The sequence below is a fragment of the Mauremys mutica genome, chromosome 4, assembly GCF_020497125.1.
Source record: "Mauremys mutica isolate MM-2020 ecotype Southern chromosome 4, ASM2049712v1, whole genome shotgun sequence".
NCBI lineage: Eukaryota > Metazoa > Chordata > Testudines > Geoemydidae > Mauremys > Mauremys mutica.
In genome coordinates, this window is record NC_059075.1 from 49,825,363 (window position 1) to 49,897,451 (window position 72,089).

Genomic DNA, 72,089 nt, shown 5'->3' on the forward strand with positions numbered 1-72,089 from the left:
AAGGAAGCACTTCAAGCCCCAGCAGTCGCAACAGCGCTCCTACCCTCCTTGGCCAAAGCAGGACTTTTACAGGCGGAGGGGAAGGAACGGCAGAAGGAAGCCTTTCAACCCCCCATCAGGACAAGGCCGGGACCCAACCAAACCTTCGTCGGGTTCCAAGTGGGCCTTTTGAAGGGACGCCTGAGAACGGCGTACCACACTTAATCCCGGATCCTCCCCCATATTTTTGAATCATTTGTCCCACTTCTACTGTACATGGTCCCAAATAACCTCGGACCGCTGGGTCCTCTGCACAGTGGAAGCAGGATAGTCTCTCCAGTTCTGCTCCTACCTACCCTGCTTCCCCGTCCCTCTTCAGGGACCCCTCTCACGAGAAACTTCTCATACAGGAGGTGCAGACGCTCCTTGCCATGGGAGTGGTGGAGGAGGTTCTGCAGGAGCTAAGGGGCAAGACTCCAGTTACCTCAAACAAACATATATCACACTTACAAATACAGCAATGACATTTGACTATGACCGACATAAAACCACTGTTCAGACTGACAGACAATTGATCTGCTTGAGAATTACCAACAACAGCTCAAGAAAAGAGAGTTAATACCTTTACAGCAGATGCAGTCAAATATTGTAGAAACAGTTAAAGGTACCAGATAAATCTGAGATTTATTTGAAATACCTTTTGAATTCCGGAGACACTGGTTTATACAGGAGAAATTCAGGGGGTGAAAGCTTAATTACACAAGGATCAGATGGGGATAAGGGAGTCTTTGTACTGATACAAGCAGGCTCAGACCCAAAGTTGCCAAGTCCAACCAGCCCTTGCTGAAGCTAAAACCATCAAAACCTAGAGTGAGTTATGCTAGCAGTTGTGTCCTGAGAAACAAAAACGATACAGACAGGACTGAATAAATTATACTAATTAAGTGACGTTTGAAAAGCATTGTAAATGCTTTAATCAATTACATATGTTACTTCAATTCTTCTGACACTTAACTTAGAAGTAGCCAAAACAAAGAGAGAAAAAGAAAGCAAGCCAGCCAGCTAGTTATAAAGATCAGTACCATGTATGGAAGTGTCTGCATTGTTAGCTAGTATTATAATTTCATTGTTTTAAAGATCCAAACTTGATGTGTTTGTGTTCAAAGGCTGTATCTGTGAAAAGCTCTGTGGTTGTCCCTTCAACAACAATAAACAGAAAAAAATTGTGCACTTGTGAATTCACTAACTGGTGAGTGTGTTTGTATTCAGCTGTTTGCGTTTACCATCATATTTAGCATGGAACATTGTTGTTTTGGTATTAGTAGACTCAACAGTCATGAACAGATGTATAACTAGTATCCTTTCATTTGGGGGGGGGGTTAATTCAATAATTAAAAACAATACTGATACTTGCATTCTTTGATTGCTTTATTGATGTATTCAGAATGTATTACAGGGGTTCAACATAGAATGGTTTTTGCATTACTGAATATTAAAATAGCTAGCTGCAATCTCAGTCTAAAAGTTTATTTGCAGTATGTGTATTTTCATATCAAAAGAGAAAACTAAAATGTTTATAGGCTGCACAGAGTTGATATTTTATTTTGAATATCTGGATGATTCATACAGGAATACCTGAATACTGTATATCTATAAACATATACAAAATTAAGAATAACAATTAATAGAAAAATACAAGGCATCCTTGCCATTCATGTTTACTGTAATATATAGCCAGTCATAAGTTATTAAAAATATACACTACAAAAAGCCTGATAAACAACCAACAGCACAAAATGAGAAAAATGAAAAACCCCAGACCGATAGCTGAACAGGAAAGTGCTGTGGTTTGGTAACAAAAGCTTACTACCTATAAAACAGGTTATCAAAAAGTATTTGGGTCAAAATGTCCACTTCAGATGCCTGATAAATGCCTTACAATGAATTATTATGTAATTTTAACCACATACATATATGGGTGCAAATATGGACAAAAATCAAATGGAAGAGAGATTTTTCAAAAGCTATTTTTCATATTTTAAAAACAATATGAGGGTTTAAATCTGTTTTAAGTGGCTTCATAAAGAAATGTTCCAAAAGTAATCACCTGCTGGCTATGGTATCATCTATCTCTTTCTTTCTTTTCTTTTCTTTTTACCTCCCCTCCACCTGGTTGAGTAACTCACTATAGACAAGTTCAGATTGGTGATCTGAGCTCATTTTGGATGTCAGTCTGTATGCTCTCAATTCCAACTGAAGGCTCTAATCTAGTCTCTATGGCCCTGCCTGGAACTTTGTCTAGTCATTTACACTTGTAAAAAGTCAATGTAAAACACTACTGAATAAGTATGGTAGCATTTTACTCCCACATGTAAATGACTACCCAGTGTGCAAGGCAGTGGAGAAAATCAGACCCATTGAATTTACTGGGAATTTTGCCATTGACTTTAATAGGAGTAGGAAGACAGTTAAGCCCAAGGCCCAGATGGTCAAAGCTATTTAGGCATCTATCTCCCACCGAAACTGATGGGAATTAGGAGTCTAAATACCTTTTGAGGATTTAGAACTTAAACTGTATATTTTGAATACAAGGTGTTTAGATATCTAAAAGTCTATTAATTTTCATTTGTAAGGTGACATTCAGCAAAAGACATCCCACAAATGGCAGAGCTAAGTTACCTTGTAGTTTCTCTGTATACATACAGCTGATATCTGGTACCTTAAGTGTAACGTATGCTTAACTTTAAATATAACTTGAGGGATGTTAATACACATTTAAAATAGCTTTTGGCAAAATCCTGCAGTCCCTAATCAAGCAAAACTTGCAATGATGTCACTGGAAGCTTTTATTTGAGTTTAGAAAGCAGAGTGCGATTCTTTGTATTTTATCCCAAGACTGACTGTGTATTAAAAGACTGGGATATTTGCACTGTAGAGAGACCTTCTCAGCTTTCTTGATTTAGTTTCAACAAAGTGACCACAGCCTTTCCTTTACTGTTTAGAGTTCAAGAAATCTCTACAAATGCCTCTAATAACATCAGGAACAATCTGCTCCAATCCTGTGAACTCTCTTGTGAAGAAATTATGTGACTCTCTCGGTTCAGAGGCCATGTCTTTCAGATCATCCAGTGGTGCCCAGGCAACACCAATAGAGAAGACTGTAATACCTATAGTGTTATAATAAAAAAAGACCACATGTAAGCCCAAGAAGTTTGTAGATACAAGGAAAATAGCTCTCCAGATTTACATTTGCTGGATTAATTTGGACCAAAAAAAAAAAAGTGTTTAATATATGCAGCTGGCCAAAGACAATGGGACTCTTACCACTAGACTTCTGCAGGAGCAACATTGGGTCCTAAATATTTGGAACCAGAGGAGATTTGCTGCTTTCACTTAAACAAGTTTACAGCAAGAAGCATGGGGCAACGTATAAGGCTAGCATTTTAGATATTTTATAATACTGCCTATGACAGTAGTAGTGATGTCATTAAACTTTGATAGGACACATGGAATGGAAGTCTGATCTATTGCATACTAGACACTAATTTAATAATTGAAAGATTTTCTGAACAATAGGACTGATTCATAATTGTGCTCGGTCAGTTCTCTCAAATGACAGTAGTTCAGGGAGGCTCTTTAGACAAACCACCTTCCCCCCCGAGTAGAGCCAGAGCTAATGCAGATAGCTTAACAGGAGTTTATCTGGTTACAAGCACAGTGGTAGGATATTGGTCGTAGGCTGTGGGTGCTGGAAGCAGAAAGCCCGGAAAGGAGGTGGGTGTATGACCCGGAGAGGAAGTGGAGGGACAGAGCTTCTTGGGCACAGAACTTGCTGGAGTGGCAGAGTTGCGGATTTCTGAGTAAGGAAGTTGTCTGCTGCTGTTTGTTGCTACTATGAGCAGGGAAACAAGCCTTTGTGTGCCTATTTTATAAACAAACAAGATTGCACAAGAATGTACCCAACTCAAATCACTGATTTCTCACCCTAGCAACCAACCTTGTAAGGTCCTGAATAGTGGCTAACTGTTTGGGCCAAAGGGGCAAACTTCTTTGTCTACAAACTTCGAGTCCTCCTCCCCCTCCCACCAGTGAAAGACACTATAGGAGTGTGAAATATTGGCCTCCAGTTTCTTTTGTTGTCTCTCAATCATTTACCTGCTTTGTGTGCCGCAGCAGCAGGACCTCTAACATCATCGTAAGACTGACCATCAGTCAAAACAACAAGGAAACTTTTGTTGGGTCCATCTCTCACAGGTCCAAACACGTTTCTGGTTGTGAAAGAAATGGCATCACCAGTAGCAGTACCACCACTCATGTAACGAATGCCCCGCACAGCAGAGAGAACCTTCTCCTTTGTGGTATAGTCGGTGAAGCTGAACTCTATGCGCTGATCATAGGTGAACTGCACAGCTGCAATTTTGGAACCAATATCGGAGATCTCAAAGGCTTTGGCAACATTACTGATGAATTCAAGCACGAGGCGGAAGTTGCTGTCTCCAACACTGCTAGAGCCATCTATCAGAAAAGCTATATTGACAGAGTTGTAGCAAGTTTTGCTACACAGCATCTGCTCATGAGAACACAGTTTTTGGACAAGAGGTTTTACATATTTGGTAGTACCAAACCAGGTGGGTATATGGTAAGAGAAGAAGCCATTGTTTTGACAGACAGCCTGTTTAAAAACAAAACATGCATACAAATATTTCTGTTGAATGTACTATTAAAGATGTATATAAATCATTTAATTCAATAGTTTGATAGGAATCTAGGATCTGATTTCCCCCAAACTGCCCCCCCCCCCGGAATGCTGACCACTCCAATTGAAGTTAATGGGAGCTGTAGATGCTGATCCTCTCTAAGAATTAGCAGTACTCCTAAAAAGATGAAGGATAAAAGCTGGAAGTTCTAATTATACATTTTAAATGTTGAACAAAAGAGACAATGGGAATACAAATATATAAAGAATGGAGGGTTCTAGATTTTGCTTCAAAGTATAATTACCTAATTTTCTGTGATGGCTCCTAATTTTGCAAGTACAATTTTGTATGTACGGTTAATTGTAGATACAAACATATGTAGTCAGATATCTCCATGAAATCACATATCAGGTAAGTATCTAGTTACTATTATTTATGCTAGCGAGCAAGGATGGGCACAAAATTGTGGGAGGCAAAATGGTGCCCACTAAAATGAGTAGAAAATCTGGCTCTAAATAACTTCATTTTTAAATGGCCTTTTCAACATATAATTTAATGGTTTAAAACCAAGAGGGCTATACAAAAATTACAGCAAAAACCTTTAGAATTTAATAGTGATATTATTCCTACAGAGTGCTTAAACCACCTTTTAGAATTTTATATCTGGGATATAATTCACTTATTGTACAAGATGGTTAACAAACTCTTTTTAAAACTCTGTTACATACGTATGACTTTTTCATTTGCAGTTCAGGCTGGAGAAAACTTAGTCATTTGAAATGTATAATACCCATGAGTGAAGAGTAAATTACATTGAGGACATTCTCTCATACCTTGTCAACAAAACCAACATCTTGAACCATTCCCTGTTCCTCAGTTGTAGGTCTTGCTACAGACACAATGAATACATTAATGCCAAATTCTCTGGCTACTATTCCAGCTTCTTCTATATCATCTGAGGGCCAGCCATCTATGAAAACTACGATGATCTTAGGAATCCCTCTGCGTACTCCATTTTCCAGAGAGAAGAATCTCTGAGCTGTGTGTTTCAAGGCTTTTCCTAGTTTTGAACAGGAAAAGGAGAATCTGAGGAAGCTGTTTCACAACTGGGAAATTGGGTTTCTGTACCAGTCGAGTAGTACTGGATGTAACCCTTTCTATAGGCGGTAAAGACTGTTCATACTGAGGGGAACACCAGAGATGAGGAATGCCACCTTTCTACAGAGAAATTTTAAAAGATCTGGTGGAAAGATTTAATCTGTAGGATACATAATTTTAGTTAATCAGACAGAACTTTCCTGGTTATACTGCCAGGATTATAAATGAAAGGATTTTAAAAACATTTTGAAGTATGAGTAACACACAAACATGACCTTCAAAACAATAAACCAACCTAGAAACATCCCTGTTCTAGCTCCAGCATAATTTCCATTACACGGGTTGGAGCTAGGGTTGCCAACTTTGTAATATTTAAAAAATGGACACTCGAGAGGGATTGCTGAAACCTCCCCTTCCCCCTGAGGACCTACCCCTGCCTTTACCCCCTAGTCCTCACTGCTGCCCCAAACTCTTCCCCCACAGCCCCGCTCCTGCCCTGCCCCTTCCCCCCGTTAGTTCCTCTTTCCCCCTCTGTCTGTCACTCACTGCTTTTCCCCTTTCCCCAGCTCCCTGTGTGGGTCAGGAGGGACTCGCCTGCAGAACTAGGGCTGGGAGCTGCAGTTGCCTGATGCTGGTAGGAGGTGGCCCTGGTTGAGTAGGGGCTGACATGGGTGATGACTTGGTGCCTCTTCCACCTGCAATAACTGGACTTTGGGTGTCCAGTCAGTAGATCTGATTGGACACCATCAGGTCTCCTTTTTTACTTGACTTTCTGGTTGTAAACTGGACAGCTGGCCACCCTAGTTGGAGGACTTAGATCTTCCTAAAATATAGAATTTTCAACAGGGTCGCCAAGAGGATTCAGGGGGCCTGGGGTCTTCGGCGGCGGGAAGCCCCCGCTTTGGCGGTAATTTGGCGGCGGGCGGTCCTTCCACTCTGGGACCCACCACTGAAGTGCCCGAAGACCCGGCACTATGGTGGTAATTCGGCGGCGGGGGGGTCCTTCCGCCTGGGGGCGGAAGGACCCCCCGCTGCCACCGAAGACCCGGAGCGGAAGAAGCTCCGGGGGCCTGGGCCTTGTGAGAGTTTTCCGGGGCCCCCGGAGCGAGTGAAGGACCCCGCTCCAGGGGCCCCAAAAAATTCTTGTGGGGGCCCCTGCGAGGCTCAGGGCCTATTGCCCACTTGCCCCCGCCTCCCCTCTGGGCGGCCCTGATTTTCAAAAGGACCTTGGAAGACTGAGAGACACATTCCTCTCATTTGGTACAGTGTAAGTCTGGAGTTACTCCACTGACATATATGACATTACTGTGGATTTATCCCAGTTTAATAGCAAAATTTTCTCCTGGGAACTCCAGATAACACAGAAGTTTGAGTGGCCTGTAAGTCACAAATCAATAGAAAGTACAGTAATTTCCAACTGATCAAAAGTAAGTGGAGCTTTACGTGTAGGTCTAGTCAGCCCTATGGAAATAAATACTCCAAGGAAGCTCACTTGAAGTGGACTGGTGAAACTGAGGCAGTGGTGGAAGTAGAGTTTAACTCTTACTGGTACGGTTCTGACCCCCCTCATCTCCTCCCCCCCAAAAAAGTTCCATGTCTAGAGCCCTGCGCAAACATACATTTATACCCGCAGATGTGGATATCTGCAGATAGAAATCGATATCTGCTGAACCACAGGGCTCTCTCCGGAACTGCAGTGGTGAAAGGAGCAGAACGTGTGGCTGCCACTCCCGAGAGCCCACACTGGCAGCTCCTCCGGCATGGCCGTACTGCCCCCAGCCCTGTACTCTGGCAGGGCTGTTCAGACCCCAGACAGGAGATGCAGCTGCACAGAAGGGCTGGGGGCAGTACAACCAGGCCAGAGGAGCTGCCAGTGAGGGGCACTGGCTCCTGGGAGCAGCGGCTCCATGTTCTGCTCCTTTTGCCACTGCGGTTCCCAGGATACAAAACAAAGTGACAACAGTAACATTCTTTGGTACAATTAGTTCTTATCCTATCTCTGATCAGATTTGTACTCACCCGTATTGGAGTTGCCGCCTCTGAAGCCAATTTCCTTTATGGCAAACAAAACATCTTTTGCTGCAGTAAAGTTTTTCAGATAAAATTCAGTTTTTGGATGCTCACTATGTGAAAAAATAAAGCAACCGGTTAAAAAGCAGACATACATGACCAATCTTAAAATAGAAATGAAATGCCTTTTACCCTGCTTAAGGGCAGAATCCAGGGTGCTGAGTTTTGTCAGGAATAGTTGATGATGATATTAATTCTTAAAACAGAGTAGGGACCCTTACCCTTTGCAGTGTCTGTGATTTTCTCAAACAGAGCGGAAGGAATCAAATTCAGAACAGAGGTCTTGGCAGGTAAGGAGAGAATGATTTTCATTAATTGTAAAATGTATTCATTTGCTGTTTTTGTATACTGTTATGGGGACAAATTTTGCTCTCAATTATACCTCTGTAAATAGACCTACTTTTGAGTCACATTGGAGTAAGTCAGAAATGAATTTGGCCAATTTTTCTATTGTTGAATTTGGATCTTAAACATTTGCTAAATATATTTATTTTTTTAAAATTTCTTTTAAATGAAAATAGTTTCAGAGTAATGTAATTTGTATGGATTTTAGATGTGCTAGCTAATTACTCTGTTTAAAAAAAGGAAAATTTTAGCTGCAATGAATTTCACCCTCTGACTCCTAATTTAGGGCAAACAAAACACTAAATTAAAAACTAGTTGTCATGTGAACTGTAAGAAGTACATTTGGTCTCACTTGCAGTTGAAAAGGACAATTGTTATGAAGTCAAGGTCCTGAGGCAGCATCAGATGGACTCCTCTGCCTATGCAGAGTCGGATCTGCACAAGTGGATCTCAGTGCAGGACCAGGACTGAACACTGCTTTTATTGTTTCTTTTTTTGTTTTAAGATAGGGTCATTGGAGGGCAATTGCCTTGATCCATTCCAATTAATAGCTTGATTCTTCAGGGTACTCAACTCCAGCTGACTAGCCCCCAAGACAGCCATATTTGCCCATTAGATAAGTACTCCACTTTTGGGGACTGATTCTCCTCTCATCTTATTTTGCAGTGATGTAACTCCGTTGAGTCCAGGAGGGTTCCTGTTTTAAGTGAGAAGGCCTCAGGCCCTCTGTCTTAATCTCTCTTCAGCATTCCATCCACTCATTTCATAAGACTTTATCCAAGCCTTTCAGTTCAAACAGTTGTTTTGGCCATTTATACATTTCTTGACAAATCCCATGGCTTGGAAGGTTAATTTTTACAAATAAATGAAGCCAAACAATAATAATTCTCCAGGAAGCAAAGTCTTCTTTGCTAATGTGGCCAGCAAGTAATGTTGCAACAATTTTCTTTTCAACTGAACTGGAAAAGCTGACTTGGTAGTTGATGATCATCTTGATAAAATTAAATTCAATTTTTCCCCCCAGAAATTTTTGGATCCTTTTGTTCAGTATCTATTTTAATAACGTTTAGTATTTTTTTGCACAACATTCACACAATATCTGTGATTGTTTCTTGTTGACGGTATTGGTACCTATAATTTAATACAGGCTTCTTGATGAAAGATGTGGGAGAGACCTCACTTGTTAATCCACCAGATATTTCCGTTTTTTGAAGAAACTTCTTTTAGACCAGAAGCAATTGCCAGAGTGGTTGGGCTTTGGAAAATAGTCACCTCACAAAACCATCTGCCCAGGACTTAAATCAAGATAATCCGCAAACAAAAGTGTGTGTGTGTGTGGGGGGCGGGGGGGGGTTAAAGGAAAAAATAAAAGCATTAGGCTATTGGGCTGGCCATTCCAGTGCCTGACAGTTTTATGCTATAAGCCATAATACAACCCAATGTTGTCTTTCCTCCCCCCCCCCTTTTTTTCATTAACATGTTTGGAAGTATCAGTTGCTATAAGCTGATCAAGGATACTTCATTTTTGTGTGGTATTAAAAATTACACATAATATCAAAAATAGCCAAGTTTTAGAACCCCCACTCTGCTGAGATTGTCCTCATCTATATAGATTTTTTTTATTTATGTATTTTACTTTTTTTGGAAGATGAGATACATGCCTGTGAATGGTGCTGGCAGCCCTGAAGGCCCTAAGTCCTCTCCCCAGAGATCAAGGACAGGGCAGGCAGCAAGACAACCTTCTCTCATCCTTCCACATCAACTCGCCTCAAAACTAACATAAAGGAATGCTTGCTGGAGATGAGAGGATAGTTTGTTTTCTAAGCCCAGTCACTCATGGTGGTTGTCAATTAGTCCCAGTTGTGTTTTTGTGCACTGGACACCAGTCCAATCAGAACTGGACTGAAACCACAAACACACTTCTTATAGATGAAACAACTACCATGAAGTAGTTCATACTGTCATTCACTGTGTACCATTATTGGAGTTGGGTATGAACTAGAGACTTAGAAAAGAGAGGCTCTGTGTCCCACTACCATTGTCCTAGCCCAAGTAGTACCCAACCTGAGGTCTGTGGACCAAGAACTGTCCAGAGAGAACTTGCTGGTAGTATGCATAGACCTGTCTGGTAGCATGGTGCTGGCTCTACTCGTTTTCTGCTGCTAAATAATATTAAAAAAAGGCTTAATACTTTCTTAATATTGCTCCTGTTTTCATGGGGATACTACTGGATCATCAGTGGAGGTGTCTGTAAGACTTGTTATTTCTTAACAATGTAGTTCACATTAGAAAAATCTTTAGAAACCCCTGTCCTAAACAATCCAGTCCCCCATAATACATTGATTTTAGTTGGATGTCTCAACTACAACAGTTCCTAAGCAGAATGTTATAACCTATACTACTCAAGCAGTGGTCTGTTGAATAGGATATTTTTATGTTTCAGCCTTCTCATTTTAATAACTCAGTTTCTAGAGTTTTCTTATAATGTTGTAGATACCTGGCTTGTACAACTCCCACATGTGGTCCTTCAGTTCCAATTCTCAGCATCACAGCTATTTTCCCAACAAAGTTCTTCTGCAAATTAAATCTACGCTGCCCAATATTGTAGCTTCCATCAATCAGAAAAGCAATATCCGCTTTACAGTCTGTGAACACGCAAGATAATTAGATTAATTGAAAGTCAAATAAACAGGAATTTGCTTTGCAAGAGTTAGCTATATGGATTCCTACCTTTGTTCCCAACCTTTTTCTCAAGAAGTTTTTTAAGTCGTTTACCTAAAATGTAGGAAACAGCAGAATTATGTAGGGAACAACAGGCTGAATAGCAACAGCATAAACTGAAGCTAGAAGAGGTCAAGACATTAAAGGCTAGGTTCTAACCTTACCATCTGTCCTGTGTAAGAAGTGGCACCTATGTGGGCCTTCCTTGGGCATTCAGAAAACTGTGATTCCAGCCCTGCTTTCCCCCTCATCCTTTTATCATGGTGTATCTCAACTCCTCTTTATGCACCTGGCCAGCTATTTGGCTAGGGGTTGAGGTGGGCAGGGGGAAGGAAAGTCAGGGCTACTCCCAGTGGAGAGTAGCAAGTGAATAACCCACTCTCCTCCCCACAACCAGACTCATAGTCTCTCTTGCACAACTAGATACTGTGACAATCTAGCTCTGAAGGAATTTAGGAGAAAGGTCTTAACACAGAGTAATATGTAGGACAGATTCTGCCAGAGGAAACAACTGCAACTGTGAAGATATTTTTAAAAAGTGCTAAGCTCTCAGAAGAAACTTTGTAGGGCATGAATGTTGGACAGGTTGGTGGATCACAGTGGCATTCCATCCATCAAATGTTAATATGGGGCCAATTGTAGCTTTGCAATTGCCCCATATATGGGACAGTACGCACCTGTACTGCCCCAGGAGCAAAACAGGACTCAAACTCAGTCATGTGCTTCCTAGTTTTCCCTGCCTTCAGGAAAGATATACCTTGCATCAGATCTATATCCTGATGGGAGGGATAGCTCAGTGGTTTGAGCATTGGCCTGCTAAACCCAGGGTTGTGAGTTTAATCCTTGAGGTGGCCACTTAGGGATCTGGGGCAAAAATTGGTCCTGCTAGTGAAGGCAGGGGGCTGGACTCGATGACCTTTCAAGGTCCCTTCCAGTTCTAGGAGATTGGTATATCTCCAATTATTTCCTTTCCTATACCAGGTGCAACACACTTTCTCCAGCATGCTGGTGCAATTACACTAGTTAGTATGTCTGGGGGCAGGGAAGAGGAGCCAAGACTCTGTCCCATTCACCCATCCCTTCTTGATGACTAGTGCCCCTGTGGCAGCTGCTGCTCCTTTTGTACTTCCACCCACAGCACAGGTAGCTGGAGCATCGGAGTAAGGTGTACCTTATACTGTCTTACCCTCCTGTATGGTCCTGAAGGACCAGCTACAATCTGGCCCTATGTTATTAACATGTCACTCACAGTGACAAAATATTGTTACTGCTTCATCTCTGCAAAAAACAATTTAAAGCAAGCTCCTTTGTTTTTGCCACTCTGTGAATATAAGACTCAAGTTATGATAACATGAAGTAAGAATGTTTAGTTGCAGCACAACAGAAAATTGATACTGCTACTTCCATGAAGTTAGAAGTGAAGAGAAAGGAGTTGCTGTAGGAGCCAAGAGGGATTCATGGTTGCTAGAAACTCAGTTTGGTAAAGAGTTTACTTTGTTTTGATCCGAGAATGATTTTCATCAAACCCTTTATGTATGTGTGCTTCTAACAATTATCGTGACGGGCATGATGGACTGGGGATTAGATGTCTTCAAAGCAAGGATTGATTCTTTAACCAGTGAAAATCCTGACAAGGAATTACACCCTTTAGCTACACCCAAGAGTGCATTCACACAAGACTGCCCATCTTTTTTCTGGCTTTGTCCATTACCAATGTATCAACTCCAACTCCAATATTGTGCCAGAATTTTTCCTTACTTTCCTGACTTTGACCAAAATCATGGCTGCTGCTGTTAATTCTTTAAAGTGCAGTAGCTGAACTACAAACACATGGCTGAGTGTAAAATTTGGTGGTGAAAAAGCAGGCACTTAATTTTTGTTATTCATCTTTGTTTTTTCAGAAATACACAGGCTCAAATACTGATAAAGTTATGGCAGCCTTAAACCTGTGGTAATGAGCATCAGTGGTTCCTCCTGACAGGCAAACCTGGGAGAATGAAAACCATTTCCATAGCTTTGTCTACTGTCATATGAGCAGTTATGGGATCATATTGACTTTGAATACAATGTGTAATAAGAATGACTTGGTATTGACTTATTTCCTTTTCAATGTTTCTACATCTGATCTGATCAAGACTGACTACAACTGCATGAATGACAAAATTCTCCAGTCTATCCTTGACAGTGCACCCATCACCATGGTCTGAGGATCTAAACTTCACCAATACGCTGAGTCAGACAGACAACTCTCTCAAATTCCCTCTCTAAAAAGGAATGCATTCGCCTCATTTTCATCTCCATCACTTGATGTAAATGAAAAAGTCCCTGAGCACACAATAGGTTTCCTTCTTCAATTATCTTTGTGACTCCACTGTGTTCACTCAAGTTTCTGCCAGTTTACATCAGCATAACGGAGATTGGAATCAGCCCCATAGATTACAAATACTACCTGATATTGTGTGTTAAGTATATTGGGTAAAAAGTACTGACGTGTAACTTTATTCAAAAGATGAATATGGTCCTATGAGTCTTGCCCTATCAGGCAGCCATTCACACATGAGGGTACATTTTGCATATAGTGTGGAAGGCTTCCCTTGGGAAGATCATCTATTAGAAATGTTTCAAACCTGTGGAGGGGCGTGCTGTTGATAGCGGTCGTCCAGCTGCTTCAAGTGCTCCACTCTTGGTCCCTGTATAGTATTGAAAAGATGAATTCATTGCATCTCACTGCAGTCAAATTCTATTGCAGGTGTTTAAAAAGTAATCAAATTTGAAAAATGTACAGTTGATAAATAATTAGAACACATCTAGTTTATAATGGGCTGTGAGCTAAGGCAAGTACATTTTATAATTTGTAATAAGCAAACTCAGACTGCTATGGCTCCCACTGAAGCCATCTGGATTTGATGTCACTCAGCACCACTCAGAATCAAGGCCTTAATTTGCAGTGGCCACCGTATGGGAATTACTAGTGTTTCATAGACTTGGCAGGTAGAATTTCTGTAAACAGTTTAGAAGCACTACAGACATTTTTAATTCTCCTGTAAAATAATAGTCCAGAAACTACAGAAGCTTTCTTCTGTCGACGTATACTTCTGAAACCAAAGCCGCAATGGACAGCCACAGTTTTGCTAAGGGGCATCCTCAGTTTTGCTAAGGGTCCATCTGACCCAGTGATACCTCTGACCCTGCTTGCCAAAAATCTCTTTTATAATATTCCTTGTCCCAATGCTCTTTAGAGAATGAAAGCCCTAACCAGGCATGATACAGATAGACACATAGCGGAGTCTCTCCTTGCAGGTAGTTTTACTGTATATACTGAAATCATGACAAGGAACAAGTTTCACAGAAGACCAGGTTTTATCTGTCTGCGTGATGGGAGGTAAAGGAGGAAAAAACTTGACTGGCCAGTCTTTAAGATTAAGGTAGATTGCCAAATGCCAGTTAACTGATTGTACAGACAAAATTCTCTTTAAGGATATGTGAACCTACAGTGTAGAGTAGGGGTCGGCAACCTTTCAGACGTGGTGTGCCGAGTCTTCATTTATTCACTCTGATTTAAGGTTTTGCGTGCCAGTAATACATTTTAACGTTTTTAGAAGGTCTCTTTCTCTAAGGGTACGTCCATACTACCTGCCCGGGTCGGCAGATAGCAATCGACTTCTCGGAGTTCGATATATCGCGTCTGATCTAGACGCGATATATCGAACTCCGAACGCGCTCCCGTCGACTCCAGAACTCCACCACCGCGAACGGCGGTGGCGGAGTCGATGGGGGAGCCGCGGACTTCGATCCCGCGCCGTGAGGATGGGTAAGTACTTCGAACTAAGGTACTTCAAGTTCAGCTATGCTATTCGCATAGCTGAACTTGAGTACCTTAGTTCGAACCCCCCCCCAGTGTAGACCAGGCCTAAGTCTATAATATATAACTAAACTATTGTTGTATGTAAAGTAAATAAGGTTTTTTAAATGTTTAAGAAGCTTCATTTAAAATTAAATTAAAATGAGAGTCCCCCGGACCAGTGGCCAGGACCCAGGCAGTGTGAGTGCCACTGAAAATCAGCTCGCGTGCCGCCTTCGGCACCCGTGCCATAGATTGCCTACCCCTGGTGTAGAGATTCAAAGGAGACACTTAAGCACATTATACCTAACTAAGGTCCTGATCCTGTGAGGTACTAAACTCCTATGAGAGTTGAGCGCAGGACAAGACAGGGCCCTAAATGAAAAAACATACAATGTGGTATTACTGACCTACATGATGCCCTATCTTTATTTATTTTCTCACAAAATGAGGATAGGAATTTTCCTGGAGGCCTTTGGCAAGGTTGCTTTTTGCGCCATTTCTCTAGGATGAAGTCTATAGCATTCGGTACACTCAGAACAGTAACAGACTGGTCAATGGGTACTGGTGCCCAGTTCCTCAATGGGAGTTGAATTCAGTGGGAGTTAGGTGCCTACATACCTGCTTTATGTATCAGAGTCAGCGGCAATCATTGACTGAATAGTCCAAATTGGAATAGTATGGTAAGGGGATTATAAGAAAATGGAGGATAAAACAATGAGAAAAGGAGAAAGTCGGTCATTGTTTCTACAGCATGCTGTATAGCCACAGGCCACTGAAAGGCCTGGATAAATTTCTGTTAACATTGCAAATATATGTTACTAAATAATAAATACTTGATCCACCTACCAGCCACTGAGAAAGATGAAGCCCATCTAGTGAGCACCTGAGACTGAATCCCATTAGCATAGACGGCAGAGTAGTTCTCTTGTCCTGGCAGGGTCTGTACCCGTACAGTTCCTCCCGCACTGGTGATCACCCCTCTGGGATAAAAGAGGATGGTCTTACCACAATGCCAACTAAATACTTTACAAGTATACAGTAACATTTTTAAAGAGGCTTTAAGGAAACCCTGGAAAGGACAAGGTCCTTACTTTAAAAATTATTTTACTATTACCAACTACCACTATTTTAACCAACTAAGCTAAGGAAAACTGGGAAAAAAACAACAGCTGAGGTAAGCAAGGATGGACACTGCTGAGACTCCATCTCAGGCGGAGGTGTTTGAGAAGGAACCGAGGATGGGTCACCCATGCAGCTCTATATAGCCATGGTGCAAGCACAAGGCAGAGTAGAGCACGTGCAGGCCGACTGGACACTGCTACCTAAAAATCTCAGATTGAAGGTGCCTGGGGCACATGGACACCTAAAATGGAACGCCCATAGGGACACAACTCAAAGAAGAACCAACGGCTCTGGTCAAAAGAGGTAAATTAGAAAACTATAAGGGGATGGGGTGAAGGTGAGCTCCTAGAATTTCTACTGAACCTGTTCCAGCACAGTGCTGTATGCTTAAATTGGGAACGGTTTAAGAGACTTCTGGTTAGGATTCATGAGTTGTTCTCCCGGGCCCACAAAGGTATAGGTTGTACTGCACTGCTCTAGCTCTAGATTGATACTAGGAGAAACCAACCAATTAAACAGCAACCTCACTGGTTGCCAGTAGAAAAAAGGAAAGCGGCACTACAGGACATTGAGGAAATATATCAGGAAGACATATTGAGCTTTGGGCTATGGGTTCACCCATAGTTCTGGTTAAGAAAAAGGAAGGCAGCACCAGATTCTGGATGGACTATAGAAAATTAAATGAAGTCACTTTAAAGGATTCTTATCCATTACCATGAATAGATAGTACCTCGCATGCTATAGTAGGTTCAGTCTGGTTTTCCACACTGGATCTTAAAAGTGAGTATGGTGAGTGGAAGTGGATCCAAAAGATGGAGAAAAAATTGCTTTCATAGCAGGACAAGCCTCGTGGCAATTTAAAGTGATAGCTTTTGGCTTGTGCAGTGCACCAGCCATATTTGAAATGCTAATGGAGAGGGTAGCACATGGCATGTCCCTCACAGCCTGTCTGTTATGCCCACATGATATCCTGGTGCATGGAAAAAAACCTTTGAACAGGAACCAAACCATTTACAAAATGTCTGTGAGATGCTGAAGGCAGCCAGTTTGAAACTGAAGCTGAAGAAACGTGAGATGTTCCAAAAAAGAGAGACCGACATTAGCACATGATTACTAGGGAGAGATTTTTCACTGACAAAAGAGAATTGAGGTGGTACACAGCTGGCCAACTCCGAGACACTTATAGATGTACTGAGTTTTGCAGGGCTCTGCTATTACAGACGGTTAATTTGAGTATTTAAAAAATGATGACATAAGTTGGGTGGGAAAGGGAAACAACTTCAGTGGTCAGTAGAGTATGATATAAGTGTTTGTTTTCAGAGTTGGAAAAGGCTCCACTGACTGCTCCTGTCTCGGCCTACTTATGTTTCAAACTCGGATGGAAAGGCTGGTGCTTACGGTTTGGTAGAAGTATTGACACAAGAACTCCAAGGACTTGATAGGGTGGTAGCTTATCATAGCAAAAGTCTATATTCTCTTGAGAGAAATTATTGCCCCACCTGAAAAGGAACTCTTAGCAGTGGTTAAATCTATAGAATGTTTTTATCACTATTTGTATGGGAGGAAGTTTATGGTCAGGACAGACCAAGCTTCTCTGCAATGTCTCTTTAGATTCAGAAATCCCGAGGGACAGCTTGCCAGATGGTTGGAGAAACTGCAGTGCTATGATTTCGCAATAGCACACAGCCCTGGCCATATGCATGTTAATGATGATGCCTTGTCCAAGCAGCCTTGCTGCAAACCCTGTCCTAAGAAGGAGAGCAAGGAATTAGTTGCTCAAAGGAATGGGAGTGCTTCCCTTCCTCTAATTCACAAAAGTGCCCATGTTTCTAATTCATCCACTTAACCCTGGGGTGGGGTTGCAGGAATGGACCCAGATCAACTCAAAACTTCCTAAAGAGAGGATCCTGATAGTAGGGTAGCGTGTGACTGGAGAATCACTTTGCAAATGCAGCCACCTTGGAATGTAGTAAACACCACAGTTAAAGCTTTCTAGTCACACTGGCAAAGCTTGGAATTTAATGATTAAATATTGTATAGGAGCAGGGTGAAACCAGAGAGTGATGGATCCAGATACTGGTTGGTTGTGCCAGATACATTGGAAAAGGAGTTTCTGAGGTTATGTCATGATTCAAAACTCCTGGACATTTTGGGGTTACAAAATGCTACAGGAGAATTTCTATTAGGTAACACACAAGCAGGATGTAGAAAGTTGGTGCAGGAAATCTGATCCTTGTGTTACAAAGAAGGGTTCCTCCAAAACTGGGAGTACCCTCTTGCCGCAATATCTTGTGGGGGCATCAATGTAATGCATTGCCATTGACATTCTTGGGCCCTTGCCCTGTGACAAAGGCTGGCGAGTGATATTTGCTGGTAGCTATGGAACTACTTTACAAAGTTGCCTGAGGCTTACCCAATAAGAAATCAAAAGGTTATGACAGTAGCAGAGGTCCTTGTGAATGATTTCTTCACCAGATTTGGGATTCTGAGTGAGTTACACAGAGATTGGGGTGAAACTTTAAAACCAGGGCTTTGGAGCTGTGCTCCAGCTCCAGGCAAAAACCTGCAGCTCCACTGCTCCGGAACTGCTCTCTGCTCCAGCTCCGGGCTCTGCTCCAAAGCCCTGTTTAAAACCAAAGAGTTTCAACAGGGTTGTGAGATTCTAGGGGTCCACAAAACTTGCACCACCCTGGCACATTTGCAGTCTGATGATGATCAAAAGGTTCAACAGGACTTTGGGGGTTCAGCTAGCTACTGTTGTAGAACAGCACCAAGGGGACTAGGACTAGCATATCCCATTCCTTTTGATGGCTTATAGAACAGCAGTCAATGAGAGTACAAAGTGTACTACAGAACGCCTCATGTTTGGGCATGTGCTAAGGCCCACTCCCAGCAAACATTTTGTATGGAGTTTCTGAAGAGGAACAAAAGGATTTCAACGATTTGGATGATGCAGGACCCCTGTAATCCAAGACTGAAAAAGTTCACAGCTTTGCTAGGAAAAATTTGAGAACAGCTGCTGATAAAATGAAAAAAGACTCTGTGACCTGAGGTCAGATGGGGAAACTTTTAAAAGAGGAGATGCTGGTCTGGTTCCACAGTCCTAGGAGAAAAAAGCGTAGGAGCCCTCAACTGGATAAAACTTGGACAGAACCCTACACAGTAGTAACTCAAATAAACAAAGGGGTGTGTAGGATACAGTTTGGTCCCAGGACTAAACCCAAAGTTATCCATAAGGACCACATAAAGCAGTATCAAGGAGTGTAGTGTTTCAAACAGAATGGGCAGGAATTGTCACAGCCAGCAAGTTCCACAGAAACAATAGACATGTCTCAAGAGCACACTGAAACGAAATCCAGGGAGTAAAAAGCCCCAAAGAGATTTGGGAGGGAATAAAATTATTTTATGTTGGGGATGTGAACTGTCCTAACAGACACCATGCATATGTAAATAGTTAATCTGTAATTTGTTAAATTAGTTCTTTTCTTTTTGTTTGGGATGTGTTATTGGGTGTCACCATTTTGGGCCTCATTGAGACTATTGACAAAGCTGAGGTTGATGTTAGGTAGGCGGAATGCACACTTGATATTAGCTGAAATGAAATAACTATTTCTGGTCTCTGTTTCTGTTCCTTGGTTAATGAATTTGGAAAGTTCATTTTCATGATAGCTCAAGATTTCCTTTAAAGGTGAAATTCACCTTATATAGAAGGTCCATGTGGGAGCTAAGCAGTGCAGAAGTGCTTGTGAATTTCTGCCTAAATGAAAAAAACCCACAATTTTTGCTATCAAAACCTGATCTATATTTTTACAGAACCACTGTCTTTTACTCTGGTGCCAATGCCTTGCGTGCCAAGGCTGTTTTGGTTATACTAGAACTTTATACATTTTCCAGGAATGCTTTTAATTCTATTGGTTAACTAATGGTTACCACATTTTTTTCCTGTTGTCCTATCATTGCCTGACAGTGACAATCCACAGAAGTGGGCAGCCCTTTCTCTTGATGAGCTGCACTGTTAGTAATAACCATGGTTTACATTGAGACAGTTCTTTTCATTCCAAAGCGCACACAAACAAAACAGAGGTACATGTAAACCACTGAAATGCAAACACACAGAGGGAACCATCCAATATCTCATTGCGCAATACTGCACGGGAGGGAGAATTTTTGCCCAGGACATCAAAACAAACTAAACAAACTTCACTATTATGAAAGGTATAACTCTAATCCAAAGCCCCCTGAAGTCTATCAACAAGTTCAATTATCTTTAGACCAGGCCCTGGGTAAGCAGACAGGACTCCAGTTTTTAAAGTCTCATCTTCCCCTTCAGAGGCATGGAACAAAATGTATCTATAGTATCGCAGAAGCTGATGAAGAGCCATCTTGACCTTCTCAAATTTTTGGCATGTCTCTTTCCAGAAGGTCTTGATGTATCAAACCCAATTTTTAGACTATTAAGCTATTCCTCCAGATAGTAGAGGTGGCCTTTAAACATGTATCTGACAAAAGCCTTTTTGTCAGATACATGTATAAATCAAATCAAACTATTAACACCTGCTGGAGCAGCCAGTGGTAAGCAAAAACAGTTCTACAGTTCAGAGAAAAGGGAAATCACAGATTTTTGCTTCACAGAAATTGTTTTCCTCTGGATAAATGTTCAGTCAATTTGGAATTCATGATGGTCCTGCCAGGTTTTTCATGTGAAGAGGTGCCCAGCGGCTCCACACAGCTCTCCTCAGTAGCGCATAAGCTACTTAGTTTAAAAAAAATGTTATTTGAGATGATGCCAAGTGCCTGTTCTCTTGACTGGGCTCAGAGTAACGTAATGTTCAGATCGATGCAATTGTCTAGGGAAGGACAAGTCCGATGCCAAAACACAGTCCATGCAAGTGGATAGAGATGATGTTATCATGCAAGGACAGGAAAAAACACGTCAAAATGAAAGGAAATTGATATTCTCTTTTAACTATGGAGTCAATGTTCCAGTGGAAAAACATAAATATCAAGGAGCCCAGAGCTGAGGCTGAGCCCTTAACAAAAGTGTGTACTCATTTGACTCAGTCCAGAAATCTAAAGGCAAACTTCTCCTAGCATGTTTCGATGCTAATAGTTTTGCTCCCCAGTTGATGTTTATGGGAAATCTACATGTGCTATACAGGGACAGAGCAGGATCTGACAGAAGTCAGGATCTGATAGGGGATACAGAGATATATCTCTGAGAAGGCAATTTTGCCCTGGAAGTTTCCATGATAAGAAGCACTTTTCACCATGACTACACTCATGTTTTTAAGTAGTTAATTACAGATGTCATTTCTGATGGAACCAAAGGATGAAAACAGAACCCCAAGTGATGACAGCTGAATTAACTTGGCTCCCATCTTTTTCTCCCTACTCCCTGACTTCTAGCTGCTAATGCAACTCCTTCCATCTCCTTCCTTCCCTGTGGCCACAAGAAGCGGCATCCTTCCCAACTGCAGCTTGCTGCTGCTGGCCTGCCTGTATTCTCCATCTTTGACCCAGAGCTGTTCTGGGTTCAGTGCCAGCTTCTTCCTACAACACAGGTTCTGTTGTCTCTGCTTCCACTGCACTTCATGTTTCTGGCATGACTTAGGAACAAGACCCCCCCAGCAGGAGCAGGCAGTGGGCCAAAGTTTCCCAACAGACCTAACTGCCCAGAAGTGCATTCCTCTGGCCAAACAAACTCTCTGCCAATTTTCTCCTAGTGACCACCACAACTCAGGAAATTCTCATACCCCTTGGGATTAGCCTGTGTCCTAAAGACTAATATAGCTAACTTGGTAAAAGTGTGACATTTCTTGTGACACTGGCAGTATGGGAATCCAGTGTCAGACTTGAGGCATGTTCCACCTCTGACTAGGCTTTAAAAGTTATCTAAAAATTAACATATTGGGCCAGATCCTTAGCTGGTGTAATTTGGAATCTAGGCCACTATTACCCCAGCTGAGGATCTGGTCCTCAATTTTGCCTTCTGATTATTAATCCAACTAATGTTTCATGGGTAGCTTTAGCTCAGTTCCTCATGCCTAGGCATAATCATCATCAGTAGGTTCCCTTCCACTTCCCATGACAGAGCTATACCTTTTATTGTCTAGTCAGGAAAAGGCTGGTGATGTTCCATATCTTGACAGTAATTAGGCATATTAAAAGGAAAGGAAGGATTTAATACAATAACCGAAATGGGCACAAAACCTCACATCAGTTACAGTATAGGGAATTATTTGGGGCCATATTCTACAGTCATTACACTTGTCAAATAGTATTACTCTAGCAAGTAGTCCATTGAGTAAAGGGGACTACTCGTGTGAGGAAGGATTGGAGAATCCAGCCCTGAATTAGTGATGGGTTAGTTCCAAATCCTGACTCCAGATTTGCATCTAAACTGTCACATGGGCCTATTTTTTATTCAAATACAGTTTTACTGTGAAGAATTCTTTCATTTTTGGTTGCAAAGTCAGTTCTTTAATAACTTGCATTAAAAGTTTTTACAGCACGTTCTTGTGCTGTTAACTTTTTAAAATCTAAAGTACTGTACTGTATTGTATTTGTACTCACTAAAAAGCATAAAAACTAGTTGCGTAGCTTTCAGGAAACATACACAATACTATTGTACAGCAAGTAAATGCCTCTACAAACTGGGATTTCAAGAAGAGTTCAGTACATGTGTAGAGGGTAGTATATTGCCCATTGCCTAACCCTGGTTGGGAGTGTGGTGGGAGTTTAAATTTCCCCAGCACAACCTCCCCATGCTCATGCTTTACACAGGTGAAGTGGTTTTTCACCCTAAAAGAATAAGCAAAAACACCAGAGAAGAAATAATTTCTTAAAAGAATAATAATTAGAGTTTAGGTGTTGGGGTTTTTTTTCTTCTTTTTAAAGCAGAGGTTAAAACTAGATTATTCTCCTGAAACTGGGCCAGTACCATTAGTATGTAATGTGAGATGCAGTGAGGAGGTTTTTTTCGTTTGTTTTAAAGTTTTACATGGAATGTATAGATTGAGATATGCAGCATTACAGAAGGGAACTGTGCAGCAAAACCAAGCACGAACAAGTTTGGTTGTGCCTATTCCTGCTCCTTTATGATGCATAGAGAGAGCCTCAAATTTTTATCAAGTTTTCTGCTTGTGTAATTGACACTACTGCTGCCAGCAGTGGGGTTTGAACTTGAGACCTCTAAGGCTAATAGTATGAGCCAGCTAAACACTTTATTGCTTAGCTGGAAAAGTGGCAGATGTATTAACATATTTTATAGACCAGCTACTAGGGAGGGACAAAGATCCACATGTTCATAATTCATTCTTAGGGAAGAAAGAGAGTATACAGATAAAAACAAATGAAGTATATTAAGCTGTGAAAAAAAAAAGTCCTATGCCCACACAATATTTTTGGGCTGTGAGAACTGCTGCTCTCAAGAATCATATTACTGGAAATAGGCAAAAGAACTTTACCGTTACTGTAACTTGCCTAATCATTGCAGTATGTGAGTGCATAATTAGAGTCAAATACAAATAGTCAGATACTATTCAAATACTGCTTGTTCTTCTGAAGTGTGTAGGAGGCTGGTTTGCCTATAAACGTAATAAAATAAGTTCTTTTTATGTACCTGCAGAATCTTTGACTGAAATCTATGCTACAAGCATTGTTAATCATAGAATAGAATAGAATATTCATAGGTTGGAAGAGACCTCAGGAGGTCATCTAGTCCAATCCCCTTCTCAAAGCAGGACCAACACCAACTAAATCATCCCAACCAGGGCTTTGTAAAGCCAGGCCTTAAAAATCTCTAAGGATGGCAATTCCACCCTTCCCACACCCCAGTAACCCATTTCAGTGCTTCACCACCCTCCTAGTGAAATAGTGTTTCCTAGTATCCAACCTAGACATCCCCCCTGAAACTTGTGACCATTGCTTCTTGTTCTGTCATCTGTCACCACTGAGAAAAGCTGAGCTTCATCCTCTTTGGAACCCCCCTTCAAGTAGCTGAAGGCTGCTATCAAATCCCCCCTCACTCTTCTTCTGTAGACTAAATAACCCCCATTCCCTCAGCCTCATCTTGTAAGTCATGTGCCCCAGCCAATCACATGCAGTAGGACAAATCCTTCCTTAGAACATAGATGTTCCCCCAAATTTTAACCCCAAGAGCTACATAGTGCACAAAAACTACACTATAATTTGAGTAATTTTGTTTTAAGGTCATAACATGCTACATTACCTAACTTCCATAATTAATTACCCTTAAAAGGAAACAAATTATTTCTTTTAAAAATTATATTTAATACTGAAATATTTCTAACCCACACTAAATGCCTGATGGCCCGTATAGTGACAGTAATTAAAAATATATTCAAAATCCTTTTCTTGCTATCCAAATACCCAGATTCATATGCAAAATTTTGCAGCAACATAAGTGGTGGTGTACATTACACATTGTGTAAACTGTAGTCATGAAAACAAATATAATTGGTAAATTAATGTAAATTGATTGATTAATATTGAGCTTGTATGCTGCATGCAGTAAATTCACCCTGATCATTGTTGTGTCAGCTTAAACTGGGACTGAAATTGACTTGAGCAGTGTTGAGAATGGTGTGGCATAAGAAAGGAGGAGAGCGGAAGCCTACTTTATCTTACACCTTCCAACTAGTAACTTTTCAGGCTATAGTCTGCTCACTTCCACCTCCCATATCTATAAATTATACTCATTGCGCACCAGTTGCCAGGCTAGTGCAAGTTATTCTACTTTGCCATTTACACCAGTTTTAAGAGCATCTTTGTATCATTATTGTCACTGTTGAATTTGTCCCAGAGACTTTATGAAAGTTACAGCCACTTACTCCAAGCTGTATTTGACTTGAAGTCTTTTAATGACATTTTGTCGGTGTGTTTTGAGAATTGTCAGGAATATCCATAATTCGGGTGGCAGCCAAAGGTTACAACTGAAAAATATAGTTAATTTCTAAAATATGTTTCCTTGTCATCTTGATTAGTAGTCTTCTAGCTTACCTGTGAATGGCAGCGCCACAGATGCTGGAAAGGGAGGCATAAACTACATTCCCAAAGACATAGAACTGCCATAGCGGGCAGTCTGCTGGACAGAGGACATCTGCTCTCTCCTTTCTGAGGTCAACTCCCCTTGTAAGGCATGTGATGGTAGTGGGGGCTAAAGAGGAAAAGAAAAAATTGAGCTCTGAGGCTTGAACAGCCTATTATAATGAATCTGGAGGATCATTTCCAATCTACCCACCGTATCTCAGTTTAAAGCACACATTTTAATTTGAATTTAAGCTACAGCCTTGTCTTGTACTGCAGTCTGGCTTTAAGGATTCGGTCACAGCATATATCATGGGCAATGACAAGGAAGATTACACACTCTTGTTTCACAATCATGTTGGAAAAAGCAAGAACCAACAAGAAATGATTGAAAGCACTGAGCTACATTCAGCAGAGGACAACACAGATGATGGTGGAAAGCTGGAGGGCATTGGAGGAGAAAGGCACCAGCAGTTCAAAGCAGCAGCAGCAGCTTTCTCTATTACTAGGGCATACGGGCATGAGGAAGGCTGCTCAGAGCCAATGAACCCCCAAAAGTGGGCAGCACTGTCCATGAAAGGAACGAGGGTCAGGGATGTTTTGACTCAGACTGTCCGCTGGACAGCCTCCACCAACAGAGCTCCTAAGAAGCTCTCAGCAGAAGCTGAAGCCACCATCCAAGATGGAATTCATAAGAGAAGGTGACAATGGTACCACCTTCACTTCACTTCACTTCACTTCACTCCCATTAAGACTATCAGAAAAATTTAGGCCAGTGCAGTGAGGTTAGATATTCATCTGTCTGCCTCAGCAAGAGTGAATTAGGTCTATTATTGCAAAGCTACCTATTTCTAGAACATGTAAACCACTGCCATGGAGAGTATAGGAGAGACAAGGTGGGTCCATCTTTTAATGGACCAACTTCTGCTGGTGGAAGGTACAAGCTTTTGAGCTTCACAGAGCTTGTCTTCATAGACAGTACAGAAAGCTTAGTGCAAATAACTGAAGCTGCTTTTAGTCAGTCTTTTAAAACAAATGTCATCCTTAAGTAACAAAGGACACAGTGAAAACAAGTCAACCGCGTGGTCAATAGACATAGATAAAATGTAACTTGGCAAAGTGAAAACTTCATGTTTGTCTTTGGCTGGGATTTTGAAAAGCACCTCAGTGAGTCAGGTACCTTTGTCCCATGGGAAGTTGCTGTCTTTTACTTCTGTTTTTTCTATTGTTAGCTCAGGCATATTATTTTCTCTTTTTAGCAACAATAACTATTTAACATACAGTACCTTACATTTTGTATAGTAGCTAAAATATACCATAAACATTCAATCATTAAGATTAGCATAAGAAAATTTACTTAAATATTTAAATAATAAATAAAGTTGAAAAGAAATTACAACAGCCAATATACTACTTCAGTTACTGTAGACAGTTCCCTGCATCAAATATATTCCCACTTTCTGAGATTCCTAAATACAGCTGTGCAAATCACAAGTACCTAAAGCTATTTTCCAGAGAGGCTTTCCATTATGTAAGTATACAAAGGGAAAGCCAAGTTATTTTACAAGATATTTCTATGTAATGGAAATGGATGGTCAAACGACTTAACTGGATGTAGGGGTCTGGTTGAGACAGTATGCCATATTAGCACTTCTCTTTTATCTCCATCAATGTCTGCAAAATTTATTTTTTATTAAAACCTAAAAATATTACTTGGTAAATTTTTGAACTGGTGAAGACATTTTTCAAATATGAACCTATGTCATAATTCATCTTCAGAGAAACAATAGTTCTAAAATGTGTGAACTGCTCCATTTCTCTCACTATGCTGTATGATGTTAATTCTGAAGTATAATGATGGTTACCATAAGGGGCAAGTTTTCAAAACTGAAAATCTGAAAGCCTTGCACCTACATTGTGTGAACAATTACTGTGACTGTATGTGGGAATTTGGCAGTTAGTCATGCAATGATTTTAGATGGCTTACCATATGCAAATATACGTATGGTAACAGCACACAAATGTAGGGTCACTCCTGTGCACACATTTTTTGCATGAGGATCAAGCCTAGTTCTTTTGAGAACTTGGTATTTAATGTGCAACATCATTAACTATTCTATCCCCAGTCAACGTAGCACATCCAACTAGTGTGGGAGTGTGGCAAACTTGGGATTTTTTCAGGAGTAACATCACTTCTGCCTCACAATCTGACCCCTGACTGGATACCGATATTGACTTTCTAAGAACAAATCTTGCCCCTGATGTCTTTGCAACAGATTTTTTTACTCTCCATTAACTACTGTATCATCAGCTATTCAGCCTATAGGCCTAAAATGTAGAAATTCTACCAGCATAAAGAAAAAACCATGTTAAATGGATCTGAATAGATTCCAAGGCCAGAAGGGACCATTGTGATCATCTAGTCTGACCTCCTGTAGGCCACTGAACTTCCCCAGTAACTTCCTAGAGCATACAAAATAGTTCTTTACCAGCTTCACCAGTACATACCCTGGGCTGCAGAGGTTTTTAGGGGGGTCTGGGACTAACTCTGTAAGTGAGGCCCCCCCTCATCATGAGAGGAGGCCCAGATGGGGAATTGGGGGGGTCCACCTGGCAGCAGCAGCTTGATTCGTGTCATGAGGGTCTGAGCCCGGCTCCCCACTCTGGGCATTGTGACCTGGACATCATGACAGAGGGGCTGCTGGGCCAAATTTCAGTGAGTGTTGCTGTGACCCGGTGCACCAGGTTGCAGCACTACTTGCTTTGGGGGTCCTCTCAAATAGGAAGTCCTGGGGCAAACTCCCCCTTCTCCCCCTCTGGGACAGCCCTATCCATATCACTCATACTTGCAGCAAAGATCACATGTGATACTATTACTAAAACTGCTTTACCTTGGGATCACAGCAAACAATTCTGTTTTTCATTAGCATATTGAACATACTGCATGCCAGTGAGACCACCCAGAAAGTCACATTTTTATCTCATTTATTATTTTATAAATGTGTTAGTTTAGATTTTTATCAATGCATTTGCCAGTAAGGGCCTTATTTTCAAAATAGAAGAAGTGCTAGGAACAGAAATGCAGGAGGAGTTGTGAGATAACTTTCTGGATATTTCTGTGTGCAAATACCATATTACACATTTAATCACAGTAATTGTGTGTACCAGATACGCATGCAGTTTTGCAGAAGAGCCTTGGCATCTGATATTTTGAAAATTAAACCTATAATATGAGAGACTTAAAATGGGGAAGGGGAAGGAGTGAAATGAGGACCTCTAAGCTTTGTCAAATCATTTAAAATACTTTTTTTTGGATATTTATGAAATGTTTTTGTTTTACTTAAAAAAAAAAGTTAACATCTTTCTGTGCCTCTAGGGTCCATCTTGTCCTATTTATATTGTAGGATCTTCAGGGCAGGGACAGGGACTTTTAAAATTTGAGTCTTATACAGAACTAAGCATATTTTTAGTGCTTCTAATTCTCTGGAAGTGACAGCCACAGCACTTAAATTCTGCATTACTCTCTGGGTACTACTTGCTTTCAGATATAATACTTACATTGGGTCAGAGCCTAAGCCACAGGGTATTATTATTCAGAAAGCTCATACCACTTGCCTCAAAAATATTTCCAGTATATAAGGCAATTGTACTTGAACAAACAGGTTAAGTTTAATCCAGACTGGGTTTTTTTTAAATGTAAAGGAAACAATTTTATCTCTGTAAATAGTTTCATATGATTTTCAGATTTAAAAGTAGCAGGTCCAAAAATTTGACTAAATATTTCCAGGAAAGCAAATGGCTAAAATAAAATCAAGAGCATACTGGCAATGAGGGTATAACTCCTCTTCTATAAATAATGTAAGGAAGTGTCTTCAGGCTAAGAGATTCCCCATTTTTTGTTACAGTCATGACAATACTCCTATCCAATTCCATTAGTATCAATGGGAACCGTGTACACTTCCAAGAGCAGATGAGGCAGGTGGCCTGGTATAATTGTTTAAGTACAAGTCTGGAAGTCCAAAGCTCTATTCTCATTTCCCTTGCTGACTGGATAACACATCATGGGATTACCTGGTTGTCAGAGGTGCTGAGCAGTACAACCCCAGCTCCCACTGATATCAAGTACCTTTGAAATTCTGGTCATTAACTTCTCATTCTCAGTTTCTACAGCTATAAAAGGGGCACAAATATTTACCAGCCTCAAAGGAGTGTTGTGGGGATTAAGTAGTTAGAGTCTGTAAGGAACTTTGAACCCACAAAGTGCTTACAAAAATCCTCTGTAGTATAATTAATTAGAGTTCCCACAGTCTCCCTTCCCCAATGATCTCAGTTATTTAAAGATACTACTGTACCCATCACTACAAGTGAGCAACCTAAAGGTCTTTTCCTCTGGCTCACTGACACTATTATATAGTCCACTCTCTGCTTCATGCCAGCCCATTGTGTGCAAGGTTGTAGAGCTAGTCTGTCCCTGTGATAAGAGAAACAGATTTTCCTTTTGATTATAATTTGTTATTTTAAGTTCCTCTCAGGGAATTAGTTACATCTTTTTTGGTTTAATCTTCATAAATTCATGGCTATGTAATGGTGCCTGTTGCCATGATGCTGATGTGTCCTGATAGTCCCTTGCCTGGCTTTCCTCTTTCATTTGTCATGTGTCTTGGTAATCTATGGAAAATTCAGCATGCTCTTTGATTTTAATTGACTTTCTGAAATTCACATTACTCATATTTGCAAGCAATTAAACTGGCTCCTGGTGAAATGGCTAATTTAGGGACAAATGCAGGAATCTAGCATTCAACCCAAATAGTGAGATGTACACAGGTTATCTCTAAGAGATACCTCTCCACAGACTGCTGTGCAGCTACAGAGCCACTGCACAGGGTATCTCAGCTCTGGTGGCTGAGATAACATGTTGTACCCCACACATGCATCACAGTAGTGATTTTGGGAACAGAGGAAGGGCCAAAGGGTCAAGAGCCTCTGGTCCTCCCACAATGCCTCTCTCAGCTGCACAGTGATATGCATTTCTTGCATAGCCCTTCCCCCAAACAATCCAACTCCTTTCCTAGTTCAGAAGAACTACATCAATTCTGCTGCCAGGAAGAACTCTGCAGCCACAGACATGGGAGCTGGATTTGATTCATAGTCTCACCCTTTCCATACTTGTATGGTCTAATAAGTTTTCCTCTACTTTTAAATGTTCATTTGTAGACCTCCACCAGTCTCCCCATGTTACAGTTAATATTACTGTTATGTTTGTATTGTTCTTCTCCAGTACAGCAATTTGGTATATGCATAATTAATAATAATTTAGAAATTAATAATCATTTTGGTCTGATGCCAAACTTTTTACCTTCTTAAGTACACATCCAAATTCAACACTGAGGATAAAGCCTGTTCAATGCATTAAAACATTTGAAACATAGAGAGGTCCTTTTAAATATTCAGTGGTTTGACTATCTGTGCCTACCTTAACTGCAAATAACAATTGTAGTAGATAAATGCTAATGAAAATAGTTACCCATAAGTTACACTCCTAAGTATTTTTCACTCGATCCCCGTTCTATTTCTGAATGAATTTGATAGAACTTTCCCTTAATTTCATGAAAATGTTTTGTGATGGGAATTTGAAAACCTAGACCCTAAATCTAATTACGTTGCAGGAGAAAAGCTTATCTTGCAATTTATCATCACAGATCCATTCATGTCCACTATAGACTCCCAGTGGCATTTGGAGTGCACAGTGAATGAAGGATTGGGTTTTAAAAACTCCAAGAAAATGACCAAACTTCCACTCTATCATGGCTTGCACATACACTCTATACGTCACAGAAACACAACACCTCAGAATATTGTGTGGAAACACACTGTATTTCTTCCTGATTAAAACATGATTTAATGGAGGAAGTTCCATGTAGAAAGATAAGGATGGATGTCTTGCTTCAGTGCTGGACCTACAAAAGACAAGGGAGAACCTATTACAAAGGCGTTTAAGTCTGTCTTCTCTCCTATGACATCCATCAAATAACCATACTATAGGCTTAAACATTTTGTGACTCAAGAACCTCTTAATGCCACCTGGCAAGGGAGTGCAGAAGGGTTACAGGAATCTCCTGATTCTCGTGTGTGCATTCTGGTTCACCAAAGAATGCCATCTGAGGTCTCAAATGAAAGCAAGTGTCACACCAGACAGCAATATCACTGTGAAATGTATGTACAGATGCTATGTAAAGAATTATGTATATATTAGGGCTTTCAAACGATTAAAAATATTCATTGCAAGATTAATCATGCAATTAATCGTACTGTTAATAATAGAATATTTAAATATTTTTGGATATTTTCTACATTTTCATATTGATTTCAGTTACAACACAGAACACAAAGTTTACAGTGCTCATTTTATATTTATTTTTATTACAACTATTTGTGCTATAAAAACCAAAAGAAATAGTATTTTTCAACTCATCTCAGACAACTACTATAATACAATCTCTTTATCATGAAAGTTGAACTTACAAATGTAGAACTATGTACAAAAAATAACTGCATTCAAAAATAAAACAAAGTAAAACTTTAGAGCCTACAAGTCCACTCAGTCCTACTTCTTGTTCAGTCAGTCACTCAGACAAACAAGTTTGTTTACATTTGCAGAAGATAATGCTGCCCACTTCTTATTTACAATATCACCTGAAAGTGAGAACAGGTGTTCACATGGCACTGTTGTAGCCGGTGTCTTAAGATATATTAAATATATGCCAGATGTATTAAAGATTCGTATGTCCCTTCATGCTTCAACCACCATTCTAGAGGATATGTTTGCAGGATTCTGCTCGATAACAATTCAAAGCAGTGCAGACCGATGTATGTTCACTTTCATCATCTGAGTCAGATGCCACCAGCAAAAGGTTGATTTTCTTTTTTGGTCGTTCGGGTTCTGTAGTTTCCACATCAGCAGGGCCGGCTCCAGTGTTTTTGCCACCCGAAGCGGCGAAGAAAAAAAAAAAGCCATGATCGGCAGCACTTCGGTGGCGGTAGACCGTTCTTTGGCTGCAATTTGGCGGCAGGTCCTTCCCTCTGAGAGGGACTGAGGGACCTGCCGCAAAAGAGCCAGATGTGCGGCCCCTTTCCGTTGGCCGCCCCAAGCACCTGCTTGCTGCGCTGGTGCCTAAAGCCAGCTCTGCACATCAGAGTGTTACTCTTTTAAGACTTCTGAAAGCATGCTCCAAACCTCATCCTTCTCAGATTTTGGAAGGCACTTCAGATTCTTAAACCTTGGGTCAAGAACCAGGAGCCATTTTAATTGCTTGCAAATATGAGTAATATGAATTTTAGAAATCTCACATTGGTACCTTCTTTGTGTTTTGTCAAATCTGCAGCGAAAGTGTTCTTAAAACGAACATGTGCTGGGTCATCATCCGAGAGTGCTATAACATGAAATATATGGCAGAATTCCAGTAAAACAGACCAGGAGATATACAACTCTTCCCCCAAGAAGTTCAGTCACAAATTTAATTAACACTTTTTTTTTTTAACAAGCATCATCAGCATGCAAGCATGTCCTCTAGAATGGTGGCCGAAGCATGAAGGGGCATACAAATGTTTAGCATATCTGGCATGTAAATACCTTGCATTGCTGGCTACAAAAGTGCCATGTGAACACATGTTCTCACTTTCAGGTGACATTGTAAATAAGAAGCCAGCCGCATTATCGCCCGTAAATGTAAACAAACTTGTCTGTTTTAGTGATTGGCTGAACAAGAAGTAGGACTGAGTGGACTTGTAGGCTCTAAAGTTTTATATTGTTTTGTTTTTGAGTGCAGTTATGTAACAAAAAAAATCTACATTTGTAAGTTGCACTTTCACAATAAAGAGTTTGCACTACAGTATGACGTGAATTGAAAAATATTTTGTTTATCATTTTTACAGTGGAAATATTTGTAATAAAATAATATAAAGTGCACACTGTACACTTTGTATCCTGTGTTGTAATTGAAATCAATACATTTGAAAATGTAGAAAAACGTCAAAAAATATTTAATAAATTTTAATGGGCAGTCCATGTTAAAAAGTGAGATTAAAACTGCTATTAACTCAAAAAAATTAATCGTGTTAAAAAAATTAATCACGATTAATCACGTGAGTTAACTGTGATTAATTGACAGTCCTAATATATATATATATATATATATTCTTAAAGTTTGTATCAACGTGTTAACCTGTTTTTCACCTTTTCTGGTGACTATCTGTCAGACAGGAGATATCGATTCATCTATCTGTTTACATGTGAACTGAGTATTGTTTCATTCAGAATGGGTTCCCTATCACCAGTCTGAACTGAATGCAAATGAAGGATTGTAAAAAAGAACTGCCAGGAAGGGAAACACACTTTAGATGTGGAGATAGAGAACTTTATCTTGAGGTGCATATAGGAGATTTGCTTGAGTATATTGGGTGGGGCAAAGAGCCTGAACAGACATCCTTCACCGAGGAAGAAAAAGGACAGCACTTTTGCTTCATAAATGAAGGGTCTAGGCCAGGCTTGGTTGAAAATGCTAGAGAATTTAGGGTGAGTTAAGTTTCTTTAGACAAAAGTGTAACTTGCTAGTTTAATCTCTAGAAAGCGAGTTATGATTTTGTTTTTTATGCACCCATTTGTCTCCAAAGTTCTTATTCATTATTATTTGAATCTCTAATCTTTGATAATAAATGTATTACTGTTTTCACTATAAATATATCTAAGTGCTGTGGTGTTAAACAAAGTGCTGTCCTGAGTTACAAGATGGTGTACACTGTTCCTTTGGGAACAGCAGACCTGGTAATTCTGTGAGTGTTCAGTGGATAAGGGCTGGACATTACAGGGAACACTGAGTATTCGGGCATGGGTCTGTGCTTGAACAGAAGGAGTGAGGCCTACAGGGGTCTGGAAGGCAGCGCTTGTGCTGCTAGAGGCCACTAGTTTCAGAGAACTGACCCACAGCAGGCACAGACATAGCTGCTTCGTGCTAAGGGGCAGGCAGTGGTGAGGTGCTTCACAACCCTGGATACCCCTAGGATGCATCACACATTCTATAGCTTGTCTATCCAGTACTTTCCTAAATTACCATCTTTGCACTATACAGTTCTGCTACTTATTACTGCAAAAAAATGACCAACTTTCACACAACTGTCAAATGAGTCACTAAACATTTAAAGGGAGTCTTATCAAGGTAAAATCCACAACTAAATGTTGGGCTATGTTGCCCTGTGTTGCTTGGGTATAGGAGAGAGCAGAATCTGTCCCAATATATTTAAAGAACAGTTTCATTGTAAACTATCATAAAGCCAGGGATTATGAAGAGTGAAATAGCTTTCAGTCATGTCACTGCTTATGCTGTTTTTTTCCTTTTGCTGTTTTTGTACTGCTTGGACAGTGAAACTGAAGTATTCACTTTCCTTTTCTGCCTCAAGCCTTCAAACAAGCAAGCATGTGTTTAAATTACACAGAGAAATAGTCCCACACGTCTTGTCTATACTGGGAAAATGCATCATGTTGGAAAACATGTTAACTAACAGGTTTATACTAACACAATTTTGCCCTGAGCATAGACAAGGATAACTGGGTTTTAAAATGTGTTAACCGGTCATGGCTATGTTGGCTGGGTTTTTGTTTGTTTGTTTTGACATTTCATTTATACTGTTTTGTTTCCTTTTGAACAGCCTAGGGTTAACTAAGACCAGCTAACAAATTACCAACATACACAGGTGTTTCCAGGATTGGGCAGATATGGTCAGTTTCATTTGTGGCATCTAGAGGCTAATCCAGCTCCCACTGAAGTGAGCTGAAATATTCCTATGGATTTCAATGGGATCAGTAGGCTCAAGAGTAAAAATTTTGAAAGCACCTAAGTGATTTGGGAGCCTAAATCCCTTTGACTTTCAGTGAGACTTAGGTTCTTAAGTCACTTTTGAAAATGGGATGTAGGTGGTTTTGAAAATGTTGCCCCAAACCTCTGATGCGCTAATGTCATGTTGTTGAGTGAGTGTGGGTGGGGAAATATTTTTTAAACTTTTCATTTTTTTAAATGCATACAAATTTCTGTTAATATTACCTTATGGAAAACCATTTAAAGCAAACCTAAGCAAGGGCATAAATTAAATTGCCAGTGTCCCTTTAATATCTCTTTAGTTGCTTTGACAGAGACCTTTAATTTACAGGACTTTATCCCAGTTAGGAAGGATCCTAAAGAGTTCTTCTATTGTTCCCTGCCAGTGTCGCAAGCTATTCCCTCTCTTTATATTGACCTGCAAAAGAAACGGGCAAAATTGATCCTGGTTTAGGTTCTGCATTACAGCCTAGTTAGGAGGTCCTCAGTAATGATTTGTATCTAGCAATTGGACACCAGGCCATCATACTAACATTAAAGAGTTTGCCAAAAGTTAAAACAAATAAACAAACAAAAATAGCAAAAGAAATTCTTATATGATACATACGAATTTGAAGTCACTCACCATTTGGGGTCAGGATGATGCTCTGCTTCCAGGACACTCATTGCTGGACAGGAGCGATTCTGGATCCTTTCTTTTGCCCTTGCTTCTCTCCCATTGATGGAGGGAATAGACAGAGTTTCATTTGGGAACATGGTCCCCAAGCCAAAGTGGTTGCACTCCTTAGTTGCTCAACTGATTTGCCTTCTTTAGTTTTTCTACTGCCATGTGTCCACTTGGATGTGATTCCGACTCCATGGAGTCACCGTTCTCCCAACAGCAGAGTTTCACTCATCCGTGACACTTGTCAATATGCCACCCATAGTCTGTTGGGCACTTTCTATATGTCTCTTCCCTTCCAGGGTAAAATCATGGCAGAACAGGCTTATAATGTTTGCATTGAGTCTTATAGTCATAATATGTTTGTAGGTTGTCTGATGACAAATCCTTTTTAAGCTTTGTGAGTATGTCTCACTCTCTCATATACATACACTACTACATTTACCGTTCAGTTTGTTACACTATAGAGAAGTTAGATACCTTTGCCTCCTGGAAATACCAACCCCCTCCATTCTCCATCTCCTTCTATGCTTCTCACTTTTAAAAGACAAGTCTTGTCATATAGCTACAAACCTATGTTCTCCCCTCAAAGAATTATGTCAAAATAATATGGAACCAACAAAACAAAACAAACATTCTACACAACATTGCTCAATCATTTTACTTTTTGTCGTATGCTATCTCCCATGTTTGATCTGTTTAGTTTATTAGCTTTTTGGAGCAGGTATCTTGTTTATCTAGCACATTATTGGTACTAAAGAATAAAATAATAAAAATACAATAAAAATATTTTTCTTGTGTATCATTGTATCTGGATAATCCCATTTGCAAGCTGTGTTTTGTTTACTTTTTTGGCTAGAGAGAGGGAGGATAATATAAGTTCAGAAGGAAGTGTTAGTTAACAGTTATCCCATCACGAAATTCTCTTTCACAACCGGATAGTATGCAGGGAAGGAAAGGCTGGTGCTACATCCCATCCCATCCCATCTCATCTGGAAACAGCATTGTTTTTTCCCTTCAATATAGACGTGGATTTCAGAGCACTTTGAAAATCCAGTTTTGAATAGAAATGGTGCTGCAGTCTTAACTCTGGAGCAGCTAGCAGTGGCTCAGTAACTCAATGACGGCACGATAGGGTAAAGAGACGCAGTTAGCATCTAGATTCAACAAATAAATAGTTCTAGGAGCTCTGAGATGTGATCCCATCAATGTGGTTTTAGTCTGAATATTTGCGTGTTTTACAGAATCTGCTAATACTATGCGAAAAGCAAGGTCACGCTGGTGCTAGACTTTATATAAAAGAAAAAGGCTACTGTGTGTTCAGTCATTTCTTACCTTAGAGCATAAACAAATTCCCGGTAGCCCATACACAAAGAATTATTATTTTCCTATCACCGTTAAAGTAAGAAATTTTCAGGTGAGATAGAAAAGGATTCTACAATCACAAGCCAGGCTGCTTTTGTACGTGGTTTAACTTGCACTTGGTGTGTGACTATTAAAGCCGTGAATAGTTACAGAGATGCTTGAACGCCCCACAATTAGACATTTTAAACTAATCTAAATAATGAAAAAAAGTTCGCTTGGAAAAACCAAGCGCAAATTTGTATTTAGCAATTGCGGAATTCCCTTAAGTCAAGCCCTACGCTGGAAATGTATGTCCGGGGTTGTAGCGGGAGATGATCGCTAGTGTGTCGAACTGGCTCAGCCCTGCAGAGACCCACTTTAGAGGCACCATCAGTTGGAGACCCATGAAGGGTCCTATGTAAAAACCGGAGTCTCTGAGACATAACGGAGACGAATAACTCACCCGAGCCGTCGCTTGCCCGCCCCGGGCTGGCCAGCAGGAAGCCACCTGTAATCAGAGACGCAGAGGGGTTCAGTAGCGGCCCCACAGCCGAGCAGCGTAGCTGGGCGCGGGGCGCGCCGGGGGATTCGGAGCGGAGCCGCTCCCCACCTACCTACCTAGCAGCATCAGCACGGGAGACATGGCGGCCGCGCAGGCGGGCACCTGGGGAGAGGGAAGAGAACTTCAGCGCGGCGCTCGGCAGCGGCAGGGTTAGCTGGCGCCGCCCGCCGGCCCGGGGTGCGCTTAGCTGGAGTGAGGGGCGCCGGTGGCCAAGCCCCGGGGTGTCTCCGGCACCGGGCTGGCCGGGGGAGTGTGCGCACCTGCGCGGGGAGGGCGGGCTCTGCTGCGCCCAGGCACGGGCTGCTCGGCTCCGCGCGGACCCCGGCCGGGGACCGGCCCCGGGAGCTCCTGGCGGGGGAGCCGGGGGAAGAGAGACAACCCACCCCGGGAGCTGCCGCACACGGCCTGGCTGGCGGCGCGGCTGCTGCGGCTGGTGCCTGTGACAGCGCCGCGAGCCCCGCGCGCGCTTTAAACCCTGCCGCGAGCGCATGAGCACTGGGCAGGCCCGCGCTGCCTGGGTGGCCTGGGCGGGCGACCCGGCGGGGAGGGAGCGAGCGCCAGGCTGGCGGCCTCACTGGTAAATTGCCTGAGGGCAGCAGCAAGCAGATGCGCGGGGCGCCGGCAGGGCCTCTTCTCCCGGCCCTGCAAGCCTATCGGAACGGATTCTCAGGCACCCGTGTAAACCTGGCCGCCTGTGGAGTGACTCCGGAGTCACACCTGGACAAGTGAGGCCGGGGAGCTCTACTCTGCCCGCAGAGGGTCGATGGACACACAGGCAAACAGCCCCGCCGCCCATCCGGGCCAAACCTTGGGCGATCGTGTACAAACTCATAGACAGTCCCTTACCATCTGGTGGGATAGCACTGTGAGCTGCATCTTGTGCAAGGACAGCTCATTGCTGGGCAGGAGGGAGCTCGGCTCCTTTCTCTCGCCTTCCCTTCTCTCCCGTTGGTGGAAGGGACGGAAATTTTCCTTTGGGAACAGGAGTCTCCAAGACAAAGCCGTTGGGTTGCTCAGCTGCTCAGCGGATTCCCATCCTGTAGTTTTTCTATTGCCATGTGTCCACTTGGGTGTGACTCTGGCTCTGTGGAGTCACCGTTCTCCCATCAGCAGCGTTCCACTCACATCTGACACTTAGCAATATGCAGCCCACCGCCTGTTGGGCATTTTCTGTACGTCTCTTCCCTTCCTGGGCAAAATCGTGGCAGAACAGGCTTAAAGTGTTTGAACTGATTCTTGTGGTCAGACCAGGTTCGGAGCTCTGCAGATGTCAAATTCTTTAATGTCTGTGAGTGAGTTTGAATCACACACACACACGAGTCTACTGACCCCTTTCAGTTTGTTACACTGTAGAGATACCTTTGCCCTCTGCAACAGCCTCTCAAGCCTCTGCCTGTAAGATTTTTAAAGGTTTAGGGGAGCTATTGTTCCCTTTCTTTACACATTATGTTATCTGCAAAAACAAGGAGGAGTCCTTGTGGCATCTTAGAGACTAACAAATGTATTTGGGCATAAACTTTCGTGGGCTTAAACCCACTTCGTCCACAAAAGCTTATGCTAAAATAAATGTGTTAGTCTCAAAGGTGCCACAAAGACTCCTAGTTGTTTTTGCTGATACAGACTAACACAGCTACCACTTTGAAACTTGTCATTATCTTATCTGGTGGTTATGATGTTCCAGGTGCATCTTTTGTAACATAACGTTTTAAGCAAATGTCAGTCAGCTGGGCTGTGGTTACCTCGTCACAACATTTTGTTCTGAATAGGAGATATTGTACGTGGATAAAAAGAAATGATGGGGGCTCTTTGTCTTTCCCTAGGAAAATGGCACGTTTTATCCTAGCTCTTTGTACAATCATTGGCCCAAACTGCAAACCCTGTATATAATGGAAATCATTTCAAACCAGGGAGTGCAGCAGCACCCCTTGTTCCAGCACCTATGTGTACAATCGCAGCGTGGAGGGTGTAGCCTGGAGGGAAATGAACTGCTGCAGCTGGTCTCCTTAAATCCACAAGGCAAAAGTCCCGCCAGGTCTGCGATGGATTGACACCAGCCCGGTTATAAATGGCTTATTTGCGTGTTTAATAGAATCTGGAACGTCTACTCATGTCAACAAATCCCGTATATCAATTAATTTGAACCTAATTAGAACTAAGTGGTCTCTAAAATTGCTGTTTGCGTTTAGATTTGTTGAAAATCTAATCCGATTTTGGTTTAAATCATTGGTATACAGCTAGCTACTTCATCCCCACCGATGAACAGCTATGGTGAATCCAAGCACACATGAACCATGCGTTTTGAGTGGATAGTCGTTTTCCCCCAACCCCTCTTGAAAATGTGTACAAAAACGTAGCTTTTCCTTATAATCTGTTTTGCATTTGTTCTGAACTGAGTGTTCTGTGTGAAATGCTGATGATGCAGGACGGTTGGGCACCACAGATACTATCGCTGTTTGGGACGATCATATTACTTATATATGGAGGAGTGAATACTAGCCTGTAAGCATATTTTCAGGGGTATTTGTAGGTCTTTTTTTTTTAAATTACTTCAGCCACGTTCCTCCTCCTTTAGCGGTTGCTGTCTATAAACACACATGTGGTTGACTGTTATTAACGCAATTGTTCCTGGAAAGGGAAATTTAAAATTGCACATGAGTACTCACGGAAATTAAAATAGTAATTGGCTTTCCATGAGCGTTTGTAGCAGCAAATTGATTGTAAGTGATATTACACTTATCCAGTCAGTGAACAGAAATGGCAGCATGGTTCTTTTGTGACAAATCTAATCAACACATATCGAATTTTGGAGTCTGAATAATAAATTACAAAATAATTGAGTTTTGTGAAATACATCAAATAATTCTGAATAACAAATACATCTGAGAAAATGACAATCTGTTCACTGACATTTTGCAAATAGGAAAAAAACCGAAAATGTTATCAGATTAATGATTTTCTGCAAGGCATCAGATAAATGATTCATCATTAATTATTTGTTCAACTCTGCTGTCAGTTGTTAAATTGGAATTGTGTGTATTGACTGCCAAAACATGGGGCTGTCTCTGCCATCTGCTCTGATCACTCCAGAAACATATTTCTCTGTTTCCAAGATTGCAGTCCGGAATCAGATGGGGGTGGGAGGAAGAGGCGGTACTCTACAAAGTTCCACCCACAAAATAAGCTCCTCCTATGTGAGTCACCAAAATTAGATACTGCTGACTAGGCTGTGTAGATGTTCAAAATGTGATCATGTGTTCACTCTGAGGTCTACTGGGATCCTTGATCTTGGCTTTCCTAGTTGGGGCTTCACTATGTCTATAGGCTCTGCTAGGCTCCTTCAGCCTGGGTTTTTCTTAATAGGGAGGAGGGAATGGGTGGTATCTCCCAAATTTGTCCACTGAGATGGCCCTCTCAGTAAATTCTGCAGATTTGTGATCCTCCCTCTCTGTTCCCACATAAGAAATGAAATATTTAACAATGTTGACATTTACACTGTGGTCATCACTGGCCTCTGAGTTAAGTACTGATTGAGATGATTTAGTCAGTTCACATCTCTCTGAGCGATTATTCTAGACTTTCTGCAGATTCAGATAGACACCTGTTCCTTGGTTTCACTCATGTAAGTAGGTCACCATACAGCCACTTCAGTAATTAAAGCATGTTCACCCTATGCTCCTTCTGTTGTGCATCCTCACCAGGAGCGCTTCCACCAACTTAACTGTCTGGGGCATTGTGGGGCACTGACAGATGGAGCTCCCCCTCACTCTGGGGCTGACAGCTGGAGCCCCTCATCCCACCCCGGGGCTGGCAGCATCTGCTTGTAAAATATATCCAATTCACTGTCACTTGGTGCATTTGTTGGTGGATATATTTGGATTATTGTACACTTGATGCATCTTGTTTGCAGCCTGGCTGATGTTATTCTGTTGTTTACTGGCTCCCAAGCCAGTAGGGTCTTGCTATAAGGTTACCCAGAATAATTCCTAAATCTCTTTCATGTGTTCCTCCTCCTGAATAGCAGATTATAGCACCATCAGACACCATCTTGCCATACCTTGACCATATTGTCTCACTGATGCCAAGTATGTTCAGATGGTATTTTTTCATTTCTTGTGAACCTGTGTCAGTTTTTCCATACTATACAAAGTATATACGTTCCATGTGCCTACTCTTGTACAGATCCGAATATGATGTCTTCAGATCTCAGCTTCCTTTTGGCTTTCACCGGGCTCTGTCATACTTGGGTTTTGAGCTCCATCTGCCCCTCCTGTCCTCAAGTTTTGGTTTAACTGAACTGTTTCTATTGCATTAAAGGTTTTACCTGAGTGGGGCGCAAACCCAACTGCAGAAGCATCCTCTTTTATCTGGGCTTTATCTATAAGGCCTTTATTAATTAAATTTTAATTTTTATTCCATTCAGTTTCTTTCACTCAGAAAATAAGGTCTCCCACCTCTATTCATGCACTTTGCTGCTTTTCTTTCCCATTCTCCTTTCTCTATTTTTCTCCCTCTTCCCTGACTTTGTGTCTTTCCTCTTCTCTCTGCATTTCTTTCCCTGCAGCAACTCCCAATCTTGCCTCTTGGAGCTTCATTCCCACCCACTCCCTACCTATTCCATCCACTAAAATGATCAGCAATGAAATGGTTATCACGGACTCACAGATCGTGCCCACTCATGGCCCCATGCGGTCCGTGGGGGGTGCCCCTTTCAGTGAGACAGCCCTGCTCGGGGTCCACTCTCTCTCTTGGGGTCAGGCGCCTCCACCTCCCGGAGCCACACCTCTCTAAGCCTTAGCATGTCTGTCTCTCGCCCTGGGTCCCCTCAAGGAGTCCACGCTCTGGACCCCCCGGGCCTCCTCACACTCGAAGGGGTTGATGCAACCCTGTTCTCTAGACCGGAGTGACTATCAGCCAGCATAAAACAGGAGGGTTTATTGAGAGTTGAACACAGCACAGGAAACTCTCAGGGCCTCAGGCCTGGCCTCCCTCAGCACAGCACATCCCAGTCTCCCTGCATCCAGGTGGGCTCTGCCTGCTCCCCCTCTCCAGCCCAGAGCCCCCCTGCTTCCCAGCTGGGCCTCCGATATCCCCGGCCCCAAGCCCCGCCTCTGTCCATTGTCTTCTCTCCAGGTAAACAGGGTTGTAAACAGGAAGGCCTGGCTCTCTTCTCCTCTCAGCCCTCCTCTGGCCCCCTTTGGCTGGAACTGGCTGGTCAAGTCACTGGGGTCCTCTCTTCGCAGCCCATTGTCCTCCCACGGGCCAGAACCGGCTGTGACTCCTGAGCTGGGTCTCTGGGTCACTGATCGGTGGGGTCTCCATCCTCCAGGCCATCAGCTGGGGTCCCAAGTTCCCTCTCCAGTCCTCTGTAACAACAAACTCCCTCTCCCCTCACCTCACCTCATTAAACGAGTAACACCCGGGGACACTGAGTCCCCCTCCCTCTGCATGCAACCCACTGGAAAACACAGAAAACCCCCCACTTCATCACAATGGTCAGTGCTGACCTTTAAATGTCATCTTTAGTCTTTAGCTTTAACACATGTTTCATGGAGTCCAGACCTTTCAGATCCAGGAGGCTGGAAGGCTCCAGCAGCTGCATGGGTTGTGTTCATACCTGTGGGATGGGACCAAAATGACTGAGCAGCAGCAAGAACAGTGCTATGCCATCACCCCACGTTGGATCCCCAAAGAGAGGCACCTAAAGAGAGGCTATATGGACTCCCAGTGGGGCCACGACTCCCCAGCAGGGGTAAGTCATTTGATGGGTCCTCTGAGTGCACTGACAACCTGCAATGGAGCCCTAGTGCGAGAAACCACTGAATTTAGCAAAGCAAGGACTGACTGCGCCTTTGTCTGTGTGTTTAATACAATCGCAGCCTTTCTTTCTCATAAAGCATGTCTCTTCCTGTCCTTTCTGAAACGGTGGCACCAATGTGAGCCTGTCTTTAGAAACTCTCTTCTAAAGTTACCTAAGCAGAACTTGGAAGCTCCTGACTGCCTATTGGTTGTCCATGAAGATTGTACTGACTCATTCACTTGTGTGTTCTCTCACAATATTTAGAATAAGATGATGCACACAATTTGTCACCAGGCAGCCTAATTTGCTAATTCATATGGTTGTGCTGGTTGCTTTAATGTCTTGTTTGCAAAGCATTCATGCTGTTTTGCGCTTGAATTATTTTGGCATGTTAGGAAAATTCTAAACATAAACATGGCTACCCAGAGAAAAATGAAAATATTGATTCAGAAAATATCTTGCAGAGTACAACTGTTTGTAAAAACATTACTGCATCTTCTGTGTATTCTTCAGCATTTTAATTTTATTAACCAAAGCTGGCCATCAAATGCTTACAATTCATTCTGGGTTTTATATCAATAAGAAAGTATTTTGTAGTATGTTGCAAGAGCCATCTGAGTATCAGCTATTAATTAGCAAAACTAGCAGCGGGATGATACTAATACAAATATATGTATCCTTCTATTAAAGAGAATTATAGGAGACACTGGGTATGTCTATGCCCACCCTGCAGGTCCCAGAGCCCAGAGTCCAGCCAGAACCTGACGTCTACAATGCAATTAAACAGCCTCTTAGCCCAAATCCTGTAAACCCAAGTCAGGTGGCACAGGCCAGCCATAGGTTTTTAACTGTAGTGTAGACATACTCACTACAACCCAGCGAACAGGGCAGTGGTGTGGGAATGAAGAAAGCTGGGTTTTAGTCCAATCTCTGCCTCTGCTGACTCAGTGGCTTTGGGAAGTTATTTAACCTTGCTGAGTCTCAGTTTCCCCAAATAGTGCTATTTATTTTCCTTTAAGAGCTGCAGATGGAAAGAGCTAAATATTATTATTGTATTAAGACACAATCATGTATTTTGCTGTAATAACAAGGACAAATATGCAGAGAAAGGACAGATTCATAGAAAATAGACTAATCTCATTCATGTAAGTGATTTTACAAGGATAAAATGAAAAATATAAAGATTTTCAAAAGTGAGTCTCATTTTTTAGATGCCCAGCTGGAAAAACCTTAAAGGGTCCTGATTTACAGAGAATTAGTGCTTAGCACTTTTTGAAAATCAATCCCTTTAAGGCATTTTCAGGTGATCCCCCAAAAACCTGAGGCACACCAAATCACTGGCCACTTTTGACCACCTTAGTCATTGTTTATAATGAGCAACATTGTATTTTTTAGAAAATATATAGATTTTATAATAAAAACAACACTGTAGTTTTGCAACCATTTGAAAGCATTTTTCATGCAAATGTAGAGGTCTGGTAAATAATTAGAAAAGACAAGGCCAGCACAATTCCTGCTGCAGCACACTCGCTTCTCTGTTTCATTTTGGATGGGACTCGTGCTGTAAGAAAGGGTGAACTGCCAAACTGTGGAAGTTATTCTTTATTCATTGATGCTGGGAGGCCAGTATTTTGGAGCACAGTTGTGCTTTGTGAAATAAATCATGATTTCCAACCATTTAAAATTCTTTTCCGGCAGCTGCCACTGATAGTCTCAGGGTCCATCTCTTCAATCAATTTTCAAGGGGCTTGGCAAAATCTTAGGTAAGTGTGTAGCTTCAGGTGAGTAATATACAATATTCCCCATTCCTATAAACATTGCAGTAGGCGGTTTTGAATAGAAAGTGTCCTGGCAAAGCCTGCCTCCAGTCTTATTGATGTTCTTGAACATACAGCATCTGCTATTTCTGGCTCTGCTACTGATGAACATGTTGTTCCTTCCACTTCCTCTGCTAATGGTCATCCGCACATTCTGAGGATAATGCAGGGGACCACCCACCCACGCATGCATATTCTGGCACAAGTTATAAAAGGACAGATAGAATGCTGGACATTTACTTAGTTTAACCTTTAGTTATAGAGTGAGATTGTGGAAGGGAAATCCCGTATAGCAGGCACCAGATTAGAATTTGGATAGCTATCTTTTCTCTTTGCTCCTGAAAAAGAGAGATATGGGGCAACCAGAACAAGTGAAGATAACTAAGAAACAAGATGAAAAGATGGATGACATGCTAAGATCCACAATGGCGCTTCAAGAAAGTAAATGGTAGCTAACACAATCATTGCTCAGGCCATCTGAGGCAAGGACAAAGGTTTGGGATTACTACAGGCCTATGTTTTCAAAAATGACTATTGACTTTGGGTATCTCAATTTTTTTGATGCTTAACTTGAGACATCATGGGAGCTGCTGGAAGCGGAGTGGGCCGAGGGACGTATTGGCTTCTGCTTCCAGCAGCTCCCACTGGCCTGGAGCAGCGAACCGTGGCCACTGGGAGCCGCGATTGGCTGAACCTGCGGATGCGGCAGGTACACAAACTGGCCCAGCCCGCCAGGGGCTTTCCCTGCACAAGTGGCGGAACAAGTTTGGGAACCACTGGTGTAGAGTGATGTAAGGCTACTATTGCCAGTCTGTCTTTAGGAGACTCTGGGCTTACAGGAGAGGGGAGGTAATGGATTGGCTGCTATGTGTATAAGTTTCTGACTGCTAGCTCTATTCCTGTATCTTTGGGCAGGTTATGGCTCTGAATTAATAACCCTGCCCCCTTTTACACTACAGCTACAACCCACTAAGGGAAACTGGTTACAATGTGGTTTCAGTGCAGTTGGGTCCTAGCTGGGTCTCCATAACCAGCTCGAGTCTTGGGCCACACATTTATGAAGCCATTGCTAGGTCCATCTACGCTACAACATTTGTTTTCTGTAGGTCAGAGACAACTGTAAGTGTGCCCCCGTATTCACTTCTCTTAATAATTTCAAAGCCACCTTCAGCTGTTGACTCTGCCATGTTTGTTTTTGATTAATAGTGTCAATAGAATTAATCTTTTCTATGTTAACTGCAATTTTTTTTGTTACTACTAGGTTTGGAAACCTTTGCTTCCTTATTTGAGTTCTTGGGGAGGGGGGGGCAGGAAAGAGGGGGAGTTTTTCCACAGAGAAATCCTTATGCTCCCCCCATCATTTGTTGCATCTTGTCTTATACTGCCCTTGTAAGTTCTTTGGGGAAGGGACTGTCTTTTTTCTGTATTTGTACAGTGCCTAGCACACATCATGGGGTCATGGTAAATGTCTGGGTATCCTATATGCTACTGCAATCCATATAATAATTAATAACAATACCGTAAATGGCTATCTTGGCTCTTGGATACCACAGTGATCAACAACTTTAAACTTGGATGGGTAGATGTGTTAGTGTATTATTATGCTTCTGAACGCTATATGAAGTCACTGGGTATGATTCTCAGTTATAGTAAGGACAGCTCTGGCAGCATAAAGAGGTCTTAATATAACTGAGAATTAGGTCCATAATGAAGAGACTACTCCAATTCTTGAGCAGGTGTAGTGGGGATGCTTCTACATATTGGAATTAGGCATCTAAAAGGAATAAAAGTTAGTAACAAACCTATACACAAGTTTCAGTGGCTGGCTATCTAAAGGGTGATGATTCATTATACATATATGCTGAGTGTTTAGGGTGAAAAATTAATCACTTAAAAATTGGATGGGTGATATAAGGTTAATACATATATCCACCAGGTCCAGGTCTTCAATAACAATTCTTTTTAAAAAAAATTAGAGATAAAAATGTTCCCTTCATTTCTGAAATAGAGGGTATTTCCACCCTTTCAGCCCCAGTTATCAATAGTGACACCTGACCTTGCACACTGATCAGTTAAAGTGTGTTAGTCCTCTGATGGGCAGCCCATTAAGAGATTTCTAGGATTCTTACACACTGGCCCACACTCTGGAAATTTGGACACATTTGAAAATATGGGCATCAGTATAGAAGAAAATTGCATTGGTCAAATGTGAGTGGAAAATATTGTTGTCTCCAAGTATGGCTGAAGTACGATAAAGTGTCTGCCTAAAGGCCCAATCCAAAGTCCATTGAAGTCCATGGAAAGACTTCCACTGAGATCAATGGGCATTGGATTAGGCCCTAAGTAGTGATTACTAAATGTGGCAAATCGTTGCACACAGAGACAACATGTGTCGGGGGGCATGCAAGGTCATGTGCCTTCCACCTAATTGCTTCTAGGCTTGTACTAAGCATGCTCACACTGACTGAGCATGCTCATTAACATCTGCTGAAGCCGTTGCCCTCACACTTCTCTCCCCCTCCCCCACTATCTTCAGGTATGGGTCATCTCTGGTTGCACAAAAAAATGTTGTACCATGGGTTTTGTATACATAGTTTGACTCTGATCAAGACAGATACGTTTTTCTGTCAGCATCCACTTGCTATTGTGAAAGTTAAACAGTGCTTTTTGGGGGAAGGAAAAAAGGTGCTTACCTTTCTTCAACCGGGTGGTTGGCAAGAGCAGATGCTGCTATGGCTCTTTACCACAGATATGCAGAAATTAAAGACGTTTTAATCAAATGTAGCCAAGATGAGTCACTGATTTCTGCAAGATTAGGAACTTACTGGTTAGCTCAAAAGCTGAGCTATTGGAAAAATGTGCTGATAGTAACATGAGTTATGACAGTTTATGAGTTAGGCCTAATGGTGGATGGGAGTTCTAATATTGATTGCCATGGGAGTAGGAGACAGCCCCATGTGAGGAAGGGTTTGTAGGATTGGGCCCTAAGATTGTCTGTTTTCCCTTGCCAAACAATTTAGGCCAACTTTTGCCTTACTTAAAATTCTTATAATTAGTATTGGTGGAACATGGAGTCTAAATTTTATTTTCTAAAATATGAAAAATGTTCACTATTCCTATCTTACTCATCTTTTCTGTATTTCATGGTATTAGTTATTTTGGTGGGTTGGGTTTTTTTAAAATAGTAACTACACAAGATTGTGGTTTTGTGCAATCTCTACTGATTCTGAAGTCATATCTGAATAAGAAGTACGTTGACTGACATCACAGGTGATTCTGATGCACACAGCCATATTAATTTTCTTCATTAATTTTGAGCTATATTAGTCACATGGATGAAATAATGTTTGTCAAATAGAAAGACCAAAACCAGAAATTATATTTTAAAACCACTAGAAAAGTGTTTAAAAATGGAAAACAACAACAAAATCTTTTCAGAAATGCAGTTACAATCATAAGTAGCCAGTAGTTAAAAAGTATAAAGGGAGAAAGAGTAAAGGATACTGATAATGGAAGCTTGGACAAAGTTTGAAATAAATAAAGGTTAAGCAGCAAATGGAAAGGGTCAAATACTGAGGGGGTTTTAAGTGCCTGATATAAGAATACAAGCACCAAATACAGGTCCTCATCCAAAGAATTGGACCCCTGCTGATAAGATTTCATGATACTACAAAGATAGCTAGCAAAATTCTGCTCACACCTGGATTAATTCCACTCACTTCAATTAAGTGATTATTCCTGAGTGACACCAGTATGACAGAGAACAGAATGTAGCTTAGAATGAAGTGATTTTTAAAATATTTGGTGTGTTCATATAACAATATTATCTAATACTATTATACTTTGTTTACACTATATAAAATCAGTGCAATGAGAAAATAAACAGAAAACCATACACACCCAACAAAAATAACGTAAGTCCATCTGCAATAGTCACTAACTCCATTTTCAGCATCAAACTAGCAACCATTTAGGAGATACTGGACAACTTAAGGAATAGCTATTCTGTATTTCACTTGTTCATATTGCTCAAAAAGACTGAAGTGTCAGAGTACATTTCTAAAAATCCTGCAATTTTAGCTTCTAGCACCATTATGATACACTTGTGTAGATAGGAAAATAAAATTGATTTTTATAAATTACCAACTAAAAGAAAATTAATCAAAGCTAAAATGAAAGCAAATTGCTTTTAACTCAAGGTATACATGAATCCTCTAGATTTTGCATTTCCAAATCTCTGCCTGTAATTCATTCATTTGACATCCTTTGTGCTTTCACCAATAATTGTTGTGGCTATCTGTTCATCCTAGAGCTGGTATCCCTTGCTAGAGTATTTTATGTGAAAGAGAATCACTGCTTCTATTCTCCTGACTTTGGCAGTTTGATGCTAGCGTCCTCTAAGAAACATTTTTTTTTTGCTTGGTGTCCTGGAAAGAAAGTGCTTGTTGGTCATTTTAGTTTTGTAAATAAAAGAAATATTTCATTCTATTTTCATTCTTGACTTGTATATTGGTTACGTGAAAATGATTGTGCTGCCAGCATTACATTCTTCATTACTCAGACAGATCCCAGTCTTGGCATCAATGAGAGTTTTGAGTAGGGACTATGGGATGGGTCCCAACGTTTTTCTGAGCAGGCAATAAGACTGACACTGTTTAATATACATGGATTCATCTACATTTAATATCAGTAGGGCCCAATTTTCCTCTTTTTCAGCAACCAGTGGCAGGTTTGGAAATCTTTCATTTTTCCTCATGGATTTGGATCTCTAACAGCATCAGCCTTTATTAACAGTTGATCTCATTGTAATGATGTGACCCCAGCTACAGCTTTGTCAAATTTCTTCCTGGAAGCAATAATTCATGTTCAAATTTGCTGTTTATGTCACACAGTACTCCCGCAGAATTTGTGTGACCCACTCTTGATTTATTGCAGGTGCCTCCTGCCAGGAAAACATTTCTTTCTGACCTTTACAAATAAAGCAATTTTTAAGTGAGGGATGTAAAATATGAACAAAAAGAGGAGAGGCAATTCTTGATTTAGTCTTAAGTGTAGCGCAGGATCTGGTCCAAGAGATGAATATAGCTGGACCACTTAGTAATAGTGACCATAATACAATTAAATTTAATGTCCCGGTGGCAGGGAAAACATTCCAGCAGCCCAACACTGTAGCATTTAATTTCAGAAAGGGAAACTACACACAAATTAGGAAGTTAGTTAAACAGAAATTAAAAGGTATAGTGCCAAAAGTGAAATCCCTGCAAGCTGCATGGAAAATTTTTTAAAGACCCCATAATAGAGGCTCAAGTTAAATGTATACCCCAAATTAAAAACATAGTAAGAGAACCAAAAAAGTGCCTCTGTGGCTAAACAACAATGTAAAAGAAGCAGTGAGAGACAAAAAGGCATCCTTTACAAAATGGAAGTAAATCCTAGTGAGGAAAATAGAAAGGAGCATAAACTCTGGTAAATGAAGTGTAAAAATATTAGGATGGCCAAAGAAGAATTTGAAGTGCAGTTAGCCAAAGATTCAAAAAGTAATAGCAATTTTTTTTTAAATTACATCAGAAGCAGGAAGCCTGCTAAACAACCAGTGTGGCCGCTGGATGATCGAGATGCTAAAGGAACACTCAAGCACGATAAGGCCATTGCAGAGAAACTAAATGAATTCTTTGCATTTGTCTTCATGGCTGAGGATGTGAGGGAGATTCCCAAACCTGAGCCATTCTTTTTAGGTGACAAATCTAAGGAACTGTCTCAGATTGAGGTGTCATTACAGGAGATTTTGGAACATTTAACAGTAATAACTCATTAGGACCATATGGTATTCACCCAAGAGTTCGGAAGGAACTCAAATGTGAAATTCCAGAACTACTAACTTTAGTTTGTAACCTATCATTTAAATCACCTTCTGTACCAAATGACTGGAGGATAGCTAATGTGACACCAACTTTTAAAAAGGGCTTCAGAGGTGCTCTTGACAATTACAGGCCAGTAAGCCTGATTTCAGTACTGGGCAAACTGGTCGAAACTATAGTAAATAAGAAAATTGTCAGACACATAGATGAACATAATTTGTTGGGGAAGAATCAACATGGTTTTTGTAAAGGGAAATCATGCCTCAACCTACTAGAATTTTTTAGGGGGTCAACAAGCACGTGGACAAGGGGAATCCAGTGGATATAGTGTGCTTAGATTTTTAAAAAGTGTTTGACAAGGTCCCTCACCAAAGGCTCTTAAGCAAAGTAAGCTGTCATGGGATAAGAGGGATCATCCTCTCATGGATTGGTAACTGGTTTAAAAGATAGAAAACAAAGGGTAGGAATAAATGGTCAATTCTCTGAATGGAGAGCAGTAAATAGTGGTGTCCCCCAGGGGTCTGTACTGGGACCAGCCCTATTCAACATTTTCATAAATGATCTGGAAATGGGGGTGAACAGTGAGGTGGCAAAATTTGCAGATGATACAAAACTACTCAAAATAGTTAAGGCCCAAGCAGACAGTGAAAAGCTACAAAAGGATCTCACAACTGGGTGAGAAGGCAACAAAATGGCAGATGAAATTCAATGTTGATAAATGCAAAGTAATTCACATTGGAAAACATAATCTCAACTATACATATAAAATGATGGGACCTAAATTAGCTGTTACCACTCAAGAAAGAGATGTTGGAGTCATTCTGGATAGTTCTCTGAAAAAATCCACTCAATGTGCAGCATCAGTCAAAAAAGTGAACAGAATGTTGGGAATCATTAAGAAAGGGATAGATAATAAAACAGAAAATATCATATTGCCTCTATATATCCATGGTATGCCCACATGTGTAAAGATGTGGTCGCTCCATCTCAAAAAACATTTATTATAATTGAAAAAGGTTCAGAAAAGGGCAACAAAAATGATTAGGGGTATGGAACAGCTTCAATATGAGGAACAATTAATAAGACTGGGACTTTTCAGCTTGGAAAAGCAACGAATAAGGGTCGATATGATAGAGATCTATAAAATCATGAGTGGTGTGGAGAAAGTAAATAAGGAAGTGTTTACTCCTCCTAACACAAGAACTGGGATCACTAAATGAAATTAATAGGCAGCATGTTTAAAACAAAAGGACGTATTTTTTTCACACAATGCACAGTCAACCTGTGGAACTCCTTTCCAGAGGATGTTGTGAAGGCCAAGACTATAACAGGGTTCAAAAAAGAACTAGATAAGTTCATGGAGGATAGGTCCATCAACAGCTATTAGCCAGGATGGGCAAGGATGGTATACCTACCCTCTGTTTGCCAGAAGCTGGGAATGGGCGACAGGGGATGGATCACTTGATTACCTGCTCTGTTCATTCCCTCTGGGGCACCTGGCATTGGCCACTGTTGGAAGACCATATCCTGGGCTAGATGGATCTTTGGTCTGACTCAGTATGGCTGTTCTTATGTTCTCATACTGTGGATTAATTGTAATCTTGAGAAGATGAATGTCGACTATAACAAGGTTATTCCTCTCTAGTAATGGCTGGAGCAAGTTCTTCTGACATCTATCCCAAATCTAATTCCAGACTTTCTCACAGAAGTGAGACTGGGGAATGAGTGAGTGGCAGCCTGACATGAGAGGTGACTTACTCTATTGAAAATAGACTGGTAGTGTGGGAGCAGCCAGAAGAGAGCTCCTATGCTTCAGGGAAAGACCAGAAGTTTGTGCATGTGATGGTGTGGAAAATTATAAGTAAATTTCAGTGTCTCTTCAGACTGATTGTGAGGGGAGGAAGAACACGACCATGCATAAATTTGTGCATAGCATGTGGACAGGGAATGTTGCAGGAAAATGTTTAAAGGAGGGTGAAGGAAGTTATCCCGGGGTGCGTGCATGTTTATGTGAGTGTCTCAAAACTTAGAGCATATGTGTGTAATAATTTCTGAAGTGTGGTGGCATGGGGACTACACTGATGAAAATGCATGTAATGGGAAGGCAGAAGGGAGTTGCACAGTGTGAAGGGTGTCAGGAAAAATACTGTGCCATGAATGTGTATATGCCTGGTGGGGAGAAAAGATCGGTTGGAGTTGGAAGCACCAGAAAGGAGTGGCTTGGGGGCAATCAGGGAGGGACAGAAGGAGAAAAGAATAGATGGAAGAAGGAGGCAGAGTGTGAGGGAGCCAAGAAAGATGGCAGAGAGAGCAGGACAGAATGAGGGAATAGTGTTTGGGTTTAAGACTGCTGCTAAATCCTATGCCAAATAAGATTTCATCCTTTGAGGCCCCTGCCTTACTCTTCTCAAAAGTGTTATGAGATGCAGCGCTGTTCAGCCAGAAGTTACCAGCAGAGGTGGGCAGACAGAACTTCAGTTTCAGTACTTAACTGATCAGGACTGGGCATAATCCCAAATCCTAGTGCAGACTAATGGTCAACAATATTTAAATCCAACATGCCACATTTGAAGAGTATAAAGTGTTGCAAAATCCAGTAGCTAACATTGATACTTTTCCTGCGTATGGAAGTTCCCACAGTAAAATCCTTGCTCTTTCAGCAGACAGGCTGTCTGCATGGGTTGTTCGGCCAACAGCTGAAAAAAAAAGAAAAGAAAATATGTAGAACAGATCTCTTGCCTTTCAGCATTATTGTCACTCAGCACATTCCTTCAGCGCAACCTCTTTTGGGTGTATATATGTTTTCTTATATCTCAAATGTACTGACATGTCCTCTCTATAATTCAGACTCTGCTGTTGAGTGATACCATCCCTGGATACCTGGGCACTTGCACTGGCAGTCACTACATTATTGATATTGGAACCAAGTACTTTTGGTGTCATTATCTGGCATGTAAAGATTGGAAGAAATTGCTCCAATGAATGTCATCACTATCCAGTTGTCTTTGTGTTCAGAGTCTGCTGACTGCAGTCACAAAAACATGGTGTAAACTGCTTTTTAATCATGTTAGTACTGCAGAGCCAACATAGGTATGGGAGAATAAGCTGTATTCTCTCTTTTTTATAGATCTTAAATAGAATAGTTAACTATTAAACTTTAACACAAGGGAGGGTGTTAGAATATAGATATTCAGGCTTGCCTGTAAAGGCCTATACTTTAAGAACGTAGGTGTATTTTATCACTTAGTTAATTATAGAGGTATAAAACAAAATCAAAATCACAGTCAACCTGTGTATGGGCCTTCTCTCACTATGATAGTCTGAGGCCTTGTTCTTAGGCTAAGGCCTTTCGCTAAGTAACAGGGGCAGCCATAAGCTGGGAAGTCTATGGTCACATCCTCACATCCCAAACCAGTCACATTGAAATAAAGTGGTATTGGGTTGTTAGGAAGATGATCCTCTCCTGACAGTGCCCATCACCACCAGATAAAGAAACAGATCTTAAGATAGCATCCTGTTTGGCAAGAAATCACTTATCAATGGTTGTGAAACCCTCATTTCTGTATGTTTTATCATTATGGCCTCCACTTTTCTATTGTTAATCTGTCTGGTTCTCTAATTGTTTTTATATGCTGTATAATTAATTTTGCTAGGTGTAAATTAATGAGGGTAGTGGGGATGTAATTGGTTAAAGAATTATGTTACAATATGTTAGGATTGGTTAGTTAAATTTCAATAAAATGATTAAGGTATAGCTGAGCACATTACTATATAAACTGGGGTCAAACAGGAAGGGGGAAAGGGAAATTGGAATCATGATTGCTGAGGGGGGGGGAATGGGAACAGGGACACAGGCAAGGCTCTGCAGCATTAGAGCTGGGAAGGGGGACACGGGGTAAACCCTCTGCGGTGTCAGAGCTGGGAAGGGGGACATGGGGTGAATGCTCTGTGGCATCAGAGCTGTGAACGGAACGCTGGGGAACAGACTCTATTGGCATATAGAGATAAGACCAACCGGCGTGAAGGGCTTCAGAATATGCTTGCTTGGAAACTAACCCCAATAAACATTGCATTGTTTGCACTTCGGACTTCTGGTCTTTTGCTTCTTGATGTCTGCGTGACAAGAACCAGGGAGGTGGGAGAGTTGAGGGAAAGCCCTCTAACAGAGGAGTGCTACCCACCTATCACCCATACTCTCCTATACCAGGAATGTAATTGGTTCTAGTATGGGGATTACAGAACTCCTTACCATATAGCCCATAACTAGTGCCAGGGATACAGGGCTCCTTACCATATAACCCATAATGTGGGGAAGGCTCTCCTCAGCATACGTCCCAAGACTTAGCTCTCTCTAAATCCTAGCATCATCCCTGTCATGAGGGGGACAGAGGGTGCAGCAGGTTGGGAACCATGGTGTGTGAGGATCACAAGGTCTGACAGCCCATTAAGTCCACAAAGTCTCACCCTAGCACATGAGCCCAAGGTCCATCACCAAAATCCAAGGTCTCTTTACCTTCATTTTATTCTCTTAGCCACACTGGAAACTGGCCACAGGGCGTGCCAGCGACTAGCGTGGTCCCTCCTCAGCCAGAATCACAACACCTGCCCAATCCATGGCTGCACATGCCATAGCTGTATGCCAGCACTTCTGTCTGACATGTACACCATCATCCCTGAAAACTTCCAGCCAACTGCAACCGATGTCCCTGTGCTGTATCACTGAACCCCTTTTCTCCAGGAATATCTTGGTGACCCCCTTATTTAGTTTCTTTCTAGCATTGTTCACATGGCCTGGGTCTGCTCGTATCCCTTGCCTGTTGGTGAGTCAAAAGTGGCATGAGCTGGTCCTACTGCATGTTTCTTCTGGTTACGAACAGCTTCAACCCTGAAGTCCAGCTGAGATCTGGCTGCTCTCTTATGGGCCCAATGCACTATAGAATCCCTGCAAATCCAGACGTTGCATGTGCTCTGGGTCGCTTCTGAAACAAACAAGCACGTTGGATTAGTTATGTTTTGCCCTTTCTTGCCATCTTTTCCTTGGTGCAGACCTAAGTCCTGTAGCACCTTGATTTCCAGTGGCCTATTGCCTGCACCCGCTGCAGGCCAAAACCCTCTGCAACTGCTCATGTTGTTGCCTCAATCCTGAAAGAATGAGTACCAAATTTACTTGGGTTAAGACTGCAGTAGTGTAAGGTTTTTCTCAGCACCATGCTGAATTGGTACCTTGTCAGGAAGCTGATATCACCGTGTATGAGCAACGGAACTGACTACAGGCCCCAGACTTTTAGTGAGGTTCTTATCACCTTTATGGGGCATGAGTGCTCATCTGCACATGTCCCAAAGACAACATAAGGGCTCCCCCCCACTTTCCTTCTGGTCTTTGTTTGGGTCTCTTGCGTGCAGGCAGACTGCTCCTGCAGACAGTTGCATGTCTGTTATGTTTAATGCATTCTGGGACCTGTCTGAAGCTGCCATCAGTACCAGCTCACTCACTCTCAAAGCACAAAGAAAGCAACAACAAATGCCACCTTAAATAACATGGCCTCCCTCCCAGAGGTACAGCCCAGGCAGAGCCTTTAACACCCTCTGTTAGGATTTCAGTGTTATGTGTAATCTGTTGTCCCTCTGGTACCCAACCCTCCTGGACCACCCTAAGAATTTCTTACTATGAAGTGCCCACATGGGCCTGGGATACCTGATAAACTACTGCAGGAGGACGGGCCCACTAGCCGGCCAGAGATAGTGGATGGAGCTCACCCGCAGTTGGTCAAAGGCACCACATATTGTGTTGGCCACATATTGGTATGGGCCACACACAATGAAGCCCTTCCAGTGCCCTAAATTCATGAACTCTGAATGGCTGGCCTGCAGATCCCTGCTGGCCAGTGGGGTGAATTCCTGACATCTTATGTCCTGAAATTGAGAGAGCATCAGCAATGCCGTTATCTATTCCCAGGGCATGCACTGTATGAAAAAGGATGTTAAACTGCAGGCAGTGTCAAAACGAAGACTGTCATCAGCCTCATTACCTGAGCAGTCTTAGCCAATTGTCTAATTACTATAAGGACCACAGATGAGTTGCCACATCAGAAACAGACTGAAAGTTGTCCCCAACTAATAACTGCCACCAGTACAGGAGGAAAAAAAAAACTTGAGGAAGGTAATGTCCTGGTGATACCCTGAGCCACACAGCTTTCTAGCAACCTCTGTGCATACTACTTACTTTGAAAAAACCCCAACAGCTATACCTTCCAAGGCATCGGATTGTACCTGCAGCTCATTCTTGAGCAACCAGTCTGAATGCCATGTCCAAGGGGTGCCAGAGACTCCTGGGGGGACATGGGTGCGGGATGTAGGGGTGCAGTGGATGCTGCAGCACCCTCAGGTTTTATGTGGGGCTGCTGGTCCCATGCCCAGGGCTCCACTTCCCAGCTTGGGTCCTGGGGGCTGGCCCTGCACCCTGCTCCCCAAGGCTGGCTCTGTGCTCAGGGCCCTGCTCCCAGCCCTCCACCCAGGACCATGCTCCCTGGCCCTACACCCGGGGCTCAGGTCCTGGCCATGGTCCCTGCTCTCCAGCCACTGGCCCTGTGCCCCCTGCCCCATGCCCAGGACCCCACTCCCAGCCCCACGCCCGGGGCTCTGCTCCTGGGGCCCTGGCCACTGGCTCACTGGCCACTGGCCCTGCGCCCAGCCTCAACCCTTGCTCCCAGGACTTTGCTCCTGGGGTTCCATGCTTGGCCCCCTGCTCCCAGGGCTCCACTCCCAGGACCCCACACCCAGCCCCATGGCCAGGGCTCTGCTCCTGGCCGCGAATGTGGAGTCCCAGCTGCCATCTCCTGGCCTCATGCCCACCCCCTGCTGTAGCCATGGCCTTACCACTGTCCAAGTCCCTCGTCCTGGAGCCACAGCCCTGCTCCCAACCTCAGCTCGGGGGGTGAGGGGGCGGGCCGCAGACAGGGGTAAGGGGGCTGGCTTTCAGCACCCCCATGACTAAAAATGTTCCAGCGCCACTGAGGGGGCTAGCTATTGTCCCTTGGTGAGTGTTTCCCTCCCTTGCTACTGGCACTGTCCACCTTTCTCTGCTGGCCCTTTGAAGTTCTCCTATCCATTGATGTGATACATTGCAAATGCCACCCATCCCCAAAGTCCCTTTATTATCAAATCCACTGAGCCAGTTGTACCCAACTTTTCAGTGGGGCAGGCACTGGACGACCAGCCACCAAAATGCCACCGAGAAGCGGCATCATCGAGAAGCATCACCACCAAAATGTCGCCGAGAAGCAGTAGGCGGGTGCACATAAATGGCCGGGCGGGTGCCATGCATTGGGGACCATGACTAAGCAGATAAACAATCCCACAAATATTGAAATACCATAGTACAAAATGTTTAGCTCTGTGACTAAACAGCGTGTCTAGCCACATCTCCTCTTGGTGAACCCTTGAGTGTCAGTTGTCGTCATCAACATCACCACCAACTGTGTTTGTCAGCCTGGTGTCGCCCCAGGCATACAGATAGGTATACAGCTTTTATAATGTCTTACACTGACTCCCACTGGGGCTCATACATATTTATGAAGGTTTCAGCCCCTTTAACTTACGTATACTTCCACACCTCACTGAATTTGGGAGGTCCCCATTTTTCATGGGCTAACTTATTAGTTCCCCTTATACTCACTAACATTTGTCACTCAATCACCATAATAAACTGTGGTCAGCACATCGCTGACACCTTACATCTGCAAAAATCCCTCAAATACTGTAATCAACTTTAACTGGTACATTGCAATATATATTCCCTAAATATCAGCAGTTTAGCTACATTTACTTAATGCAGCATTCTGACTTATGACCTCGTTTGATGTAGAGTCATCGCTGTCTTGTGACAACTTATGCTCTAGGATCACTTACTGGTTAGTTCTGTATGTCACGTCTATCTTTAGGCCTGAGGCTTTGCTTGGCTAAGCTAAATATCTTACAGGCCTGTAGGCCCTGTGTTACAATGCTAATTAATACTTAAATTTCACTTCTATTTCCTATGTATACCTTATATCTTTGGCTTCAGTCCTTGATTACGAGATATGGGATAAAATCAAAGGAGGACTAAGGAGGCTCTGTGATAGTGAGGAAAAGACTGGGGAAGTACAATTGGACAAAATATTGCAACAAAGGAGCAAGATCTCGTTCACAGTTAGTAAACAAAGACATGGTGAGAATTTGGCAAGATTGGGACTGGCCCATCAAAGCTACAGCAATTAGAAAGGACTCCCCTCACTCAAACTCAGTGATCTCAAAATCTTAAGAAGGAATCATAAGCATCTGCCAAGATACCTGACAACTTGGCTCAGAAAAGTGAATTGAGAGGCGACGTACAAGTTGAAAACAATTCACAAAACTAACCCTGTTATTGACCATGAGACTGAACAGTTTGTTACAGATAAGGCTTTGCCAAAAGAAGTTTGCGATACAGCAAGTTGGGAAGATTACTGCAATGCCTAAGAGACTGATCGAGACATGTTAATGTTGTTCTATAGTAACCCGAAGGGTTGTTAAATCAGTTAGTGTATTTGTAATATTTTGTTAGGTTCACTTAATAGTGTTTTCATTCAGTAATTTAGAAAGGGATCTAAAAAAGGGTAGCTATTCCCTAGAGCAGTTGTTCTCAGTCCGGAGGCTGCCCCCCCCCCCCGCCCGAGGGGCCACAAGCAGGTTTCAGGGGGCTGCCAAGCAGGGCCAACGTTAGACTCACTGGGGCCCAGGGCAGAAAGCTGAAGCCCCGCTGCATGGGGTTGAAGCCAGGGGTCCTGAGCTCTGCCACCTGGGGCTGAAGCCTGAGCACTATAGCTTTGCAGGGCCCCTGTGGTGAGGGGCCCCAGGCAATTTCCCTGCTTGCTACCCCATAATGCCTAGCCCTGGATTTTATACACAGATAACCAGTTATTGTGGCACAGATGGTAGTGGAGTTTTTATAGCATGTTGGGGAGGCCTCAGAAAGAAAAAGCTTGAGAACCCTACTATAGAGTAAGTCCTCCAGGAAGCGTAGGGCTTCCTGTGCACTCTAGAGACAATCTTTCATTTCCCACGATATATTTCCTGCTGGGACATCAAAGAGAAGCCTAGGATAGGATAGTCACAGGCTGCAGATACACAGAGCAGTAGAGTTTGTTACCTTATTCTGTCGGTAGGGCTTGTTCCTAATAAAGGTTTATCTTAACACCAGTCTGCTCATCATAAAGATACTGCATTCTCCTCCCCTGTGAAATCTTACTGAGCAGGTCTGGATTAACCTAGGTGCATTTACACAGGGCCTCCAATCTCAGAGGGGCCCTGTCACAACTCAGTGGCCCCCTCCCTCAGGGTCCCCTGGGAAGGTAGATCAGTATTGTATGTTGCTAACGCTGTTGCAAGCATCGCAAGGCATTTTGGGAAGGTTTAAGGGGTTAAAGGTATGAGTGTGAAGTGGAAGATTCCTTTGCAGGTTGCAAGAGGCTGAAGGGGGAGGAAGGGAGAAGAGAACAGGTTAACGCAATGCCTCAACTCTCAGCTCAGCGCGAAGATAAGATGCGGGCTCCAGTCTCGGGTCACAGTGCTCGAACAGACACTATGCAGCCAAGAAACCTGCAGCCATGTCTGCATCTTACCCAGCCCCAGCCAACAGTGGGAAAAGGTGTGGGGAGGGTGTCAGCTAGGCAGGGGATTGCAAAACTGGCAAGAGGGTGAAGGCCAGCCAGGAGAAAAACAACTGTCTCACATCCCTGAAGCTGGTGTGTTTTGGGAATGCTGAGGCGGCCACAGAAAGCTGGTTTGGACTTTCTGTGCACTCTAGAGAGTGGTACAAAGAGCACGGGGGATAGAGGTCCCTGAACGAAACACCCGCAAAAAACCCCAGGACTTAAAACCCTCCTGAGAGCTGAAGCAAATCAGAGATCAACAGCGGACCCTGGACGACCTTCCTTGTACGTTACACCCAGGCTTGGCCAGCCCCAGGTAGTGCGTGTGTGAGTATTAAAGTGGGTTAGGGCTTGGGGCACTAATGCTTTCTTCCTTCCTCTGAGTGATGTGGGGAACCCCCAGCACTCTCCACTGTTATTGTACTTTATTTTATTAATAAATCTTTAAAATGTAGACCCTTGGTGTGCTCCTTCATCTCCTCCCCTAATGATCCTGTGGCCTCAGCCTGATCACCTGATGCCTCAGGCAGATTGGTAACATACATCTGTCGCAGCCCGCCACCTCAACCAGTTTTGACTTGACCACCCTTCCCTCTGTCATGATGGGGGAGGCAGGACCCAATTTGAGTGGAATGAGGGGGCACACTGAAGTTTTTCTCCATCTTCATGCTGTGGGGAGAGTGAACGGAACATTGAGGTAGGTCAGCCCCACAAGACAGGAACTTTTGAAGGGTGAGCGTGGGGCAGGCTGACTCTTCAACACCACCACCAAGAGCCTTCCAATCCTTGGGAATAAGACCCAACACCCCTCCAGGCACATCCCCTTCCCCAGGGGCTGGAGCAGCCCCCAGAGTCCTCCCCCCAGCACCTCCCACTGCAGAAATGGGGGGCCCCAATTTCCATAGTGCACTGGGCCCCAGAATTCTTTCATCTGGCCCTGTCTCTGAAGTCAGAGGAGCTGTCCAGGACTGCCTTGATGCAGGGATCATGGATCAGATTGCAACATCAGGGCCATATTCATACCTATATTGATACAGATACCTATATACAGAATTCAATAATAAGAGTTTTATTTTTTTTCCCTGAATCACAAAGTTAACATAGCACAAGGGAAATTCTCTGTGAAGAGCTCTGTTCACTTAGATACAGTGTTTTATTTGTTTTTCTTTTTAAATTAACAAACCCAAATTGAACCTGCTTTGAAATAAGTCTGCTCTTATGTTAGAAATTTCTGGTGTCTCTCATCTCACTGAAGTATCACAAGACCGAGCATTTTTATAATATTAAAATGGAAATCCTACTGCAATGTTTTCTCTCATGATATATCACAGATATGCAGTTTGGGAACAGAAAGCTTGCAAGGGTATGTGAGGACATGAAACCCTAATGCACTCAGCTTACAGGGACACACAAAATAACAAAACAACGCCCACCCCCAACCCTGGCTGTCTCAGAACAAAAGTGCAGCCAGAGAGATTTAGAAACTGAAGTATGAATACAGACTGTTAGACAAAAACACAATCCAGAAGCATAACCATCTTATTTAAATGCACATATTAAACAAAGCCAGACTGCAATCTGTGTCCTCCTCAACTGACTCATTTAACCTGAAGTATTCAGGCAGACTAAATTACCATAAACAGAATACCGATTGCAAACATCTGTTACAAACATCTGTTATAAATGAAAAACTGTAATAACTAACAACCGGGATTAAAAATTAGACTTGGTGCATAGTCCTAGTGCTGGCCTACGCCGGGGGAATTTCACACCTTATGAGCTCCTGTAGCTTCCACCATTGCAAGGTGGGTACTCAGAATGTAGCTGAGAACGGTACAAGTTAACGGAGTAGCTACATGTCTAACTACTCAATTTACACATGCAAATGATTGAGCACAAAACCCTGCACAGCAAAGGCTGTTTTTGAAAATGTGACCCTTACTGTGAAAACCTTAAGCATGCAGAATTCACAAGGGCTTAATGTGGGTGTCAAGACCACTTCAACAAAGTTTCCATTGTAATTCAGCAGTTATTAATCAGATCATTATTTTTAGTGCTATCAAATAAATAAATACTAACATTTCCACACTTTTAGTAAAGCTCTTATTTTATTTTTATGTATCCCAAATAAACTCTGTGTCTGATTCTCAGCTTGTATAAATTGGGGTAGCTCCATTGCCTTCAATGGCATTATGCTGATCTACGCTAGCTGAAGATCTGACCTTGTGTGTTTATGGTTTGGGCTATATTCTGCTGACATCCATGCACAATGGGGTTGAAATCAATGGAACTACACCAGTGTAAATAAGGACAGAATTTGGATTCTATCTCTAGTAAATATAGATTTCACAGGATATATTATAATCATAACCTGAGTTTGCTTCCTCTGTGCAAAGCAATATCCAGATCCAGGGCTGAATAAACTTGGAGGCTGAAGGATGAGATAGATACTTGTAATAAAGTGTGATTTGTAAAAGACTGCTTTTTATTTCCTGGTCAGTCATATGACAAGGGTTACAAAAGGTTATAGTCCTTCCACTTGGCTACTGTTACAGTATATATTGTAAGAAAATTTCAAGGCTGATGGTGAATGCTTTTAGTCACACATACCGGTAATATGGTTATTTTTGAATCAACAGGAAGTATCCTCAAGTTATTTTTATTTTACTGACATTTTTAGTATTGAAATTCAGCTGAATAGAGTGAGAAACTGAGGTGGCATCCTTGTCAAGCAGCGTCACAATTCTGAGTTGAGACCCAATCAGAATAGAGAAATTACAATAACCAGAGCGGATACAGGCATTTGCACATTCACTATATAGTTATTAAGAAGCAACTGAACAGTTATGCAAATACTTTTATTGGCCAGTCAAAATACCTGGAGTCACATACTGTATACAGTTACTGAGAATAACTATAGAAATCACAACCCACAACCAGAGTGCAGGTAACTGAAGTGTGTGTGGGAAACTGTATAGTCATTCATTGGTGACTGTATAATACACCTGCACTATGAAGCCTTGTCTACTCTGCTGATTTTCTGAAAACCTTCCGCAGTCACTTGGGTACAGGTCCACAAGTGCTACCTATGGAGTGAGTTCTAGCATAGATCATCTGCTGATGTTTTATTACAGGTCACTTAGACCTGCTCTAAGCAGTGTTAGCTGACTCTGTGGTAAAAATGACGCTGACAGGTCTACTGTAGCACTATTGTTATGTTCATGGCATACATACAGAGAAGTTAGATAAATACATAAATTCTCTTGCTGGAAGATTGCAGTGTAACAATACTTTATTTCTTAGGCTTCAGAATGATAACATATAAGAATCCCAAAACAGAGAGAGAGAAATCAGGCTGCTCCATAAAAACAGAAAGGTCCAATGCACCCTACCTTTCTCTAGGCTGGCTCAGATGACTCAGATCACACGGCTTTCTCGTAGCTACCTGCAAGCAGAACCAGGAAATCCTTGTCATTTTTAATACCATTTCCAATACACCACAGCACAACTACAGATGCTAGCGCAACAGCGGGGAATTTTTCTAATTTTTTTCAAGGCAAATGCAAACTAACTGCTGAAATGGAATTGTTTTTACCCAGACTTTTAGGTAGAAAATAATAGAAAGGTTTCAAATAATGTCTGAACAGAGCAAAAGCCAGTGAAAAGTGGTGAGTTAAGAGACTTACCAGCTTGGTCAAAAAGGAATAGTTCTTATGATATTGCCATTGTTATGACACAGTTGCAAAGCAAATTATCGCTGCAAAAATAATCTGTCAACACACATACAAAAATGAATAGCCAGCAACCACAGTTATAAAACACTGCAGCTTAAAAAAAGATATATTTAATAGCGTATTTTTCTGTTCAAACCAGCACCAGACACTGAGTCCAACTAAAATAGTCAGATTTCAAACTTGCTAATGACTTCAGAGAAACTCTGACCTTCATAAAACCTTCCATAAAGAGCAAGTTTAATAACAGTATTTATTGTAAAAAGGGATCTCTATTATGTGGTATGGGAATAGCTTTTTTGCTACACTTAATTAGATCCCGTTTTTCTTCTTTTTAAAAAAAAATTTGTCATAGATACATTTTAATTTGGGCCTTTATATGGCTTTATTTTCAGTATGATTAAAAAATATGGGATTAAAGTGTCCTTTTTTTAAAATACATCATAAAACAGACGGGCAGCTAAAGCAGCATATATATATATATATATATATATATATATATATGTATGGGAGCATAAAAGCAGTATTCTTAGGGGTAATATGAGTTCCCCTTTGGCAGAACATTTTCTACCATATAAACAAAATCTCTCTTGTTTGCAGTTCACTGGGATTGAAAGGTTATGGTTACATCCCAGGGGTGGTGATATAGGCAACTTGCAGTACTCAAAAAGAAAGAAGGGTTTGGATTATTTTTAGACATCTAAAAGCCAGCCCCTAGAATACTAGAAGGCCATTAAGACCATGACAATTAAACATACACAGTATACCGATGCTGTTCTCACTGCAGGGGACCTGATGACCACTCCCTCCATCCCCTCTCTCAGACACATGCTTTTCTGTTCAGCCCTGCTTTTCCCCATTTCAGTATAGTTAATCTAGAAATTTACTTATATAAAATCCACACACACACACACACATATATATAATACCAAAAATATATAATGCCACAGCATACCTTCGCAGAAGTCAATGGATATTTTGCCCTACAATTTTTTCTATCGTTTGTTGCACAAGAGAGCTTGTTATTTGAACTGCATTTTTCTTGTCCCTCCTCTGAGGACTTCTGTACCGGAATGAAGATAGCACATTTGGGCTCAGTAGTCAGTCTGCTGTTGAAAGAACAAGTCTCTATAGTAGCATTTGCTTTTGTTAAGGCTACATGTAGATTTCTTTGTATACCCTCCCATGGCTTCACTTATACTTATAGCTATCTCAAAACATTCTTTTTTTTATTTGAAACTTTCTATATTTGAATGCTGGAAATCTGGAAGGATATTTTTTTAAATGAATGAATGAAATTCATGAGAGTGTTTTAAAGTTATCCATGTGTGAGCTTAATATGGCTTTAAAAGCAGCTGAAGGTGCTCCCCTCCCCATTTGTACATGGATAGCTTAAACTATGAACTTTAAAAGATGGAAATATCTGCTGGTTCTCAATGAGGGAGGATCTCTTGCCTATATGGAAAAAAATTGTCACTAAGAGTTATTTTTTAGTTAAAAGATCACTATTTTGCATGTGCAGTATGGAATTAAGTTTAGCTATAAAACACAATAGGATTGGCTATAAACATATAACGTGCCCTGCTCAGGTTTCAGAGAGGTAGCAGTGTTAGTCTGTATCAGCAGAAACAACGAGGAGCCCTTGTGCCACCTTAGAGACTAACACATTTATTTGGGCATAAGCTTTTGTGGGCTATAACCCACTTCATCGGATGCATGGAGTGAAAAAAAGTAGGCAGGTATAAATATACAGCTCATGAAAAGATGAGAGTTGCCTTACCAAGTGGGGGGTCAGTGCTAACAAGGCCAATTCAATTAGCGTGGATATGGCCCATTCCCAACAGTTGACAAGAAGGTGTCAGTATCAACAAAGGGAAAATTATCCCTGGACACTCAATCTCCCTGGACACTCAATAACTGACTTAAAAGTGGCCATTCTGCAACAAAAAAACTTCAAAAACAGACTTCAATGAGAAACTGCAGAACTGGAATTAATTTGCAAACTTGACACCATCAAATTAGGCCTGAATAAAGACGGAGAGCGGCTGGGTCACTAAAAAAAATAATTTCCCCTCTGTTGGCCCCCCCACACTTTTGGGGGCTTCTGCCAATCCTGGAGTATACAAAGGCCAGTGAGGAGGTCTGTAGATTTTTTACAGCAGCCTGTGAGTTTCTGAATGAGATTTATGTGCATCTTTATTCTGTCATGGGTATTTTTCAGGTGATGGTGCTATGTGATGTAATGTCACACCAAGATATTCCAGGATGGGATCGTGTCTTAACTGCTGACCACAGAAATTCATATGCAGTTACTCCTACTATGCTGACTTTACAGGTGCTTAATTTCAACTTTAACTCCAGTTACTTAAAGTTTTTTGTGTTGGGTATATCTTTAAGTTTTGTAAGAATGCATCTCACACTTCAGTGTATCCATAAGTTTCAAGAGACATATGTATTGGTCTAGATATCATTTCAGTATTGATGTGGTATTATCCCACTAATAAAAGTCAGTTAATACTGAAGCTTGGGGACATGGATTTAAACGTACTGAGCTTTACTATGAAAGTTTGATGCTAGCTGATGCTGACATCTGAAGGCACCCAAGCCACACTGGCCTTGGCAGGGGTCTTAAAAGGTTAATCTACAACATAAGGTTCACATTGCGTAGCAGCACCAATGTGGGCCTTTGGAAGTCTGCAATGGCCCTAAGACATGTATGACGTGGCTGCTGAGATGCAGGCTTTAAGAAGCCAATAAACTGGCAGTGTAGATGTCTTATCGTGCATCTGGCATGGCTGCTCTTGTGCAGGCCTTAGGTTGTTACTTTGGCTTATTGAGACCTCTGAAGTGCTGTCAGAGAACAGAGAGGTATTGTAATGCCTGCATCATACCGTGCAGGTATGATAATGTCATCATGGGACCAGACAGGTTTCCTGCAATGTCTTATCTAGAATCTCAACTCCCTCCATCCCCCACAAAACTCTAACCTTCAGCTTTCAAAAACCACCAAATGCACTAGTTCTTTCCAAGGCCATCAGCCTAAAACAAATATGGGGTTGCTTGGCCAAGCCTTTTTTGAGCTATTACAAGCCAAAAATATTAGGAAACTTTTCAAGAAATTCAAATACCTCCTTTTTTTAAAAAGCACTCCTGTCTCCAAAATGCCTAGTCCAATTTGCTTCAAACTCTTCATAAAAATTCTACCCTGTTATAGGATCATACAGGTGAAAGGTAAGGCAGCTTGATTTAATTTTGGCTTATAATGGAAAGCTAGTTTCAGGTGCAATAACCAATGGACGCATTAAATAATCCATCTTCATGATGTTTTAAAAGTTTTTCCTTACCGTTTTGAATAATTCTACTCATTAGATGACACTCAGCATGTTTCTCATGTGTGTAATGTAAATATTACTGAAATATGGCTGATGAAGTACGTTTGGATCCTCCAGACTCAAAGGTGTTATAGAAATATAAAATATTAGTGGTACTCACGTTCTAGAAAATATTGTAATGAAAATTTTCTGGTATCCTCTATAACATTATAATTGCTTTCTTATTTTAAAAAAATGTGTTTTTTTTTATTGGCTGCATCCACATGCATGTAGTTATGCCCCAAATAATTAGCGCACACAGGCTAAAATCTACAGTACATTTGAAGGTGTGCGCATAAATAGCTATGAGCCAGATGCCCATACATTTATGCTTGATATGTGGTACCTTAACTTCACAAGTGACCCCCCATTGATTTCTAGTGATGTAAGGTACTATTCATCCTGAACAAAAGAATATAAAAAAAAAATCTGTTCCTGTATATAAACCAACCCTCTGCTAACTTGAACCCAGAAAGGTTCTGGGCACTGAATAGGAAAGATTTCAGACTAAATATGTGAACGAATAGCACATTCACATATTATCATTGTTTTGTACTGGCCACAAAACTAAATTTCATAGATGAATCTTCTGAATAGCAGCATTCCTTCCTGTAGAAGCTTCCTTGAAATGACAGGCTATCATGCCTTTCTTTCATCAATGTGTCCTTTGTACTCATCCATTAGCCTGCTCACTGTTATTGCCATTATTGTACACAAAACACAGTATAAGATGGGTGGCACCTGAAGACACAACAGTTACAGTGCAGCTGCTTGTTATTTTATGAATGAGCATAAAACAAAACCTTCAGTACCATTAGAATCTCCATTTCTCATGTTAGTATTTAACTCCAGTGAAAATTAGATTCAAGTCACTCATTTTTGCTATGTCAGTCGTGACTGTAGCAAGGGACTTGAAGGAGAGGGATCATTTGCAAACAAGGAAAGGGAGACTTTCAAATGTAAAGGGCAGCATGAAGGTACAACACCAAGAGTGGAAGAAAGAGATGGGGTAAAAGGATTGGGAGGAATTCAGAGACTGGGAGAGAGAGAAAGCTGAGATGCGGGAGGTGGAATATTATGTAGGGCTTTGGAGGTAATGTTGAAGAGCTTGAACAACACACACTAAATAGGAAGCCAGTAAGAGGTTTAAGAGCAAAGAATGAAGAAAATGGTGTTAGTGTCAGTGTTTCAGATACACTGGCAGATGGAGAAGAAAAGGTGAGAGATGACCAAGAGAGTTAGCAGTGAAGATAGTGAGTAAAGGACAGATTCTGGTGATTTTAGAGAGGAAAAAGGGACTCTCAAATACCCATGTCTTGCTTAAGATGTTACCAGAATGTGATAAGATCTACCCCAAGAAGGAGTCCTTGTGACCAGGAATGGTTACAAGCCAGGGACATGTTTTGAACTCAGTTGGAGTCTACTATAAAGTTGCATTCAAAACACATGGAAATCTTGGTTCCTGTGAGCAGCTTAGAAGAAAGCTACACTTTAATGTAGGAATAGCTCAGCTGAGGGGTAGGGTTTCTGGTCACACAAGACAAACTTGTTGAAATGCAGTTCAAATATGAACTAGTTGGTGGTTTGTTTTAAATGCTAATATGCAGCTTCTGAAAAGATTCTGCCTGTTTGTTGAAATAAGGTTATGCATAATTAACTAGGAAGAGGAAGAGCAGCTGGAAAGTGTTTACAGTTGGGCTGAGCTCTTCTTCTCCCAGCCTGTAAATGGAACAATTTTGTCTTTAAACCAGACTTTTTGTCTGATGAAAGAGTTCTTGTTCTCTTTAAAGAGATCTTACCTAATCCCATTATATAATGTATTGATTTATATAGCATTAGTCACATGTATAATGTTGTTGGGTGCCCAAGCAGCTTTATGAATTCCTCATAGAGTTTTTCAAAACAATATAGGGCAGATACCTGAATTTTACAATCTCATTCACTCTACGATCTATGTTTGGTTTTACTATTAAAAGATCCCCGCTGGACTTTATACAACAGAAAATACCATCTCCATTGGCCTCCAAGAAGAAGAATGTGTAAGACCATTAACGCCACCAGTGCCAGCTGTTACTCTCAGATTCCAGGAGGCACACTGATAAATGTGCTGTGGAAATACTCCATACGTAAAGGATTTTGGGAAATGTTTTTTAGGATTGCCTTCATTTTCCAAGTGTCTCATTGATATGGGCAATTAGAAGACTTGGCCAGGAGAGGGATAGCTCAGTGGTTTGAGCATTGGCCTGTTAAACCTAGGGTTGTGAGCTCAATTCTTGAGGAGGCCATTCAAAATCTATCTGGGGCTTGGTCCTGCTTTGAGCAAGGGGTTGGACTAGATGTTTTCCTGAGGTCCCTTCCATCCCTGATATTCTATGATTCAATATCCCTGCCTATAGTGTACTGGATTTGTGATTTGGCTTCCTTGGAAAGGAGTGCATACTAAACATTTAACTGATTCTATTTGAAAGCAGATTTTCTTTATTCCTCAATATGGATGTTAATGATTCATTATATAGTAAACCCCAGCATCACACTTCAACCTTATGTGTGCTTCAGTCACTAAATCCTGTGATCCACCTTTCTTCTTTGCATCTTCCTTTCTTACCCCCTTCAGTTCATTTTTTGGAGGAGCTGCATATGCGCTTCATGTGCTTGCTTGTATAAAATCCAATAAAAACTTTTAACCTAAAATAAAAAATTACTTCAGTTTCTCAACTTGTTTGAAGATTTTTGCATCCTGTTTTCAATTAAAAAAATATCCATGAGCACGTCTCTGAGTCTTGATAAATGGAGACAGATTCATACACAGTTGCCCTCTCGTTATTAATCCGACCTTTGTTTGCCAAAATGCCAGCGCTTCACCCAAGAGCTAGAGGGAAAAACTTGGCAGAGCAATGCTACATTTAAGTGAAATTCTCCCATCATGTTGCCTGGGGCCTGGAAAGAAATAATGCTTGAAAGTTTGTAGTATGCTGCTAAGAAGCTGTTCAACCGCAGTATAGACATAGTCTACTACAAAAATTAGACACAATTTGGAAAACATATCATGCTACATCAGCTGCCACATATGTGGTGTCTTGGTGATAGATACGAAGCTAAACTACACAACTGAGGCGCAGGATATCAAGGTTCTGTTTTCAGCTATGAAATTATACAAGAGATGAGCTGCATCTGGTGAGGGTCTGCAGAGGAGCTTCTCTAGATTGCTTAGCAAGGACAGGGCAGATCCTCAGCTGCTGTAAATTGACTTCAGCGGCATGCAGAGTATCTCAACCTTTTGTTAATGTAGTGAATCCCAACACAAAGGGTTAATGTAGCTTTTTGCATGGAATATTCATGTATACAAAACCTAATTTCTAGCAGTAGTTTAGAGCTCCGTGTGACCATTAGCTGGAAGCAGCAGCTGGGGAATGTATCATTCTCCCTGAAAGAAAAAAAGGAGCCATAATTTAGCCCAGGTTTCTCAGCAAGAACAAGTCCAAGGAATGGTGAAATGAAGCTGAATAGAGATCATTGTTGGAAAGAGAGAGACACTGAAAATGGGCTCCTTCCACTTGTGGACAGAAACCGTAGAAGGATCCAAGAAACAATCCTATGTTATTTTGAAGATTAAAGGATTTTTATTAACTGGGACAATTCTGGAAAATCTACCTAGCACACAATCTGTGCCTTCCTTGTTAAGTTTCCCGGCCAGCAGAATTTACCCAAAGTTAGTGGAGAATTTCAATTGCATTTGGGGGGACGTGAGGGGGGAATTTAAGACAACAGTAAATAAATTAGAGCTAGATTATAGCGCCCTCTAACCAGCTGTGCAGTGGAGCAGGGGCAGGGGAAAAGGAGGGAGCAAGGGCCATCACACCCTTTTTGTGTGGCTCATATATTTGTGATCCAGCATTGCGGTGCCAGCTCTCCAGAGCGCACAAAACCTACTACTCACAAGAAAGGGAGTAGGGAGAAGGCAGAGCCATGGCTACACCTCCATGCACTTTAACGAGTATGTTGCATCTTTTAAAGGGATGCCATAGATTACTCTCCCCCTTCCCACTTCTCCAGGGAGATGTGGAGGGCATTCCATCTCTCTGGAATATGCTGCCTCCCGATACAGCAGTAGAGCTCTGCACTACACCCAACACAGGTTCTGTGACTTAGAGGACCAATCTAGCCCTTCTTAGTTATAAAACGAGTACTACAACTAGCCAAATTTTCTCAAACTGCCCATAGCAAATGCTACTCATTATAGACAAGAGTTAGTCATTTTGCATGATTCCTACTACCATGCCATTTAAAAATAAAAAGAACAATTCATTTGCCATGGAATAAATTCAGTTTACATCCGTTCACAATGAAAAAATAGCTGCAGAGATTTCACTGAGCCTTTCCAAAAATATTAACCTCTGAATAGAGAGAATGTGTAGGAAATTTCAGCCCCATTGGTGAACTTTTCAGAAAGTTGGCTGTTTGAAACAGAAGGTGATAATAGAAGCTGA

At 41.7% G+C, this 72,089-nt stretch overlaps 1 protein-coding gene across 1 annotated transcript; it reads right to left on the minus strand.

Annotated features, from left to right (window-relative positions):
* Nucleotides 1-1,440: 1,440 nt before the first annotated feature.
* COCH (cochlin) lies at nucleotides 1,441-37,983 on the minus strand. The gene is made up of 12 exons (XM_045015647.1): nucleotides 37,936-37,983; nucleotides 37,417-37,462; nucleotides 37,262-37,306; nucleotides 24,898-25,054; nucleotides 15,601-15,734; nucleotides 13,538-13,600; nucleotides 10,920-10,964; nucleotides 10,687-10,834; nucleotides 7,794-7,897; nucleotides 5,510-5,736; nucleotides 4,135-4,651; nucleotides 1,441-3,146 (listed from the first exon to the last, which is right to left on the minus strand). The coding sequence occupies exons 2-12, from the start codon at nucleotides 37,439-37,441 to the stop codon at nucleotides 2,971-2,973; spliced, it is 1,641 nt and encodes a 546-aa protein (XP_044871582.1). The 5' UTR covers nucleotides 37,442-37,462; nucleotides 37,936-37,983; the 3' UTR covers nucleotides 1,441-2,970.
* Between the last annotated feature and the right edge of the window lie 34,106 nt (nucleotides 37,984-72,089).

Excerpts from the sequence above, each read along its gene's own strand:
- COCH (XM_045015647.1), bottom strand. The coding sequence starts at position 37,441 with ATGTCTCCCGTGCTGATGCTGCTAG. Across the intron at positions 10,835-10,919 it reads GAAAAAGGTTGGGAACAAAG|ACTGTAAAGCGGATATTGCT; the intron begins GTAGGAATCCAT and ends GCGTGTTCACAG. Across the intron at positions 3,147-4,134 it reads TGCTGCGGCACACAAAGCAG|GTATTACAGTCTTCTCTATT; the intron begins GTAAATGATTGA and ends ATAACACTATAG.